We start from the raw sequence: 72089 nt of genomic DNA, 5'->3' as shown, positions 1-72089 counted from the left end.
TTCCTCCAAAGGGCTAAGCCTCTAGGTCCTGTCTGTTCTACACCTTTTTTCTACTTGATAGCAAATCTGGGTTGCAATCTCCTTCTGTCCTCTAGTTCTCCCAGATGGAATAAAACATCCCAGATGAAAAATCGTCTGTAAATAGCATGTGTGGATATCCTTTGGGGAAGAATATAAAGGGACCTCTCTAGAATTCTGCAAAAGGCTCTGGTACTAACAGGGCAGGGGAGCAGAGCAGTGCAGACTCACCTCCTGGTAGTTTGCTTTGTTGTGCTGTGAAAGGGGCCAGTGTGTGAAAACATTGAGGGTGACATCATTGCCCTGGGCTTCTAAGAGATCTGCATAGCTCCAGGGGCTGTGTGTGCTCTATGCATCAGCTATGCTGTGCCACAAATGTCTCAGGGTTCATATTGCTCCCAAGACCTCACTTCCTACCCATACAGTTGCTCTGTGGACACAGGTGCATTTAAATTCTTTCTGCCTTCTGGACAGGTACCAGAGATGTCTCTTTGGGGAACACACCAACAATCTTTGTCCACTGTCTACCACTTAACATTTTCAAAAGGCCTTGAAGATGACCAGACCAATCTCTATTGAGTCTGCAGGACAAGCTGTGCTGCAAATTAGACCATGTTTAACCATTCCTTAGGGCTATTACTTTCGAGATAAAAAAGGGCTTAAGTTTCACATGAGTTGCTCATCAACCCTAGCTGCTAATGAGAATAACCTGTGTAGATGTAGTATCCACTTTTCTGTTTGGAAGTCCTCACAAAATACCACTTGGAAAGCTGTGTAAGGATACTCAGGGTGGCTGTTGTGTAAGACAAGGAAAGTGAGGAAGAGGACCATAGTTTAGCCTTAATTTTTTTGGAAGACAGTCATATCTGACTGCAAGGAATTGACTAGAAAGTGTTGTAGCCTGAGTGAGCTCCAAAACCAAACATATTCCACATGCACAGAGGAGGAGAGAAAAACATTGCTGTATAAAGGATTATTTGCATTCAGATTCAATTACTCTTCCAACCAGTATGTGGCATCCCACCTCATAATGGCAGCCCTGAAGATTTAAAGTAAATTCACCATCAAATAATACACCAAAACTCTCATACAAACCTGTATTTGATTCGAATTACTCCTGCTGTGGCAGCTTAAACATGCATCCTTCTTTATATGGACTTGATCAAAACTGGCAGGCAAAATTCAAAGAGCAGTGTGGTGAAAGAGGAATGTATGAAACAGAAACAAGAAGTAGCAGTATGTTAGGGATTCTTGCCATCTACTGTTTAGCAGTTGTTGGTAGTTCAGATGGACACTTCATCCATGATGTGATCCTCTAATCAGATTTGCACAGGAAATGCATCATTTTCAGGCATCATGTGTGCTCTCCCTCAGGACAAAGCACTCTGGGAAAGCATCATTTAAATAATCACAGATATCACTTGCTGAAGACAGACTTCGCTGTTTGCAGTCTTCTCCATTCCTAGGAAAGGAAAATCACTGAAGATGTCACAGACAGATACCTCAGTGAGGCAAATGCTGTGATTTTAGTGCAATCTACAGGAATGTTTACTCACCATGCCCTTAGTTTAGTTTGGCTAAAAGCTGTAATTCAGGGTTTTTTTCTTACAGTTACCTGATGAGATGGAAGGAAGTTTTCATCTGGACATCTGTACACATACAGGTGTCTTCAAACCATCTTTGAGAGTATAGGTAGGAAGCTGTTGATCCATTTGGTTTGGAACCAAGTGCCTAGTACTTGTAATAGAGGTAAATCACTGTTCTTCAATAGATACCAGGAACTCTGGCTCTCTAGAGACACTCACTCAGGCATTTTATTCAATAAAAGATAGCAGCCATGCATTTTCCTGAAGAGGGAGTCAGTGCTGCAGACTTTTATGCATGGACAATGTCCGTGCACAGATACACATTTGTGAGAAGATTTATATTTGTGTGTGTGTGTGTGTGTGTGTGTATGCACATACAACTGACTGATTTAATAAACTGCTTTCATTCTGAGATCATAATCACTCTTGCATGCATATGTGCACACACACAAAGAGATGGAGACAACTAGATCTCTAAATAGAAATGTACACGTTCTGGCTGTTTTTGGCTTTGCTTTTTTCTCCAAGCCTTCCAGGCAAATGGCAGCAAGTCTCTAACTCTTTCCAAGCGATCCTCCTGAGGCTTGTTTGCCTCAGTTCAGGCCTCTCACAGGGAGCACACTGAGCTGAGCTACCTAAAAATCTGCCCTGCATCCTTTCTGGCATCTGTCCTGGGTTTGTGAACAAGATTATGTTCCCTTCTTGAGGTAGGCCGAAGAGTTCTGTCATGTGTTTAGGGGATATCAATAGTGCATGTGAGGTGTGCACACTCCTGCAAACAAAAGGATTGCATTGTGACATGAAAAGTGATAGGAGACACCAGCCTCAGGTTTCCTCAGCCCCAGTGAGCACTTTAACAAGGCTTCATGATGCATGTCACCTCTCCTGCCATGCCCCTAGGATATGCTGCGTGTCTTTATTCCTCGTGCATACTGTATCGCCTCATCTGTAATTATAAATATATGTTTAGTGTCACTTCAAAGTCTTCCCTTGACAGGGGTGTTCCCTTCTCAGGGATTTTGAATCTCTGAAATTCCTTCTTCAGAAACTCTGGAGCAGGGTGTGATAGCCTCCTGCTGACAGTTAACTGCGTTCAAAGGGACTGCCAGAGAAAGCCCATTGCAAGGCAGAGAAAACTGACTTTTGTGTCACCCACTGAAGATGCATTGGCTTCTTTAACAAGTGGTCATTTTTTTTGTGCTTTGCTTTTTTTAACCTGCAAGGTATTTAAGGATGGGTACAGACAGTGAATTTGTAAAATATGAAAGCGTTAGCAATAGTTTAGACTTTCCATCAGGTACGTCTGATGAACAAAAATCTTTCTCTTTGCTATGCTTGTTCATTTCATATATTTTATACAGTCTGGCTACAGAAGCTAGAACTTGGCTAACCCATTTATTCCTTTTTTGGCATTTTCCCTGCAAAATGCCCCCCCCCCCCTTTTTTTTTAGGAGAATCCATCTGTCAGTTTACTATATTATTATATTACAGTACCATCTAGAGGTCCCAAATGGGATCAGGGCTGTGCAGAGTTGGTGTAGCATGCAGTTGTCCTCTGGGAGAAAAAGTATACAACCTAAGGGGATCAGAGAAAAAGAAATAATTACTGTTCCTATCTCATATCTGACCCTCTTGTACGAATTATGTATACAGTAAGATGCACGCAGTAATTCAAGGAATACAGACCTGCCAGGTCTGTCATTTTGGTTAGGACTTTATTGTTTTTAGAGACAATCCACTGCCCTACCTAGATTCCAGCAGGAATCTACTGGATTTCTGGCTGTCTGGCAGCCGTCATGAACTCCCAGACAAAAAGTCTCTTGTGAGATCAGCACCTCTCAAACACGTCCAGTTACTTCCTTTGGACTGGCCAAGAGGTATGGAAACAACAGACAGAGCTGGGATGTGAACAGGGTCTGTTGAGTGTTTAATCACAAGGCTCTCCTGCTACCTTACTGTTTGTTGGTCATAGCCACCCGAAAATGAGAAAAACATTGGCTGGCAAACTTTCATCTCCTTTGTAAGGGGTTCATATTTCTGAAAGACTTTTCATCACGTAGAATTTATGAACATATTTCTGAGAGGGTGAGTTTCCAGGCCTTTAGCCCCTCACCTAAAGTAAGTTTTCACAGACTTCCTATGAAAATTCCACCATGCAATGTCATTGAAGACAGCAGTACAACAAGCCTGAAATCAGGGTAAATTTAGACCATGATTTAGAATTCATATATGGAGCTAGAAACAATAAGCAATTTGAAACATCTTTGCTCAGACATGTTAAGCATTATTCTCTCAGAAGACAGCAAGGCAGTAGTTAATCCTAATGAAGGTAAATTAATACAGTAATTTTTTTCATATGAACAGGTCCAAATCATCTAATTCAGGTGCAGTGACACTTAAAGTTACAGCAACACTTGTAGCTACAAGCCCCTTTAGCTTCAGGAAGAAGACCCAGTGCATCTAAATGAGTCAGACAGACCAAATGCACAGTTAATAGATGGAGTCTCTGGAAGCCAATCCAAAAAGCTGGTGTGTTGCGTGGGAAAATGTGAAGAGACAAAACATGCTAGATGCATGGCAGCAGAATATCTGAAAATTCTTTCTGCTTCACAACATGAGATGCTTTCAATCACCTGAGAATTAGAATACTGGAATATTAAAATATTAGAATATAGGATATCACTGCATTGAAGCATTGTGACTCCATACCCAGAAGCTTCCTCCAGTCTATCAGGCACTTGTGTCAGTGTCACATTCCTCCCTTTTGCTGAGGTTGGCTTGTTGCACAGCTGGGAATTCAAACTCACAAGGCCAGGAAGGAGGGCTAGAGCAAGGACAATCCTCCACTAAGGGCAGAACGCTCAGCTGTGAGGGCAGAGCCCCAACCTGCCTTTAGCTCCTTCCTGTCCCTTTGTTTCTTGCCCTTTTTCTGCTCTGCTAGCATAGACAGAGCCTGACAGGGCGCTTTCCAGGGTACACAGCATGGAGGTGCCTCAACGGTGTGGTGGTGCTAAAAACTGGGCAAATTTGGCTTTCTTCTGGGACTTAAATGCATCCCTGAGCTAGGTCATCAGGGTCTAGTGCAGACAATCTAGACTTATAATTTTTTTAGTATAATTTTTTTTTAGTAGTCAAAGTAACAGAAGTATTTATACAGCAGTAGGGTTTATCTGTCCTGTGCCTTGGGCTTTCTGAGCTGCCTTGCTGTAGTATTGCTTGCTGCTGTGGGTATGTGACTGACTACCCACAGTGTTGTCATCTGGTTCCTTCTTCTTGGATTGCCATTGAGTTACAAAGCTCTACCTATTTCCTAGTCAAATACTTCACTAATCAGTGCATGATGGAATACAGGGCATCAGCTCTGAAGAGACATCCTCATAGCTATAAGGATGATACAAAACTATTGACCGCATGATAGAAGAAAAAAGGTTGGGTACTGAAAGAGAGAGAGAAAATATTTACTTCGCTCTCTATCCCTGCTCAGGCTTTGACAGTATGCAGGACAAAACATGTCTTAGAGATATTAATTCCACGTGAAAGTATGGTCTGTCTTTTGCTTTTGTGGCAATGGAAGTTCAAGATTTTGCAGTCTAGCATCATGCCTCAACAGCAGTTCAGACTGCAACAGTTTTGAATTTTCACATCGTGACAATTTGTCTTACATGGCTTTACCTGAATCTAGGAAGAACTGTGAATGTTCAGCTCTTCTACTACTAGATACCTGGACTAAGTCTTGACAAATGGACTGTACTGTCTGGGGTTTTTGTAAATGTAGAGCGGATTTGGTGACCTGAGAACTGCTAAATTTAATCTCATTTCTGTGTATCTACTAGTAAGGTGTCCAAGATTGCTTGTATACTTTTTGGTCAGCCCTCATTTTTCTTTTTAGGATGCTAAGTCAGACTTTGAGCATGAAAAGGAAGTCTGTTCCTTCTGTCATTGGACATGAGGGTGTTTGGGGCAGTATGCTAAGAGTGACTATATTGGCCTATGTTTAAGTAATGTTGCATGGCTACATAACCACTCTTTCCTCTGGACTGGGGTGAGTTCAGAGCAGAGTGAGGACAGGGAATGGGAGCATGAGAGGTGAGAAAGGACTACAGATCCTCCATGCAAGACTAAACTCTGATCTCATAAGAGCTATGCAAAACTTCTGTGATCTTTCCTGTTAAAAGGTTGGGTTTTTTTAAAAGAGAAAGCAATCCCTGAAAGTTCCTATGGCCCAACAACATTCTATTTTGACATATCTATCTTTAATTGAACAAGGGTGGTGCTAGACACTCATGACCTTTGTGGCTGGACCTAAGGTCCTCAGACCTCTGGGCTAGAGGGCACTCAACTCTGTTTAAATTGCCTGTAAGGGCAAATTCCTGTGGCTGGCTTCATGCCATTGTACCTGTCCCAGTGGAGGCTAAATACTGTGTTGGATGACTGACCTACATATCATTACAGAAGAGAAATGTTCCCTGCTGCAGTTCCTGCCAAGTGCTGTAGAGCTCTGATTGGACAGATGAATGATGGCAAATGCGCTCCTAATAAAGCCAATGCCATTAAGTTAGAAAATGAGGCTGCTGTCATGTATGAGTGGTGGCAGAAGCATTTCTAGCTTAACAAGGTCTGACAAGACCTCCTCAACATGCTCAAATGAAATCAATGTCAACACCTAATCAGTTAAGCAGGTAATGGATTATTTAAAAAAATTTAAACTGCGGCTGCATTAACTCATTTAGAAAGAAGGAACACGTGACTCCTACAGATAATGTGACATATTTTAACAGTTGTCACATTTGCCAGGTTCAAGGAAAAGCTGCTTTAAGCAGAAGGGCTGGGATGTGTGCAGCAGCATGGCAGCAGAATGTAGGGCATGTCATGAATTTATGGACAAAGGAATTTGCGAGCTTTATCAGTCACTGCCTGGGTTTGCATAACAGGTCTGCTCAATGAAATATACATGAACAGCATCTGTTTCTGCTTTTAAGAACACAGTGTGCAATGTGAACCATCACCTACTGGATAGAAACTGGGTGATAGGATGTGAATCCAGCACTTTAATCAGCAACAGAGGAAGTATTTGCTGTTGTGTCTGGGAAGTTAGGGAAAGACACTGGAAGGAGTGTGGACAAATGACCTGAGCTTGAGTGTCCTTAGATCCTCATGAGTTACCTAGAGAAATTAGAATCATAGCTAACAATCTCAGATAGGAACTGGATAACACTCATACACATGCAGGTACTGAAATGGATTAGAACAAATCCCTTGCCTTGGGGTCTAATCCCTGCTTAGGGGACAGAAATGAGGCAGGTATTTCCAAGGCACTGACACAAGAGGGTTCCCATGCCTCTCTCTGCAGCACGTGCAATGAGTCAGTGTCGGGCCAGGCCAGCGGATTGGATGGTTAAGCCTGATACAGTGTGCCTCTTCCTGTGCTCCTAAGAAAAAAGAGCTTTAGAAAACAGCCCTGGGAATCACCACCCAACTGGACTGGAGCTGCTGACCCCTCCCACCTGAATAAACAGCCAATGTTCTGCACTGACATACAACTGGTTCCTGATCCCTCCTTCACTCCCCATCCAAAGGCTGCCTCGGTCTTCCCTGTCCAGTCTCCAGTCCCCATAGCAGCAGTGTCAGGAACAGGGCTTTTTCCTAAGGAGTCCCCACTCCCTCTGTTGCAACCATCTCATGTCTCACCTCTGGACCAGAAAACCTGTGGCTTCGCTCTCACCCTGGTTTAAACGATGAACAACTCTGCTGGAATTGATTCAGTTAAGAAACTCAGAATTGGAGAAGGCGAAATGAGAATTGGAGGAGGTAAAATGAGAACTGGAGCCCTCTCATCCTTTTTTGTTGTTGTTTTGCTTCTCGCTGGTGCTACTGAGACACACTGAAGACGTGACTGGCATGTGCAATGTGTGAGCCTGAGGCCATCACGGGCGAGCTCTCCTGCAGTTATTAATCTGAGGTGTCTAAATCGTACAGGAAAAAAAGTCTGGAATGCAACACCTTCACTACACTTTGATGGATCCTCAAGTGTCATAAAGTATAATTGTATCATAAAATTTGGGATTTATGATGAGAACGGGAATCTCGAAGCTTTTCTTCTTTAGAACTCCTCTAATAATCAGTTCCCAGCCGTCTGCCTCTAAGAGTGGAAAACTCTCATTTGCTGGTTAGCCCCCCCAACAGCGCTTGCAAAGGGAGCAGAGACACCTCTTTTTGCGCGGCGGTCTCTGCAGGAGCAAACACCCCTCCCTGCGCCCGGGGCCGCGCCGTGCCCGCCCGCCGCCAGCAGGTGGCGCTGCGGCCCCAGCCTGGCCCCGCGCCGCCCGCAGGGAGCGCCCGCGGCGGGAGCGCCGGCATGGCCGCGGGGTGGGGGAGCGCCGCGACCCCTCCGGGTCACTGCGAACCCTCCCGGTCACCACGACCCCTCCCCAATCACAGCGACCCCTCCCCAATCACAGCGACCCCTCCCGGGTCACCGCGACCCCTCCCGGGTCACCGCGACCCCTCCCCGGTCAGTGTGACCCCTCCCGGTGACCGTGACCCCTCCCATGTCACCGTGACGTCTGGGAGCAGCCTGGTGGAGACGCGGGCTGACTCCGCGGGGACGGATGAGTGATGGACAAATGCGTGACGGACAAGCGTCTGTGCGAATGATCTTCACGGCCGCGTGTGTTGTTCCGTGCCCGGGACCGTGCCAGCAGTTGTTCAAGGAACCGAGGAGGAAGCGGAACACCGTGGCGTGGAGGGATCTTCTGGAGGGGGCAGTGCTACAGCTGCAGTCAGCACCAGAGTCCTGGGACGGGTTCTCTCTTCCCAAAGCTACAGCTGGAATCAGTGGAGTGGCTCCCGACACGAGGGACCACAGCCTGAGCTTGAGGCACCTGGGGCAGACAAGAGGCCTGCTGTAAGAAGATGGTCTGGGGAACAGCTCCATAGCTGCAGGTTCCAAGGCTAAAATCGACCTGGAGACTGATGGCCCTTGTTGGCGTGCTTGGGGAAGCGGAGACGGGGTCCAAAATCTAGCACTGGGTGGCACAGGTCTGCTGACGGTGTGTGTGTAAGTCAGACCAGCTGCACAAGAGGCAAACAGGAGAGGCACGATAGAGGGCCTACTCACCAGTCCAACCTGTATCTATGGCAAGAGGACTGCTATATTTTATGGCAGTTGAAGAAATTAAATAGGTTTTTTTGGTAAGTGATAGAAAGTGAAGATGCTAGAGGAGAAGAGATTAGTTTTTGGTACTATTAAAGACTTTTTGTTTGTTTGTTTGTTTGTTGGTTTGTTGGTTTGGTTTGGTTTTGTGACATACAAGCCAACAAAATTAAAGATTTGATTTACTTTGCTTTTGATGCCTAGATTTCATAGTCCCAGAGGTCCATTCAAATATTCTGCCTGCATCCTGCTTATCATCAACATTTCTCCCTTCTTTCTAACCTGTGATTTCTGGTTACTCCAGGAGGTTTCTCCCAGCCTACTAGAAACGGGACTTTTAGAGTCATGTCATTTTGAAATCAGTACATTAAGAGATAAGCCTCTGATGTTGAGAGGAACAGGATGAGGAAAAAAAAAAAACCAAAAAAACCAAACCAAACCAAAAAAACCCCACCCAAACAAACAAACAAAAAACCAGGTATCATCAAGACATCAAGAATTCGTTCCCTTTCTTCCCCCAGGAAGTTGGCCTTTCTTGATTATTTTTATTGTGAATTCCTCTTAGTTCTGACCACAGTTGGGGTTTTCCACTCTGAAGTTGCCTTGCTGACTGTATGCAACCTGCCATGAATGTGCATCCAACCCAAACCTTGTCCTGGAAGCTCCAAGGGTCTTCTCCTCAGTATTGACATTAGTCATGTGAGGGGAAAATGCTGAAATCCTCTAGGAAAAACAATGACATGGAGTGGCCCATGGCATGACAATTCATTCAGCCAACAGGCTGCTCTTTCCTTGAGCTCAAACTGTTCCAGGAGGAAGGGCAAAAAAAAAATCAATTCTTTGGGAGTGCACTAAATTAATTATTCCACATGACAACTTTCCCTCACTGCTGTTATCCTTCCTGAATCCTTCTCACACCTGGGGCTTAAAGTTAGTCTTTGTATTATACCACATGTGCAATAAATTCATGACTTCAGGGAAGCATTGGACCCATTTTACATGTGCAAACAGGGTTGTCAAGAAAGAATCCTGACATGGAAAACTAATCATTCATTTTCCTATCTGATCCCAAAACTGGATGTTGAAAGAGATACAATAATTATATGTGCATTTTATTAGATAGTTTCATAGTAAAATCTTACCTGGAAATTAATTCTAAATTCCTGAGAGAATGCATGAAGTTGGAAAGGTGCCTGAATGGCTAAAAAAAAAAAAAAAAAAAAAAAAAAAAAAAACCACCAGGGTTAATGGTAGTGTATCAAATAAAGAAAGGAGTATTTAGTATTTAGTATTTAGTATTTGACATCATCTTTGACATCTGCATTAACAATCAGAGGGAATACAATGCATATTACTGACAGTTTGAAGTGACATTGGGTTAGGAAATGTTGCTGAATTGAGAATGAAGCAAAAAAATCCCAAAAGAAAAAAATATGGGTAGAAGTTAACTATATGAAATTTGTCTGAGGGAAAAAAAAAGCATAAGGATGTCTATGAAAAGTAATTAGTAGATAGTAAAAATAGGGCAAGCTGGTGAATGTCAGAGTGGATATGCCCCTTCATTTCATTGCTGTACCAGTCCAAGCTGTGGTAACTGCTTTGGATCTTTGTTTATGTCAAAAAATTTTGAGAGTTTCAGTCTTTCTCATGTGATCCCACTCCACTGCCATATTATGTTAAATTCAGGACAATATTATTCAAGCTGTAGGGACAAACTGGAAAAACCTAGAGGAAAATCAGCAGAGGCAGTCTGAGATGTAGCAGAAAAGGAATGGGTATGAATTTGTAAAAAACTACATAAAATGTAAGACATATTTAGGGGGATTTATTCTTTAGCAGGGTCAAATCAGCATGTGTGTCTTTTCCCTAGTAAAGACAGAGAAGTGTAAAATACCCCACATGCATAGAGCATAGACAGTTTTCAAGGCTGTCCCAAGAAGACTCACAATCCAAGCACTGGGCAGTATTTCTTCTAGAGCTCATTATACCTTACATTTTTGGGTGCCTCTTGTTTAATTTTGGAGGTGGACAGTTCCGTCACTGATGACACTGAAAGGTGAAGTATAAGCTTCCAACAGGGGACTTCAATCTCTGAATTCCATTCAATAAAATGACAGTGAAAAACAATTTCTCCTCAAGCCAATATTTATTTCCAGAAGGAATAATTCTATCAATAGTTAAAGGGAAATATGCACCTGTTAGAGACCACGTACATCAACTGCAAGATTTTTTTCAGAAACAATGACTTATTGACAGCATTTTGCCAATGAAACTCTGCCCAAATCACCATTTCTTTGGTGACATGATTGGGAATTCTAGGAGAACATGCTCTGATGAAATGCTAACTGTACACTGTGTTATGTTCCTAACAGATCACAAAACTTGCACTATTACTGTATTGTGATGGAGAATGCTGATGGTAGTGAAAGATAACATACTGGGTTTTGGCTTTGTACTGTGAGAGAACAAAGCTGTGTAATTAATAGCAGCATTCTTCAGAGGTCAGAGCAATGCCAGCCCCCATGGACAAAGCTAAACTGGATGGGCAGAAGGGGAAAGACTTGATGCACATAGGAAAATGTGTCAATGACATTTCCACCTGTCTTTCTCAGATGTTCAGGGAATTTAAGGCTCTTTTGGTCGAGAGCTTTTGTCTACAAATGAGTCTTAAAAGGTGTTTGAGATAACGCTGGGCTATCAGGAGTTTGGAATTCCAGGCTTGCTAGCCAGTTCCCTGTCCCAGATTGCTTGCCTGTAAAATGCTGCTTTTGCTTGCAGGTGCTTGTAGCCGTACCAGTATCCTGAAGCACACAGGTCACACTGGGTATTCCTCTTGCTGACCTTCACTCTGTAATGGACAGTCAGATTAGCACTCTTGTCTGTTTTGAAGAGCTGAGTGTGAGTTCTCATAAATATTTTGTCCTCTCTTTTTTTTTTTAAGCATTGTCAATTAGTTCTCCACATCTTGTTAAAAAAAACCAACCCCTGCATTTGCAAATCCTCCATTTCAACACAACCTTAGATGAAATGCAGTGCTGCCTTCCACCACCTATTTCAACTGAATAAAACTTATTTGTTTGTAAATGACAGAAGATTTATGAAATATCGGTGTCACAAATCTGCTCATAAGGTGATTTTGCTTCTAGTTGAATGTAACCAGATACTAGATACAGTTGCTACGAAGTTAAAAGGTGAGATTAATTGCTTTTATGCCATAAATAAATGCCCAGTTCTATAAGCTCTCTCTGGCTTCTGTGCTCACTGATTCTCCTCTGGTCTTCCCCAGCCAGTACTGCTGCACCAGCTGGAGACACCAGTGATTCACACCTGAGCAGGAAGCACCGGGACCAGCAAACACAGGTTTCCAAGTCAGTATTTGGGAAATACACACCAATGGAAATACATCCAGCTTTATTCACTCCTTGGACAGCAGGGATTTGCAAGGAATGAGGAAACACTACTTATGACAATGTCTCATCTGGACATACATAAACACAAGCAGATTTTGCAGATGAAATGTCAGTGAGTGCTGGTGGAAGTGGGTCCATAAGCTGGCATTGGTGAATAAAACACAACCACCCATTTGCTCCTCACTGTTGCCCCTCTCCTCACCTCCCTGGGCTCTACTCTGGTTGCTGGGTCACTGATGGTGCTGCAGTGCTGACTCGCTGACACCATTTCATTTCTGCAGGACACAACAAAACAGGCCTGGGAGACTCCTTTGCAATGCCACAGATAGACATAAGCAGATGCTCCAAGCAGTTGTAATCAAACACAGATGTGATCTGAAGAGTCCCAGGCGGGCTCTGGGGTCCAGCCAAACTATATGGAGCACTGACAGCAAGCTAAAAATGCAACAGAGGGCTCACCTTTCCCCCCTGCTGAAGCTGGCTGAGCAGAGAGAGATAGGTATGGCAGATACGAACATCCACCAGCTGCTGGGGGACACCTGGGGGTGGCCAGGCTGCGGGAGGGGCCCCTCATTCTCCAGTAGTGCCTGCCCCTGCCCGGTGCTGGATGCATTGCTGTCCTTGGAGAATCTGGTAGTAGATGACTTCATCAAAGTCAGCTGTTTTCATTACCAGAATCTACCCAAACAGCCTGATCTTCCAAAGGGACTGCATCTAAAAAGACCCTGACTCTTTCCTTTTAGTTGGTGGTGAGTGGCAAGGGGTGGATGAGTTTTCTGTAATTTGCAGAGGGCATTAAAGCCGTTCCTACTCACATAAAACCATTTATCCTGGGGCACATCCATTTAAGGGAGGTTAGGGAGATTGCAGAGTGAAGAAAGTAGGGGAGATAATGCCAGAAATTAAGAATGGGAAGCGTGGGTCTTTCTTTTCATGTCATCGTGTCTGGGGCTCCAGTGACTCCCTGCATCTTCTTATACATTTGCTGGAGGATTAAGGGGAAGACAGGTCAGAGGGCAAACGGTGACAAAAATAATGGGTTTGTGTAAGAGTGGTGCCACCTAGAGCAAGTCCCAAACGGGAGGAGGGGTGGTGGGCAGAGAGGTCTGGACCCATTTCAAGGAAATTTTTACCAAAGAATTTTTTCATTCAGGACCCTAGAATATGGGAGTGGAAAAATCCTCGAGATAGAGTTATCTAAGAAAAGGCAATGTGCATTTCTAGGAGAGAGAATTAATCACTTTCTTAAATTGATTCATGCTATGGGCTTGATCCAAAGTCCACGGAAAAACTCTGACTGACTTCACAGCTCCTTGGGGTGTAGGTGGGAACTTTGCCACTGTCTTCAAAAAGAACAGGGCCAGGCCTTAGCCCTTGGCTGAAAAACAAATAAAGGGAAAGACACAAATCCTTTTCAAATATTTTAGAAATAATTTATTATTTGAATTTCTGTAGCTACACTGTCACTAGTAACATTAAATACCTGCGAATCTCTGTTTTAAAGCATATTGTACCTAAATAAAAACTGTGCACATATCTGCTTACATATTTGTTGGACATGAGTCACTAATTAGAAAAAGTAGTCATAAAGATTGTATAGATTGAAAGCAACATGTTAAACAGCACCTTTGAGTCCTTCAGATTTAGTATCAACTGTTTTCTGGTTAGTGCAAATGACCACTTTTCAGGTTAGCTGTTTTACTTAACTTTTCTTACAGAAATGAGCTGGGTGACAGTAGCTATGATTTCAGCAGAACAGGCAGGTGGATATTTTTTCAAAAACTTACACTAATAAATTGAAGACAATACGAAAAGTATTAATAGGAAATATAAAATACCCACTTGTCAAAGTCCATATCACCTGCAGAAAAAGAAATTAGAATTTTAGCAAGCTTTCTATGTAAAACCCTTGTAAGACATTGTAATGGTTGAAAAGTATTGGAGAAGTCTTTTGAAATGAAGTAGTGGTTTTAAATTTAGATTCAGATTAATATACAGTGCATACACACAGTAAGATTTTTAGAAAGAGACTGAGATTGTGTTCACAATTATGCGAACAAAGAAAAAAATGGATTGAGATTCGCAGCACTTTCTGAGATTTTTTTTCTATGTCTCCTTTCTTTAATTTCTTTTAGATTTTCCATACCTAAAAATAGGCGACACCAAATTAAGCCTGGTTTTGACCCGAGCTGCCCTTGTCACCAAAACTGTCCTCGGAAAGTACTGACTTTCACCGGCTCCACATTCATCTCAGGATGATTTGAGCATGTGGTTTGCGTTCAAGAATGCCCTGTAAATATAAACAACTATTACTACTGGAGTACATTTAATGACAAAAATGTGCTAATGCTGCTCTGACGACACTCGCCCTTGAATTACATTCCTTATAAGGGCGATGCTGCTCGGCCCGGCCGGGCGGGCTGCGGGCCGGCCCCTGCCGCACTTCCACCCTCTCATCTCTGTCCGCAGTAAAACAACCTAAAGCAAAGGTGCTTTAAAGCAAAGCTGCCCCCTCCCAGCCCCCTGCAGGGATGCTCACCGACGGAGCCTCACAGCCGGTAACGCCAAACACCGGGGAACGTGAGAGGAAACCCACCTCTCACCCTAAAACTCCTGCTCCTCCGAGCTGGGAAGAAATAACAAAATGTTTTTGGAAAAATAACCATAACAGTACCAATAACAATAACACTACTACTACTACTACTAATAATAATAAAGAAAAAGGATTCCCCCGGTCCCTCGCCGCCGCAGGACCGAGAAGAGCATAATTGTGTTCGGGCAGCGGCCACGGGTGTGCGGGCAGCGGCCACGCGTGTGCTGACGCCTCGGTCCTGTCCTTCCCTCACCCAGCTCGCAGGGCAGAGCGAGGTCCGGGATCATTTCCCGGGGGCTTTTGGGGTCAGAAGCCGTGGTCCCGCTTGGCGGCCTCCCACCCCAAGCAGCGACACGGACGGGCTGGTGAGGATCCTCCCGTCCAGCTCCCGGGACCGCTGCAAGGGAAGCACCCGCCTACCGAAGAACTGCTTTTAATTAGGCGCGGTAATGACCTTCTCCTCGGCTAGGGGAGGTGAGTCAAGTGCTTTTGCAGTCCTGGCCGCTATCCTGCCTTCAATGACAGTTTTGCCCGAACTGTTCTTAAAGTTGCGGCAGCAGAATGGTTAAAAAGCCCCCGGAGCCGCGGTGGCCGGAGCGGGCCCCGCAGCGTCACCGACCCCCGATGGTCCCACCGGCAGCGGGCTGCGCCAGAGCGGGGCGACGGGCGGGCCCCTGTGCCCCACGTCTTTCCCTGTCACCCCGATACCGCTTCAGGGCGCAGATAGATCCCTCTCCTTCTGTCTCTCACACCACTCAAAATGACAGAGAGGGGCAACGGGTTTGTTCTCCTGTTTTCACATTTGGAGGAAAAATTCCACTTTTCCCGGCGTTAACAGTTCCTTTCCCCGCTTCTACGTCTTGTCGGATGGAAAAGGAACAATCCCGGCAAGGCCCCGGGGCGGGCCCAAGGCAGACGGGTGGGTCAGGGCCAGGCCTCCGGGGCTCGGGGCTGACGGTGCCCTCGGGGGGAGCCCCGCGCTGCCCCCGCCTCAGGCCCGGGCTCGTCGGCGTTCGCCCGGCCACCGAGCGCCGGAGCTGGAGCTTGTCCCCGCTGCTTGCGCAGCCCACAGGCTGTTTCGGAAGGTGCTCAGGGCTTGAGGAGCGAGTGGGGAACCCGCACCCAGGCGGGTTAAGCGGGGGCACGGCGGCTGCCGGGACCTGCCCCCGCCGACATCAAACCGGCACGCGGGGCTTTGTCGGCTCGACTGGCCCCTCTGAGGGGGCATCTTCGAGAACTGCAAAGAAAATACTGTCTTACAGTCACTGTAATCCACGGTTTTCATTTACTATTATTCAATCAGGATTTATCTCTGTTTTTTTAGGAGGTTACTTTTCCAGGGCTGTTACTCGATACTGATCCATTAAATCATTCCAGCTGAGAGATTAAATGTATGATTTGCAACCAGCTGGATTTCTTAAATTGTGTCTTCGCCTCCCATCAGAGCATGAGCAGACCCGACGAGAAAACACTTTGCTTTGGCATGGAAACTCGCACGTTTGCCCGAAAATTACCACACGGAGTTCATTCAATGCCAACAGTATTCTCTTCCTTTCTCTTCACTGGATTAGATTTCCCCCAGCCATAAAATGACTCCAAAAGCGAGATACCATCGAAATGGCAACGCATGCCAAGCGAGCGGGTAGGCAGCAGGCTTAAGCCTTCCCTCGTTCTATCCAGCACCGCAGCCTCTCTCTGCGGCTCTCAGGGCTGCCCCGGCCCCAGCGAGCCCGCTCAAGCAGCGCCGGCCCTGCGGAGGGGGAGTCGGGGCGCCGCTGGGCACTCACGGGGGGCTGGGATCCCCCCGCCGCTCAGCCCTCGGGGCCGATCTCGGGGGCGTTCTGTGTCCTCGCAGGGTGGCGGGGGTCAAGGACAGGCTGGCCAGACTACGGCCCCCGGACAGAGTTCCTCGTTGTGGCCCATGGCAAGAGTCACCCCTTCCCACCGACACTAGTCCAGGTAGTAAATACATTCGATTTAAGGTAATTACGGGAGAGCGACTGGCCGCTCTCCACCTACGGAGATCCCCCACGGGGACGGCGTCTCGGAGACCGGCCATCACATCTCAAATACCCGATAACGTGGGAAACACTGTCGTTTTGGCCATGCCAGTCTCACCCGAAAAAGAAAAAAAAGAAAAAGACCCCTCAAAGCTGAAAGGGATATGAGGTTTTTTTCCGACCGAAAGCACACCGTAGAGACACCACACCTGGGGGAATTTGCAGCACCTATGGGGGACAAAGCATTTCCTGGGCACGCTCGGGGAGACAGAGCCGGATCCGCACACGCCCGCAGCAGTAGCTGAGTCCCGTGTTAGTCAGCGACTCTTCTACCCTCTGACCGCCTCGGTTTCTGCTAAAAGCGCCAGTGCGGTGGGATCATCCACTAATTCGCGGAAGCAGCTAGGTGACCTGCTCGGGGACAAACCCTAATCCCACGCCACTCTCTCCACGGCTGCCCGTGGAGCCCACGCCGCCCGGTTCCGCGCCACACTCAGCGCTGCCAACGCGTCTCTGCCCCTCGTCTGGTTTCGTTTGGTTCAGGGAGTTTTCCTAAGCGTCCTGACTTTCCAATTGTTGATATTTTTGTTGAGTGCGCCCTCGACACGCTCTTAAGAACCATGCCCCAAACTGTTCATAGTTTTTCAGTGTCCCCTCATCTCCCCAGCTCCAGCCGTGGCCTCGCTGGGTGCGTGGTGCATCGCGCTGCAGACGCTCGCCCCGAGCATTGGGCTCGTGGGTAAGCGAATATCTCACGGTACAGAGAGAAACCCAGCTGTCCTTGCCCCGCAGCAGCCGGGGAGCCCCGTTCACCGGCTCTAGGAGCCCCTGTGCCCGGGGAGGCCGTGCCCTTGCCCCGCTCCCCCAGCTTTGGCGGTGGGCGGCGAAGGGGAGCGGGCCAGGAGGACACGGCTGCAGGGCGCAGATCCCGCTCCTGCCCGTGCGTGTCCCGACTGTGGGAACAGCCGGGGCGCTCGGCGGCGCGGACAGCCCCCGACGGCCGCTTGGTTCCACGGCATCGGGGGAAATGGACGACGGGTCCCAGAGCAGCGCCGCTCGGTTGTCGAGTCGGGCCTTTCTCGAGGATGTCACGACCTCGGTCTCTGGTAATGCCCCGTCACGCAGTTCTCCGGTGACAGAAGGGCGACCATATTTAGCCACTTTTGATTAAACGCATGGCACTGAACCAGAGGTGTTCGGTCACCTGCACCCCTCGCGGCAGCATTCCAGGTGTGCAGAGAGAGGTGTCTCACCCACGGGCGACTGACTGGCCGCGCACCTTCGCCACGTCCTCGTGAAGGACAGCGTGTCCCCTGGCGGCGGGGGTCCACCCGCTGCCGAGGGGGCCACTTCCCCCCGGGGCACCTGCCGCCTGCGTTTCCAAAGCACCGGGCAAAAGCCGGGCCCCGCAGCGGGGACAACAGATGCTCACCTTCCGGAGGAGGTGGGAAAGAAAAGGAAGAAAAATGGGGAGCGGGATCAGATGTCCCGTCGGAGCCTGCCCGCGCTTTGTTCGGCTCCGCAAACAGGGTGGTCGGGGTTCGGGGCCCGGAACGATGAACCTTTACTGCTAAAATGCTCTCTGATCTAGTTCCCTGCTCTCTCCTTCGACCTTCAGCGCGTCTACATCGCTTTGGAGCGGCGCGGTTGGGAGCATCTCTGTCCAGACCCAAACTCCTGCACGACTAGAAATCGCTCTTCCAATATGATTTATTGGAATTTGTCCAACTTCGCAAAAAATGTAGATTTGATAAAGTCCCTCTTTATAACTCTTCACACACCCCTGGTTTTTTTCTTCCTCCCTGTTGCCAGCCTGTCTTGCCTGGGTTGATACCCAGAGGAGCTCCTGACAGTCACTTTTCAGACTCAGATGTTCGTCTCACACGCGTTAGCTCCAAATACTGCCTCGGTTTTCACGCTGCAGCCTATTTTTGGAGAGCAGGGCAGCGCAAATGAATATTCCTGATGAAGGTAGCTTTCAACGGATTCTTTACAAAATCTATTCCCCCTTCCTCCCTCCCACCCGCTGGGTACACACGCACCATACCGGGGTTTGCATTTTTCATGGCGGGACAAGTAAGTCTATAAAAGCCATGTTTGTTTTTCCTGGCTGTTTCAAATATGTATTTCCTGGAGGACTTTGCATCTGATGGGGTCATCAGAAGCACATGTGCGATTTTCATCTTTCCAAGTGATTTCTCCTCTCCTACCGTCCTTCCCTTACCAGTACTGTATGCTGATTTGACATTTTACCTGTCCGTCCACCTTATTTTCCACTAAACCAGCCTCTCTGTCCCCGACTTTTGGTGGGTGAGGTCCCAATTTGTTTCGGTGTGTCTGACTGGGTCTTCTTGGGTTTGTTTGTTTGGGTTTTGTTTTTGTTGTTGTTTGATTGTTTGCCTTTTTTGGGGGGGAGTGGGGGGGGGTGGAGGTGGTGAGGGGATGGAGGGAATGGTGTTCGAAAGTAATTTTTTTTCCCTACACGGCTTCGGCTGGAGGTGGTCTGCCGGCCAGCTGCACACCGGGACTCCTGATAAAGGCGGATCTGATATTTAGAGATAGAGAGTTCTTACCCAAACACGGGGGGAAAAATGCTAATAAACAACCCCTGCCTCCCGTTTATTTTAATGGTAAGGAGATGCACCTTCTTCCCGAGCGAGGAGGCGCCTCCGTATGGAGGGGAAGCTTTGAGCACTGCTCTCCGCAGCAAAATAGGAATAATGTTATCCCGCAGCCCGGCTCCGAGGTTTATGTATTTTTTCCAAATCCCAGAGCTACTCTCCTTCAGACAAAACCCTCACCTTTTCCTTGTGTACTGGAGCACTGAAAGTTCCCTTCAGTATATTTTTCTTGGCTGCCTGAGCCTCAACGTTTTGATTCACTAAGCAGAAGAAGCTAAAAAACTCAGCAGTAAGGGCCAGTGCCCAGTGTTTTCATCGCCACCCCCCTACATTATTTGTCATGCTCAAGTGAGGGTTTGTTCAAGGCAAAAGCCTGCTCATACTGGGCTGCATTTGTTTTTCCTAAAGAAGGCAAGAGATTTTCTTTCCGGGTCTGGTAACAGGAGCCCCAGTGCCTTACACAAACATCGCTGGGCAGGCAGGGGCACTCCCAAGGCTTTTCGTTCCGGGTCTGCAGCAGCCCCCCTCAAACACATTGAGGCGTTGGTTAGGCCCAGACTGCTGCACCAGGTCTGGGGAGAAGAGGCAAAGTAGCATTCTCTGGGTTAGCTCACAAAAATATGCCAAGAGGGTGACTTTTCCCTTGTGGATCGTGTCGAGTGTCTCCAAAATGGCTTATAGTATCCTAAGGAAAATGCAGCCACCCAGCCTTGTAGATGAGTGCCCTGATTAGCCCCAAAGGCTCGCAGGTTGAAGGTGTTCAACCAGCAAGCTCTGGCATACGGTCTCCTACTCACAGGAAAGGCTCTTCCTCCTATAAGCTGGCTACCTGTCCCCAAAAAATGTTGGAATTGTGCCACATTTCCACAGTAGCCTGTCGGGATGCTCTCTCATCGCATCCATCAGTATTTCCCCGTCAGAGTGACGAGCTGCGCCTTATCAAGAAGGACAGAATTGCTTTCTGTCTCAAATGAGCTATTTCTCTCATGGGTCTCTTCGGCATAGCACCATGTCCCTGAACTCTCATACAATAAAATACAGCTGAAGAAGACCCTTTGCCGTAGTACAGGTGAATATTCAGCACCCTGCTATCTGAAGGAATTACTGTATTTACGTTGGGGGCCGCAAATGCTGAATACATTGTATAATTTAGTAAGAGTTTATTTTGAAGTCACACACTGCATGTATTACGTATTCACATACATACGTATATATGGGTGTGTATGTATATGAGACAGACAGAGAGTACGGTTCTTCCTAAATTGTCCGAGCTACAGGGGATCTGCCGTGCAATTTGCCCGTCGCATCCTGCCCTCAGTCCGAGGGTAGCCAGGGATAAAACCTACAGGAACTGAAAGGTCTTTTTATTTATGCTCCGAAACCCATGCAGGTACCCCAGGAACAATCAACCCTGAGATGAGATATGTCCCATGTAACCTAATGCTAGTGAATCATAACTAATCTGTTTAAAACCAAGGATTAGTCACGTCAGTTTCGGCATATTCCTCTATCGGGGACATTTTTTGTGCGTGGAAAATTGGAGGGATTTGGGCTAATTTACCAAACATCAGTACTAAGGCAAGTACGGTCTGATAAAATGAGTCTTAACATGTTCGGGGTTTCAGGTTGCATTACACACGTCCCATCATTGGGGCTTTGAGCTGTGTGCGTCCTTAATGCCAGATTGACCTGCAGAATTCTTTTCTTGCTGCATGATTTCTGTTTCTAGCCATCTGTAAGTGGCTTCAGCGACTCGCCCTCTCTTAATTCATCCATATATAAGTGATCCTCACTGAAATGTACATGAGTTTTTACAGATTCCACTCTCTCAAAGGGCCTTTTTCACCGTGTCAGCTCTTCATTTACTTTCCCCGATCGAATTCTGCCTCCTCTGTGCAATATGACCTTTTATTAATCATGCAAACCCCATCCTGTTTTCATACTGCCTCTTTAAATATTCCGCATCTTGGCTTTACTCTCCTTTTTTTCTTTCTCCAGCGGGCAAAGCCTTAAAACTTTATTTCAGTTTGGAGGCCGTGTTTTATTAACCCAGACATTCTGTTTTCCTTCCCAAACTAATTTCTATCTACAAAAATACAAAATAATTAACTAGCCAATTAATTAATTCTTCGCCATATAGCACCACTGCACATGTTATTTTACAGGCAGCAGAGATCTTCTGCAGCTCTAGGAAGCAATGATTCCTCTACTTGCAAAATGTTTATTTTCAAAGAATTAAAATACATAGCTAAAATTATTAGATGCCTCTCAACGGAAATAGCAGGATCTTCTGTTTAGACCCTAATGCACGTAAGGCCACGCTGGTATGCTCCCACAGCACAGGCATCGGCCACATCATCTCTGCTGCTGAAAAAATCACCCCAAATCGCAGAAGCAGAGGAAACATAAACCCGAATGTACCACATTTTCTGCGATAAAATATTGCTGCCCCCTGCACCCCAGCATAAGGAGAAAACTGGATTTATAACCGCGACTAAGGGAGAGCTTTTTTCCAGAGACCAAACTTCCCCATTACCGACATCCTTCTACAGACTTTTAACGGGACCACAGAGAAATGTGCTTTTAGCGGACACCCGCAACTCACAGAGGCGCTAATCCGGACCCAGATTACATCAAATTAGGACACTGCCCGCGTAGTACTCCCACTGATTGAAATTTCAGCCAGCATCTGAAACCTGGACACGATCTTAGCTGATCTACACGTATTTCTATCCCGCTTGAAGTCATATCGTTTTCTCGGTTTGTTTTTCACAAGAAAATCATTCTAAAGAAGATTTTAAAAGACCGAAAATGAAGGTATAATGCTGTTTGCAAGTTCTGAGAACATTTTAAGCTCATAACACATTCTGACAAAGACGGACAGCGAGGAAGCAAGCTGCAAGAGTCCCGAGCTCTTTCAGTGGGGCAAACTGGCAAGCGACCTGCCTGTCCCTTTAGCCGCCCCGTGCTTACAGGAAAGGAAATTAAAAAAGAAAGAAAGAAAAGGGAGAGGAATAGAGAAATCTCCTTCCCAGCATCCCGCAGGCGCCGGAGCAGGGTCTGGCCCGGTTTGCCCACCCGCCCTCGGGGCGAGGTGTGGGGGGAGAGGGGGCGGCCTTTTGCTGGGGCAGGCTGACAGCGGGGCAGAAAAGCCCGCAGCCTGCACGGCCGTGCCCTCGGGGAGCAGGTGGGTGACATCTCCGCTTCCCTCAGGGCCCGCACCTCCCGTCCTTCCCCGTGCCCTTGGCTCTCCCCTCCCGCAGGGCGACTTCAGCTGCCGCCGGCGCTCAGCCCTTCCCCGGCCCGGGACAAACGGGGCAGGGTGGCGGGGTCGGACCGCCCCACACCGCCTGCCCCGGCGTCCCCACCAGGACGCCCACCCTGCTCCGCTCAGGATTGAGCCCGAAAACACTCCGCGGGCGAGTGAAGCGACCGCACGCAGAGTTAGATTTCTAAATTTTATTATAAAATAAAAGCAGAAATATTTTCCAAAGAATGTATTCACATAATATAAACAATAAAGAAAACTAAGGTGAGTGACTTGCGGTTGATACTGTCGTTTAGGTCTAAACTTGAGCAGCGATTCCTGTTTTCATTTTAAAGCCCGCTCCGGCCCTTGTTGCACACCGAGGGGAAAACCTACCTCTGCTTTCCTTCGGGCCGGAGCTGGGCCATTACTTCCTTTCCCACCCAGCAAATGGCGAAAGCACCACATGGACAAGGCCAAAGAAGCTGTCTCTCTGCATAGCATCAGCTACAAGAAGGTTACAGAGTCTGCCTAGAGCGCGTGTTGCTGCTATATCTTGACTACAACTTTTGTATTCTTGAAATTGTACATCGTACACCTGCCACGGATACATAACTACAATAGAATAACGGGAGCGATGTGTAACTTTCAAACAGGCATGGCAAGAGCAGCCTTGCGTTCCCTTTTCTTCCCCACCCCCCCCCAAAAAATAAAAATATTACGGTGTGCCTCTTCTCACACAGACCGGCCCGATAGAGTGACACTACTGAGAGACTTGTGAAGTAAGGCTGGAATGAGCTGCTACACCGATCAGCCTTACAGCCTGCCGTGAAAATCACGGCTCCTGTCCAACAGTCTTTACACGCCTGAAAACACCTATAAGCTCTTCACAATATCAGGTACCCACAGCGGGGTCCACTACCTTGCAAACCTGCAGCCAGCCTGCTGCCAAAGGGCACAACATATCCACTAAGGTGTTTGTCACTGCTTTCAAAGTCCCTGGTAAGATTAAAAGGAAAAAAAAAAAAAATGATTAAAGGAGGGCTGGGGCAAAGGAGTGTACACGGTTTTAAGAGCCCAGATCGACCAAGTTAGATGACATGGGGTTGAGAATGGAGTCCTGCAAGCTGTGGTGGTGCATGGGGTCGGCACTGGGCACGGGGATGGCGCTGGGGCCTTGGGGGTGGCCCAGGCCGTGCAGGGGCTGCAGCCCGGGGTTGGAGCTGAGCAGCAGCGCGGGGCTGGAGGAGGTGTGATCCGGGGTCCCTGATGGTGTCTTCTCGTCCTCTGAGCTCCCCAAAACTGTCTTATTCCCGTTCATTGACGCCGAGAGCGGGTTGTGGCTGTTGGAGTTGGAATTCTCGTTGTTTTCCCTATAGGAAACACAAAAGAGGGAGGGGAATCACCATGCGGCCGTGGCTCCGGGGTGCCCACCGCGGGAGCGGGGGCGGCGGGGACCTGGCTCCGGGGAGCGGCGAGCGGAGGGGAGTGCAAAAACAGTAGTTTAAAAACTCTGCCAACCTCCAAGGTCTCTTCATCTGGCACTCAGGTCTAAGGTCCGCTAAGCTTGTAAATAGTCTCCCACTAACCCAGCGGAAAGTGTCACTTTGCCAAAACGCAATTTTCTGCATCCAAAGGGTTTGCACAGCGTGAGGAGGGGGGCGGAAGGGAGGAAAACAATATAATAAAAGAAAAAAAAACCCAACAAAAAGAAACAAAAAAACCCCTCGACCTTTTAACTTTAAGACTGGTCTAGGAGCCGAAGAGGTGCTCAGCCATGATTTCTCCTGAGAAAGGCCAAAGCCCGGCGAGCTGCAGGCAGGACGGCTCCGTGCAACAGAACAGCCTCCCGGGCTCACATCAGAAGGGAAAGTCTTTTGCTTAAGTAACTGGACAGGTTTTTTTTTTTCCCCCTCGCCCTGAGCTTCAAGCTCAAAACATGGCCCAATATGGACGAAAAGGAAAGACAACAGAGTTAACCCGCTACTTTCCCCGACCCTCCGGGAAGTGCTCCCCACGCCCGCCGCTGCTCCTCCGTCCCGTCCTGGGGCGGCGGGGCGCGGCAGGATGGCCCTCGCACGGCTCCGCGGCCGGGCAGCCGGCACCGCCGGTGCGCCTGCCGACAAAGGCTCGGAAAGGCAAGACATAGTTTCGAAATTCATCACCGGGTAAATACCTGGAGGTGGGCCAAGCCCTTGCAGATATATCTATACATTTATATATCTATATATGGGTTTTTTTCGGAAACGTGAGTGGCAAGAAAGGGTCGGGGTTGCCGTCCAGGCTTACTCGGCCTCCACAGCCCTCGTAGAAATACTTTAGACACCGTTCTGCCTGAAATACTGAAGGCAGTGCAGGCCTATTTAAAAGCTTCTGCGGAAGTTTTGTAACACACTGTCTGGCAGAGGGGCCCTATCCTGCAGGATTTGGTCGAGAGAAGTAAAGCTATTGCACTGGCGGGTTTTCCTTACTAAGAGCTGCAGGATGTGGCTGGAGACACTTAGCGCCAAAAAAATAAAAATAGACAAGAAAGCTCTGTTTGAACAGGTTTCCCTGAGTGGATGGCAATCCCATGAACGGTCTGTTTTCCAACGCCTGGAGTGTAATATTAGGTTGAGTGTATTTTTCAATGTCAAAAATATTATTTGTCTCTGGAGACCTTTAAAATTTGATTCCCCGGAAAAAAAAAAAAAAAAAAAAAAAAGGAATGGAATAAGCGTAACCTTCATTTCCTTTGGATATTTGAAGGTGAGTCCCTGCTATCAGCAATAAAAAGGATCTCTAACATCTCGTAAAACCAACACTTGTGAGGATTTGAAGGAAAATTAAGGCTCTAGCACGGTTTCAGGAAATGAATAGAGCAAATCTGTGCCCGAATTTGCCGGGCTGCACAGCAGCCCGGCCGCGGCGCTGCCTGTTTCCGAAACACGGTTGGGAGAAACCAAAGATAGAAAGAATTCTCCTCCGAGGCACGGGTTTACAGGATTCTGATCCGCTAATTAACCGCACGGATCATACGATCATACGATTGCCTGTACGGATCGGGCAATTCAGTGAGCTAGAGGACCCTTTTGCTTCGTCTGCCTAAGGCACAGGGACTGGCGACGGAAAAGTCACCCCGAATAGCCAGGGATGTAGGCATTAACCTCTTCCCGGCGATTAATGGTCCCTTCATTCCACTTAGCTTGAAGCACAGAGGTGCAGAATCATGTTGGGCCTAAGAACATACACCTATTGACGTGCGTTCATAAGCACCTTGCTGGGTAGCGCGTAAGAACTGCAAGAGCGAGGCAAGAAATTGCTCCATTCAGTCCTTGTCCAGGTCTCCTGCAGCACTCCAGGAGCCGAGGACAGAGGACATACCTGCTTCCAACCTCCAGACCCCCGCATTGCCGCTGCCCCCGCGGCTGCCGCTTTCTGCGCCGGGGCAGCCCTCAAGGACACGCTCGGAGCTGCGCGGGGCGCGGAGCCCTTGTCCTCGGGCCCCGCCGCCGCCGGCCTCTCCCAGCGGGCCGCGGACCCCACGGGCACCTCCGGCCACGGCTCCTGGCTGGGCTCCACGCCGGGTTGCTGCGGGGAGGAGGCGGCAACGCTGCTTAACCTGGAGTCGCCGCAGGCCGTGCGGAGCGTCCCTGGCAGCAGGGGCTGCGCCGGGGCCGCCGCGCCGGCTGCGAGGGGAGTGGGGTATCGGCGGGGAAAGCGTCCCTGCTGCCTCTCCCGGGGCAACTTTTGGTGGACGGACGCCTTCACCGAGCGCCCAGCTCGCTCGCCTCTGGTTCTCTGGGCGCCCCGAAGGCAGAGAGCCCGGCCAGTCCCGGCGGGCCTTCCGCAGCCGGGGCCGGGGGAGACAGAGAGATTCGGGGTGAGCACCGGGGTCGGGGGACCGCGGGCGCCGGGAAGCAGCGGGGAACCGTGGGGAGCCGTGGGAAGCCGTACCTTTCCTTGGCCTCGGCGGCGCGGTCCCGCTGCCGGCGGTTCTTGAACCAGTTGCTGACCTGGGTGGTGGTGAGGCCGGTGGCCTCGGCCAGCTCCCGCTTCTCGCGGGGGGACGGGTAGGGGTTGTGGGCGTACCACTCTCGGAGGACGCTGCGGCTCTTCTCCTTGAAGCAGTAGCTGGTCTCCTCGCCGTCCCAGATGGAGCGGGGCAGCGGGAACTTGCGGCGCACCCGGTACTTGCCCACCGCCCCTAGGGGTCGCCCCCGCAGCTTCTCCGCCTCGATGTAGTGCGCCTTCAGCCAGAGCTGCTGCAGCTTGGGGTGGTTGTGCGCCGAGAACTGGTGGCTCTCCAGGATCTTGTAGAGCTCGCGGAAGTTGCCCCGGTGGAAGGCCACCACCGCCTTGGCCTTCAGGACGCTCTCGTTCTTGTGGAGGTGCTCGCAGGCAGGGAGGGACCAGAGGAACCGCCCCAGCCGCTCGATGTTGCCGCCTTGCTGGAGCACCTCGCAGACGCAGGCCACTTGCTCTTGGGTGAAGCCAAAAGTCGGGAGCATCGACATGGTGAGCCGTGCCGCGCCGCGCGCCCTACGGCCGCATAGAGGGGAGCGGCGCGGGGCGGCGGGCAGCGCCCGGCATGCGGGGCCGGCCCCGGGGCGGCGGCGCCCGGCGGGGCCCGCTTGGGCGTCACGGCCGGGCGCGGGAGGCCACGGCCATCGGCGGCGCCCGGCCCCGGGGCGGTCGCGGGATGCGGGGAAAAAATGCTAAGAGCGACGAAAAAAGTCTCGAGAGCCCGAGCGCGGGCGGCTTTTCCCCCCGGCCGCCGCCTCGTTTTTGTAAGTCCAAGTTGCGAGAGTAACTTCGTGCCTCTTTTGTCTCCTATCTGCAGCGCTCGCAGCGGCCGCGGCTCTCACACCCCCACCCCCCTCGGCCGCCGGTTTGGGATCTCCCTGCTTCCCCCCCACCCCCCACCGCCAGATCCCACATAATATAGTGGTAAAGCCCTGCTCACTCGCTCCTCTCCCTCTCGGAGTTTTCCCCCCTTTCTTTCTCTCTCTCTCTCTCTCTCTTTTTTTTTTTTTTTTTTTTTTTTTTTTTTTTTTTTTTTTTTTAATAATATTATTCTAAGCTGGCATGAAAAGTGATTATCCGCGCTGTGATTGGTCCGGTTATCTGACCCGGGGACTGCCAGGAGAAGACAATAGTTTTAGTCAAATTATTTGCCATGGTGACGCTGTCAATCAGGGGTAACCCGATCTGTTTTGAGGTGGCTCCCCGGCTGGGTTGACAGATTGCTCAGATCCACTCAGAGGCGGCCCTGCGAGCTGAGATATTAGCTAGCGAGGGAGAAATTTCCGTCGTGATTGACGCTGCAGGCGCCCGTCGGGGAAGAGGGGGAGCGCGGAGCCCGGGCCCCTGCTCCTCGCCGCAGGGCACTGCGGCGCGGCGGGACGGAGCCGCCGTCCCGGCCGGGCCCCGCCGCTCTGTCTGGATCCCGCAGCCCCATCCCGGCCCCGCCACTCCGGGCAGGGGCTCTACCGTCCCTGGCACCCGCGGCTGCGGTGAGAGGAAAAGCCCATCTCCGACCCTTGCAGAAAAAATTTCTTTCCAAAAGCGTTCCCTTAAAGCCCCTCTCCCCAGCGCCCAGTAACCACCGTTGAAGAGCTTTATAAGGAAGGGGCCTCTCGTGTACAATGGGGACCCTGTTCGTGACCTGGGATCCCATTACACGCTTCTCGTACCTGCCCGGGAGCGAGAAGAAGGCACGATGGTACGGGGCCGGAGAGAGATTGCCTCTCCGTGAGTCTCCGGCCGTGCCCCACCACGCTCCGGCGCGGAGGACGCTGGGCATTTGTGGTCACTGGTCGTCGGACATTTATTTATACTCGATTTCCAGACCGTGTCGGGGTGTTTCATCCAGGAGAGGAGCACGCGTAAAAGTGTAAAAGTCAGAAACACTTCGCTTGATTAAACGGACCCTTATCACCCACGCGTGCCGTTTGCACACCGCGATTTAAGTTTACGGAGTCAGCGGGGCAGGGACCCACATGATTTCCCGTCCCTTGTCGGTCTACACAAAGTGAAAGGCGAGGGAGGGAGGTTGTGTAAGCTGCAAGGTCGAGGATGCGATGAGCGGGTGAAGGGAGCCGCGGTGCCGCCTCGGGAGCGGCGCACGGTGTGGCGGCCAAACGGGACCGCCGGGGCGGAGGCTGGCGCCGGGGATCGCCCAGGTGAGGGCACTCGGGAGGAGCCTCCCGGCCACAAACTTGGGGTAGTTTCCACGGCCTGTTATGTTCCCCTTTCGCTGAGAAAAAATAATTAATCCCACAAGCTCTTTGTATGGTATTTGCAGTCCTGACAGGAGAGCTCTCTGCAATTGCGGGTTCGTGCCACGGTACCTTTTTAGCCGCCCCGGCGCGTCAGGGATTTAGCGAAGCCACAAGAGACCGGACTGCGGCTCCCCGCCTCGCAGCCTGAGCCTCCGCGGCCGACGGACCGAGCCTCCGTGCGCGCCCGGGCGGGCGCAGCCGCCGTCCCCGGGGGAAGGCGAGGCTGGGGCGGCTCCCGGCGGCGGCGGCTCCCGGTGAGGAGCCGCGCCAGGGCTGCGGCGGGGGAAATGCGGCGGGGGAGGGAGGCAGGAGGAAGAGGAGGAGGAAGAGGGCGGAGTAGGGGGGCAGCGGATCAACCGTGTCCAGCTCCCAGCATGTCCGAACGCCTGTGCATACCCGCGGCGTATGCCCGTATTTTCTCGAGTGCACTCGGCTGTGGAAGCTGCGTTGTCCTCCTACCTGTCCGTCCGGCCTTTTCGCGAGTGGTGCCGTAAGGAAATAGTGGCAAGCGGGAGGTTCCCGCCCTGGATCCTCCGGGGACGGAAAACAGAGGATTCTTTTTCAGGTCGAGAAAAGAACAGCTCAAATTCGTTTTAAAAAATCGGGCATGTTGGTGACGGGTCCGTAGTCCTCCCTCGCGTGATGCTCCCTCCGTTCCTTTACGAAATGGATTCTCGACCGCTTAGTGCCTCGATTCCGGCCGATCTCCGCAGGATTCAAACTGTGCTTGTTTGTAAACGAAAGCATCCCCAGGCCAGCACTTCCTAGCCAACCTAAGCGGCTGGATAATTCACGGCCGCGGTTGTAGCGAACAGTGACGGGACGGGACAAGCGCGCCACTTCAAAGGTTGCTCTGAGCAGAAGCGGCAACAAAAACACAAATCCCCTCTCCTGTCCCCGACCTTTGCGCGCACCCACCGCGTGCCTTCCGCTCCCTCCCGCAATGAGGACCGTGGAAATAAGGAAAAGTGCCAGAGAGATCTGAGCTGTGTCTCTCACCTCCCCTCTACCATGCTCGGTCGCTCCACATTAATTAGGGATGTACCTGACTCCTCTTCCTCTCTTTTTATCTCACAACCACAGCGGTTGAATCTGAACGGGAGCCCCTAGCTGGAAAGGAGATGTCAAAACCTGTTGCATAGATTTAGACCTGAAAAAGAGTCTTCTTAGCACCTTAAAATGTGAGTACAGAGTTTACACTCCAGCTTTCACTTTACACTAGGCGCTTTCACTTTAGGCTGCCTTAGCAGGGCTGCAGCTTCAATGTAACATAAGTTCACTTCCCAGAGAGCTGGGCAGAGGCAAGGCTACTGCCTTCCCGGGCACCCTGTATCAGCTTGCGTCCTAGAGCAATCGTAAATTAGTGACATCTGGATCCAAATTCTGCATAACTGCTTTTATCTTTAGGGAAAGAGAAAAAATTTCCTACGTGCTAGAAGTCAAAGCAGATACTGGCTGCACAGCCGCAGCACGGGGCGAATCGCAGTGTAGTGCCTTGCGAGCGAAACAGGCGATTGGGAGAGGAACATTTTTTTGGCATTTGCGAAGGCTCTCGTTCCTTGCCATTATATTTCAGAGCAGCAGGAGCAAATCGCCTGTTCACATTTGCCCCTGGACGGACGAGATCGTTTCTCCTGGCTGCTGCCAGCTCTCTCCCGTTTTGCTGTCGTGGAAAGTTTTAGCTGAGCCGACCCAAATATTTGCTCGGCTCCGCTGCCGCCGGGCGGAGAAGGCCGGGGTTTCACCCCGCTCCGGGCCCGGCTGTCACTTTGCCGAGGGCCCACTCGGCAGGCGCCTCACCCCTCCGCGCAGCAGCGTGCGAGACCGTCAGAGTCAACACAATCTTTGGGAAACACGGGCGAAAGAAAAAAGTGATTTTTATTGCGCCGCTCCTCTCATTAGCTGTCACAGAGACTGGCTGAGTGTGAAGGGAGTGTGGGCGGGAGTTTTTCTTCCGAGGAGCTTTTCCTTGCACAGAACTTCTCCGTGCCCACGAGCGAGTGCCAAAGTAGAGCTGCAGTTATCTGGAAATCGCCCTTTCGGCTCTGCCTTCGCCGTCCCTCCGTGGACAACAGCCTGTATGGGAGGCTGCAGGCCCACATCGTTCCTGTTAAACGCAGGAGCTGATTCACTCAAGCTGCCTGGCACCTTTCCACCAGCCTCCTCGACCACTGCTTTTGCAGAGCCCCTCATCTTTTTCACCGAGTTGGGCTCCGGACAAACCTGTCACCCACTCTCACGGGGCTCTGGACACATCCGCGCCTGCCAGCCAGCCGTGGGCTCGGCAGGGAGATAGGGCCACCTCCAAGGGCGCTTTTATCGGCAGGGGTAGCTAACAGATGATAAACCCCACAACTTTCATATGCTAGAAAGCAATACATCTTCCCCGCAGATGTCCACTACCGTGGCAATGACCGTAGTGAGAGCAACCAAAATGACAGACATCTCCAAGATTTCGTTTCTTTCTTTTTTTTTTTTTTTTTTTTTTTTTTTTTTTTTTTTTTATAATTACAAATTATTTTTAATTTTTTTTCCTTTCCTTTTAGCGGGACTGCAATATGTTTTCCCCTTAAAATCGGTGGAGTTTACTGAGACCGAAAACCTGCCGCAATTTAAGCTGCTACTCTGGTTAGGTTCTTTTTTATTTAGATTCATATATATTCATATATATTTCATATATAGCGACCTTTGCCGCGGTACTGGGCCTACCTGCCCCACACCCTCCAACCCGGGGGCTCAGCTTAGTTTCCCCGGGCTCACAAGTTTTTCCGTGGCGGGACTAGGGTTTCTTTAGGCGGCCAAAGCTCACCCGGGATTCCCGGAGGCCGTTTAGCAACCCTGATCCGCGGGTTGTTCCCCCCGCCCTCACGTCGTTTATTCACGCTTTTATTTATTTTTGAGTTTTGTTTAAAATCCGAATCTATACTATCAGAGATGGCGCTAAGTTCCTGTCTCGAGTGAAAAAAAGAAAGCACGGCAAACGATCACTGTACATAAGTAAATTAAGACAAACAACAATTGCTTGTTGTTCCGTGATCTGGGGAGAAAGGAATAATTCAAAGCTTTTGCTGCGCGCAATGCACTTTTCCTCAAGGGGACGGGTCAAGGATTTCAGATATGTAGCGGGTAACTCGATTATGCTAACAAACTCTGCTTGAAAGGGAAGGCTGGTGGGTGCGGGGCGCGGAGCGGGGTGCTGGGGACCGGGGGCACTCTGCTGGGAGCCGACGGGAGCGGAGCCTCTGCCCCACGGAGCCGCCCCGCTCCCTGCCCGCAGCTCCGCCGCTCCTCTCCGGCACGGAGCCGCTCCCTCGCTGGCTGGACCTGAGATGCTCGAGTACCATCTTCGAAAGAGATGGATTAATCAGGGGATGGGGGCCTGGTGGGACGTGCCCGAGTCGCCCTGGGTGAACCTTCCCGCCCCCCGTGAAATGGGACTCCGGAGAGGGGCGGTTGGCACTGTGTCCCCAGCTCAAGGCGCTGTAACCTCCCGAGCTCCCCACGGAACACGGTAGCCCCACCAGCCGATTAATGTGGCCCGTCCTGATTACTTTTACATTACCCTTTCTCAATCTCGGGCGAGGGGCTGAGAGTTTTCACCGAGTTCTGCCATCAGCACCCTCCCGGCCGTTCCCCCCAGCATGGATGTTTGTTTCGGGTGTTCCCACAGATCCCGTGGAGTCCACAGACGGCTGGGGGGAGGACCACGGGGGACAGAAGCGGGGCCCAGGCCGGTGCCCACCCAGCCCCCGCCCCGCTCCCGGCTGCGGGGATCGCCTCGGATGCTCCGCGGCACAAGGGGACTCTCTCGGCACACAGTGTACAGCTAACAGACAAGACAACAACAACAAAAGGCACATATGGTTAAAATAAAGAGAGAGAGAGCGCTTTCTGCCTTAGGGGATTGGCAATAACTAGCCAGAAATGCAGGGTATTGAATCTAAACTTCTGGTGGGCTTCTGCGGGATTGACAACTTAAATCACACTACAAGCATCAATTTGACAATATTTGTAAACTTCTTGTTTCCAGGGATCTTCTTGATCAGAGATAGACCAGGTTGGCATGAGCTCCAGCCACGAAGGTCTCTTTTTTTCCCTCCTCCTTTCCCCTCTTCCGAGTTGATGAATAGCGATCATGTTTCTTTTAATGGCTGCCCCCTATTCTCACAGCCTCCCACAACTAACCCAAGAGCCTGTTTCCTCGACCTCAGTTAATTCCGCTGATTATTCCAAGATGATGAGGAAAGCACGAAGATTGTTCACTGTTCCTACCGATTCAAGGCATTTTTGTTACCATCTCCATCCCTGGCTCACGGGGATTTGACCGGGGAGTATTTTTAGGAAGAGGCTGCCCTCTCTTCCCCCCTGCCTTCCCTCCCCAGGCAGCAGACAGCTCCGTGGCTCTGCCACAGCCCCGCGGGTGCTCGATCCCGGCCGCGGGGCCGAGCACAGGCACCTCCAGCAGCGGCCGGGGGGTCCCGGCCCGGGGACACCGCTCAGGTGGCGGCGGCGCAGGTGAACCCGCCATCCCGAGGGCCTTTTCCCAAAGGGGGCAAAGCGCCGGCCGTGTCCTGCAGCAGCAGAGGGAATTTCGGTTCTCCCCGAGGGAAGAAAGTGGCTCCTTCGTCCCCGCGGGCTGGAGGCGAGGATCCACTCCTAGAAACCTCACTAGAGGGCTCTAATACTCAGCTCCGATGGCTGCTGAGGGGAAACAAGGCTCGTCCTTAACATCCTTTAGTCTTCCAGATAAAACCTGGTAAAGTTTTCCGCAGTCTGTCAAAGGTGACTCACAGATGCCATCGCCATGACAAGAAATCCTTTACCTTAGCAGCAGCCACCAACTATCCTGCCTGTCTGAAAGGGAGTGGAATTCATGTCCCCTTCCTGGTGCGTAATGATACAAGAGGATTTGGGGGATCCTTTCTTCTTCTGCATCCATAGCAAGGGAAGGAAGTGCAGCCTCTAAAACCCCAGACAGAGGTATCCTTGCTAAGATTTAGGGACAAAGCTCTATACACAGATATGTAGACTTTTTTTCCCCTTCACTGTAGAAAGAGCTTGTGTAAGATCTTCCACGTCTGTGCAATTTAATATGCTCATAAACGTATCTATATTTTAAATTCTGCAAGTTTGAGGCAAGCTGAAATGTAATGTAGTGTTAGCAAGTAACACACAGATATTAATGTCAAATACTGATGGATTTAGCTGCAGTTTGTTCAGCTTTGGGATTTTTTTTTCCTTTTAAATAATTGCTAAGATTTGCCATTGGAAAAGAATGAAAACAAACCAGGCAGTACGAATTAAAACTAAAACAATTATTTGTTTTAAGGGAAAGTTCATAGCATTTCAAAATGCATTCAGCTGGTTACAACTCCAAAATGGCTTTTGTAATGAATAAGTAAATTGCCTTATTTGCAGAAATAAGAAAATGCAATTTAGTTGCTTCTCATGTCTTGCAATTTTTTCTGAGAAGTTTTGTGTACAGATCAAAACTATAGGAACAGCTTTGTGGAAAGCTAGATAGTTTATATAAAATCAGTTTCAAACTGATCAACTTTCCTCTGGTAAATTTGCTACTTCTGAACGTGTGACAATGTTCTGTATTTTCCTCTATGGATTGTTTCAGCCTCCGTTTTGCTGAGTTAATTCTGACTCTGTCCTTTGATGTCTTCTCCGCTTTATTTCATAGGTTCTTGAATCAGCTCAAATACACTGGGGACCTTTTACTTTTCAGAGAAAAACCTCGTATCCCTTTTCATTCCTTTTTCTTTTTTTTTTTTTTTTTTTTTCATCAGTTTTATTCTCCATATAAACAAGGACTTTATTACTAGACTAAGATTGACTTTGTTGCTTATTTAAGATATAGAAAAGGCCAACCCAGTGAACACTGGATTGGTTTCAGTCAGTTAAGTCACTTCAGCAGGCAGGACTGAGATTGTATACTGCACTGGTTAAGAAATAATCTACCATACCCACATCATATTTCCTCCAACAGCCAAGTTATGTGTGCACAAGGTGCATAAGGGCACAAAATCTCCCCTGGAAGCACATGCTGATGGCAGCAAACACTGATGTTACACAATGCAAGGAAGGGGCATGAACTAAGCACACCCTTTGGCTTCTACCATGCACCCAGGCACAACTTTGGTTGTACCAGGTGGCATCAAGTTTGACTCCCTCTGTCCTGCACTATTCTAGTCCTCCAACACTCTTCCATAAGTTTCTGCTGTCCCTTCCATGCTCTCAGGCCGCTCCCTCCTTTGCCTTCCTATTATGAAAATGTCACTTGAAGAATTTACAATGCATTCCCTTATATTATCTCTGATACTAAGAATTAGAACCTCACAAGAAATGGGTGGGGTATTTTTTGAGCCACAGAGGCACCAAAAGACCCAAAGACGTGGTGACAAATGCCACTTAGCCTCAGGAGTAGAGAGAGGTTCTCAGCCTTATTTTATTTAGCAAAAGAGACATAGTTCAAACAAGTAGTTTTAGTCCCTTTGCAAGATGGGACTAAACTTCACAGCGTCTTGAGACTCAGAAATTCTTCATTCTTCTAACAGAGTTTAGTCCCTGCTGCAGTAATTTTTAGTTGTTTTATTCTCACCATAGCTTGCTGAAGAGGGTGATACTAGGCATAGGACTGAAGATTTCATTGAGTGATACTGAGCTGCAAAGCATGGGATTCTTGTGCAGCTACAATTTTTCTATGTGTGCTACCTGCTATGGGCAGAAAACAATAAAGAAATTACTCTTTAAAGTGTGTAAATACACACACACACACACACACACACACACAAATTTATGTGTATTTATGTAATCTTGCTGTTTTAATTAACATTTGTTTAATTTTAATAAATGGAAAAACAGATTTTGATTTATTTAAATCCAAAACTTAAACAGTAAGATAACCACATCAGAATGATATAGCCTGGAAAACATTACCTTAATTTTGAACTCTTTTTCACCTCAGTCTTATAAGACAAGTAGTGGAAGAAATGAATGGAACCTGACACAAGCTGAACAAAGTCTAGGAAGAATTTTAGAGAACAACATGATTTCTCTCTCTCTCTTTTTTTTTTTTTTTTAAAGTTAGCATCCTGAAACAAATACAGTTGTGGGTGAGGGTCCTATGTTGCTGTTTATTTTTAAGTGGAAGAAGGTTAGCAGCAGCAATTGGCATGTACTGAAGAAGTCTGAGAACTGGGCCTTAGAGTCATCACAAAGTGATCTTCAGCTTTCAAGAAGAGAAGAAGTAAAGTGTAATTGGGTGAGTTGTGTGACTTATAACGTGAAAGCTGTAATGTAACGAGCATGTTTAGTGCACGTAAGGGAAGGAAATGTTCTCAGGGCCAAACTGGATGCCAGAATTTGTGTCTGGCAGGGGTGAATGAGTGGTATGAATACATCAGGGAGAGGGATGTGCCTGAAGATGCCTGATGCCTTAATCCATCAAAATGTTCTTTGAGACATTTGAATATAGAGGACAAAGGTGGGGCCATTAATTTGAAGGATCAGAGCAGAAAGAATGAGCAAGGAATGCAAACTGGAAGGTCCAAGCACGGTCCCAGCAGCATCCCAGAGGAGAGTATCACAAATGATCCAGGGACTGCATGCTAGCCCAGGGTGACTGCAGTGATCTCTGGCCTTAAATTAGATAAAGTCTTCAGGTGGGTGAGAGACTATTGGAGGGTTGGAAGCGACGGAAAGAGTGGGAGGAAAGAGGATTTGCCATGAGATAAGAAGTAGAAGGAGGTTTATGAAAGTAAGAATTTGAAATTTTGTTGATGAACCTCTCTCAGGCATCTTACTTTCAACTAGGCATCTGGCACACAGAGTGGCAGACAGTCTAGGATGGCACAGATCTTCTCAGTATTATGGGATGAGCATTGTCAGAAGATTGTCACAAGGTTTCTGAAAAATGCATAAACCTTTTTTCTTCAGTATCAGGCAAACATTTTAGGAAGAGAAGTCACATTATTATGAATTATTATAAAATTATGGCTCTTAAATGGATTTGGTTCCTTGGAGACAAAAAGATGAACTTTTATGTCTCTGGTTACATCTCTCAGGGAACACTAAAAGCAGCTAAGAAGTGCAAGATCTTGTTCCTGGTGTGTATTTCCTTTGTGATAGTCTTTCAAGACTCTGAAGGTGTTGAGATATTGTTGATATTATGTAACCTTCATTAATAAAGCAAATGTAAGTGTTTATTTTTCTTCTGAGAAATCTTATTTGATCTCTGGAGACCCATAATGTGATTCTTGTTCAATTATTTTGAGCATAAAGGTCACTTTTCTAAGTGCTGTAGAAGAGGCAAAGTTGAAATTATCATGATATGTAGAATTTGATGAAGCAGACATGTTTCCTGCCATATGTTAAATGAGCAACTGGTTACTGTGTACTGTGTGGTGATACATGTTGATAGTCTGATGCTGAATAATATGATGTCATGAGAAGACTTAAACTATTTCCTTATATAATCCCCAAGAAATAATATTTTCTTTGCCCACATCTGAAAATTCACAGGCAAATATGCAACCAATCAAATCTTGTACAAATGTTAACACCCAGATGTGCGTGTTTCTGCATGGAATTAATGTACAATGAGCAGAACTGCTGGATAGAGAAATCCTGTAAAAATACAGATTAGGCACACATAAGTTAAATGTGTCAAACTAGTCTGCCAAGAATGTATAGTTTTATGAAATCTGTTTTAGGTACAGAACTCTCAATATTTCCTTCTGAAAACTTTCCATTAACATACAAAAAGGAGAGTGCAGATTTCTGTAATAATCAGCAGAACCTTCCCATTTCATGTAAACAAATCAAAAGAACCATATGACCTTACTTCCAAAGGTCAAACCTTGCCCTTCAATCTCCCATCAGAAGTTAGAACTTGAGTAATCCTATCTTTTAATGATAAACTTTACAATTAGCCCATTTTATTTAGTAATAATCAGTAACAATAAGTTTGTATGTTGGGTAGGGGTTTTTGGGAAAGACTGTCCAGTATTTGCTGTGTTAAAATCCAGCAGTACTTGATTTGACCTTTAGAGTGTCAATTTAGACTCATAACAAAAATGAGAATGAGTGCAAATAGAGAGAAAATATCCATCTCTGGGAAGACCTGTGTCTTGTTAAGCTTGATACACCTTATATCCATAGTAAATTAGAAGGGGCTATTTTAAATTTGGGGAGCCACAGGGGACTAAAATCAGATAAACCTCAGAACTGAAAGCCAGGGTAAATTCTTGTAGAAGTTCAAGCCTTCACACCTTACAAACTTCTCTTTTATTGAAAAACTAGTTAACCAGGAAAATAAAGGAAATATTTCTCTGAGTGTGCCTGAATGTGTTGTATGTGTACATAGATAATGTATGCACACATGCACACACACCTGTGTATCCAGACTTAATATTTTTATAAATATGGTGTGAACCTTCCCTGCATCCTCTCATTAAATCAGTGGGAAGTTTGCTGAAAAAAAAAGTGTTCTGAATATATATTTCTTTCTATTTCTATCTATTTCTAATCAGATGTATTTCTTTCACAAATGATGAAGCATGCAATAGTGGTTGTGGTGGAGCTATTGACAAGCACATGCTATTGTGGTGGACTACTGACCATTTGAAGCCAGCAAACAGAATATGCTCTTTATTGATGTATGAGTTAAATTCTTTCATTGCCAGCTTGTTCATTGAAAAATTTAGTGAAAAAGTGAGTCACTACTAAATAGATTTTTCTGTAATACTTTCATTGACAAACCAACTTGAGTGAGAAGGCCAGTGAAGAAGAAGAAAAATCAGAAGGAAACAATATATACATTGCAATATACATTTGAAGTGTGGATACATAGCATAGAAGTTTTTTGCACTTCTCTTAATGCTCTCTACTGCCATGCATTACATTAATCTAGTGTCAGTTTAGGAAACATAACGAGTGAGTAGATTCTCATTAGTTAAAATTTATGGCATATGCAGGGCTATTTATCTCTTCCTAAGTAGAAAGTACTAGGCATTCGTGTTCACCTACATCAGAAAGGCAGATGCCATTTCCATCTGTAGAAAAAATATACCCCCAAAAATGGGAGAACCACCAGAAAATCCCATGACAACCAGTGGGAACTTGTAGAAATGGACTCAGATATTAATTTTGTATTGACAAGATTCACCCTTTTGGACATGTAAAAATATAGTTTAATCTGAATAGATGCATTAGTGTCAAAACCAAGCTGCTGGATTTTAAATCCAGTCTAAACTCTGGAGTTCAAGGCAGGTTTATTTCATTCTGATGATGTGATTATTTGGCATGCTGTTAGTGCTGTTTTATCTGTCTCTGATTCAGAGACCCAACTTAATTACCTGAAGTGGTGTATTTTTTGAGAAAGGCTGAACAGCCTTGCCCATGACATTTCCCATTTCTGGCCTCACTCCGACACTGTGTACTTTTCATGGACAGATGGTTATTGACTGATCACAGTACTTTTTGGGTATCTTCTGATGGTTGTTCAACCCCAGAAACAAAAAGGGAAAGTTGCCAAGTCCATTATCTGTATGTGACTCCCCACTTCATTCACTCAAGAAAAGCCTCTTTAACTTGGGCAGTCGAAGACTGGGTTTTCTCTTAATTTGTATCCTCTAAAACTGAGCTGTGGGTTTGAGAGGAAACAAGCTCAATATGCCATGTGCTTCCTATTTGTTGGAGGCATCAATGCTGAAGCTCTGTTGGCATGTTAAAATGTGAACCATTTTACAATGTAGCAGGTTATGGAAGCTGCTCTTGATAAATTCCAGTAACGGCATTTTACACTCCATGTGTTCCTTTCTGTGAATGACAGATTACACTATTATGTCTCTAAAGAAGCTCTTGACAAGGGTGATTCAGGCACAAAGAAAGTGGAACACATGTCTAATTCAGTGGTTTTACATTCCCTAGCACATTTACACAGGACTGTGATCTTGTTCCCTCTGATATACTAGAGAAAGAAAAAACACTGCTCAGTCTAAGTTAGACACTCCCTAATAGCATCAGAGCCTCTGATGATGTAAATCTAAAAAGAAATCTATGAATATGTTTACCTCTTCTTCACTCTTGACTGAATCTGGAGCTGTATGTAGAAGTTCACCAGAGCTTTTTCCTCTTAGCTGGACACTAGAAGGAACTGTGGCAGACAGACTGGAGGTAGAGGAAGTGACTTGTTGGATAGTAGAAATTAGAGATCAACCAGTCTGCCTGAGTAACTACTAGAAGTCTTTGTGTTGAAAATAAAGTAACCAAGTAAAAATAATCAAAACACATTCTGTATTCTGAAAGTGCTTCTTGCAAGAAGATAGTTCATAACCTTACCCAGTGAGAATGTTGCAGGCATAGAAATTACTACAGGTTTTATCCATTTGGTGGAACTAATGGGAACAAATTTCAAAGACATATTATTGTTTATGATTGACTAAATACTTAAAATACATATAATTAACCACTAGGTGCTCCGTAAAAGCAGCACACAGATCCAGTTGTAAATACTAGAAACACTGTGCCTGATTTGGAAATATTCAGAATAACCCCAGCATTCCTCAAATGCACAGTTTTAACTTTGCTCATGTCTGTTTTGTGGTTTATTCTTCAGCCTTCTAGGTGGATGCACGAGTTTCCATTTCAAGTTTTAGTTTAATGACTTCACTTAAGGAACAGGAGAAAAAGAAAGCTGTATGAATAAAACATTACATAGGATTTGGCAAAGCACTTACAGGAATTCCATAAGGAAGAGTAAAAAAGCCCCAATCCCTACATAGTTGCACGAAGTTAGCAGTAACAACGAATAGTGCTGTTACCCTCTAAAAGTACACACTTTTCAGTCATCCTTGGCTGGTGAAATGCAGAAGCTTCATATGGATTACACTTTTTAAAATCTTTCAACATCAAAAATAGAAGAACTGTAGTGTGGTTTTTCTTCAGAGTACTTTGCATGCAATCTCAAGATAAATTGGAGATACTGATTGTGTTTGTACCTGTGCCAGACGTTGTCGTTAGATATTTCTGTTTTGTTTCATCAGCCAGATGAACTTACCCAGGGACATTGATCAAATACCTACATTTAAAAGAACACACTGTCAAATTAGTGGATAGAAAGAGCACCATTATGAGAGAGAAATTATCTGGTGAAAGATTTAAAGACTGACTCACTTGTGTTTTGTTTCATTAAATGTGGGGTAGTCCCCTTTCATTTTCCATTTAGCATGAATGTACTTGTACTCCATTTCAGTATCAGCCTTGTAAGAAACTAACTGGCTTGGGATACACAATGAGCCTCCTTGGAAAAAATATGACTCCCCTTATTACGAATTATAGATTACCTTAACATATATTACAAAATAAATATAACATAAAATACAATATCAGCCTGGGCTAGCTGGTCCCACAGGCCTTCCTGGAGACATTCCCATGCACTCCAGTAGGTCTCAGGGTTGCAAAGTGTTGTGGTGCACTGCAGGAGCCTTCCCAGGTGGTCAGGGTGGTGGCTGCTTCTCCAAAGGGAAAGGCTTGGGACAGCAAGGGGTGCATGCACCCCTCTCAGGGACACAGAATACATTCTCAAGAAGAAAATACAAAAATCCCTAGGAAAACTGTTCCCCTCCTCCCTCTTAGATGCTCTTGGAAGAAAATCTTGATCCTTTTAGCAAGTGTCAAGGGAGAAGCTCGTTGTGATAATGCAGGGGTGAAAATGGGGCTGGAGAGCGAGTACATGTGAGTTAGGGGAGATCCAGATGAACAGAAAAAAGAAAAAAATAGATTTTAAAAGGCATCAGAAGTTACAGCTGAGTGTATTTTATCTTTGTTTTGGTAACACTGAGTAATGTCATTCAGCTTGGCTAAAAGCTCTTGCTCTTCAAAAGAGTTGTCAAAGACTTATTTTACAAAAATATAAACAAAAGACACACTAAACACTTTGTGTTTCATGTTTTTAGATCTTTGTCTCAGTGGTTATTTCTTGCTGTCTTATTTATTGTACACTGAGTATTTCTAGATAGAAAAGACTTCTGTCTTGTGGTTGATACCTATATGATACCCAACTATTTCTCTCTGTAAATGTTATCTACATAAATGTACAGAACCCAGTGGACCCTGATGCCCCCTCCCATCCTGCACTGCAAGAACAGGCCATTGCTGGCCCAGGTAAGAACTTAGGCACCCCTAAGAATTTTCATCTCAGAGGCAGATGCTGAAAGGCAGACGCCTGATGTGGCAAAGAAGCCCCAAGGTGGGGTGCCTTGGGAGAACCATGTGGCTGTAACTGAGGCCATTCCCCATGTGTGCTTCCTTGCTTTCTGCCCTCCAAATGTCATAACATTCCTGCTTTGGTGCAACATTGTGGTGCAGGAGAGCAACATGTCATTTAGTGCTTCGGTTCCTTGCTGAGGCCATGCTCACCTTCAAGGCCCACACCTCAGATATCTTGAAGCTAAGCAAGCAGGCATGGAAAGGGTTCACAGCAGGCTTTCACATCATAGAAACCCAGTGTCACTAGTCTTAAACTTAGCCTATCAGGCCTCACAGTGAGTTGCACTAGCCTGTTCTCCTTGCTGTGAGGGATCCTGGCAAATGGGCTGCTCACCTTGTCGAGGAAGAGCTTCCTAATCTGGGTAGTACCCAGGGAGCTGCCATTCCGAAGCCAGACTTCATGGCTCAAACTCACAGTTCATAGAGAAGGTGCCCTGTATAAACTGTCAGCTTTGAAGCCAAACCCTTCCCCTCTTAGCTTGCATGGTAAATCAAGCTTTGGCGCTACTTTCCATCCAGTAGTGCTACTTTCCATGACACAAGTAGTCTGATTTAGTTTTATGGCAGAAACGTGTTTCAGCTAAAATGGTATTTTTCACAGAGTGGGGGATAAACATGAGTATTTTATTTGTAAAATGTAGGGCTATGAGACGGTAACAGGCAGGCACAGGGAGTGCAGGTGCAGTTTCAAATCCCTGCCTGGCTGTCTCAGTACCTGGGCTTGGTGCCTGAATTCTCATGCTCAGATCTACAGCAGCACCACAACAAATCAGAACCTTCCATGGTTTCTCTCCTCATATTCAAAAAGACATTTCCATTAATGCCTGTGAAATTTTGCCCTGCATCTTTTGGAAGTGAAAAAAGCCAGCCCCCAGAACTACTGTACCATCCTTGTTCTCCAGAAATGTTAATTCATCATTAAAATTATTAAACAGTAAATGGCTGAGATGTGTTATTACAAGCTTGAAGTATTTCCTTTGATTGTTTAAAAATCTCTGTTTTAATTTGAGTCATCTATTTTTTTTTCCTTTTACAGTTTTGAGTGCTCTATCTTACCATATGTGAAACATTTCTTAAAGGTGTCAAAGTGACTTGTCATGGGTTTGGAATGAGAACTAAATTAAATGTCCATACTGTAACATACTTATATAAATAATGAGATATTCCAGTATAAACCATTCATTTGGCAGTCATTTCTACATCAGCAAGTACTAAGTGCTATAGAATTCCTGCCTAACTTTGACACATGCAGAGAAAATCAGGAAGGAAAATGTGTGTGTCTGTGTGTATGTGTGTGTTTAGAATTTTATAGAAAAGGACAGACCCTTGTAGTCCGTTGCCATGAAAGTATTTCTGACATTTTTGGAAGTAGTGCAAGGAGTTTAACAAAATACTCTGGATTTTCAGCAGAATGCTGGGCCATTCATCTCTCCCAGTGAACTCCAACTCTTGTTTCCATAATTCAGAAACAGAAATGGAGAAAAAAGACATTAATGAGTGCAAGAATGATTTATTATGAGTGACATAGCATCACTGCTTTTAAGAAAAAATATATTAAATAAGAATTCTGCATAAAATAAAAAAATGCTTCCTATTGAACATTGCTCAGAATTTGCTTATTAGTGTATTATAACACCACGTTGCCAGGTCTGGCATTTCTCATCCAAATAACATTTCAAAGTACTAGCAAGGCTTGTGGACTGCAGAGCAAACCATGTTAGGAATAGTGCATGTACAGAAACACAACAGCAGCAAAGTTAGTTTTGCTGGGATTCTGGAAAAAGTTAGCACTGAGAGGCCCTTTTTCTTGCATCAGATTCAAAAACTTTCATGGCACCAAGCGTACAATATTCAAAAATGTATGACAGATCTTTAGTTCTAAGCTGTCTTTCAAGCTGCCCAGTTGCTTTAAGCCAGTGTTTTGGCTAAAGGTCTTTCTCACTCAAAGGTCCACGTACATATACTTTGACAGCATGCATGGCAAATAAAATTTGTACTCCAGTTGAATTTTATCTTCAGACAAATGGCATCACTTCTCTGTTCTGATGGTGTCCAGGTCTGATGGCATCAGATCCTGCACCTGCTGGAGAGCTTGTCCCAGCCCCCCAGTCTGACAGAGATGGGCAGTCTGGCCCAAAGCAACCCCAGAACTTTCTCACATTTAAAGACACACTTTAGGTTTAAGTCTGAAATGTGCTGGTTGGGGAACAGAGGGATTTTCAGCTGCCATGAGGCATGGCATAGCTGTCTTTATATTTGCCCATGATTCATCTCCAAAAACCGTAAGTAATATCTTGGATGATCTCTGAAATCTCTCTGGATTAAGAAACAAATAAGTTACCCATTCTACTAATCGTCTATGCCTCAGTGACTTAAAAATTGAAATAGTTTGTCACTTGGAATCAAAGTTCATACCTGTAGCTATCACCTTGTAGCTTTCAGAGATTGCTTCATGTAAAAGCAGAAGTGTTTCTAAGTAGTTTACAGATGCATTTCAATTATCTTCAAAACATGGTTAATTACATCAATTCACAAGTTTCCATCTTTCTCTAAAATAATTTGATCTAGCGCTAATCTTTGTTGAATCATGTAAAACAAGATCATTTTTTGTCTTTATTGCAACTGACAACTGAAGTTTATGGCCAGGAAGCACAAGTCTTCCACTGCACTCTTCACAGTTGTGTCCCCAGCCTGTCATGAAGAGAAAAAAAATCTATTTGTGGTGGAATTTGGGGAGCGCCAGAGTCCTAGAAGGGTAGTGGTGTGCCTAAGACAGCTCCCCTTGGTCTGGATTGCAGCATATAGGAGCTCACAATGGCACCAGGCACCCCAGATGACTCCAGAGGAGATAAACAGTTTTTAAGTTAGATTATGAGGCATATTGGGGTAGAAAATATTAGCTTCTTTCATGCTCTTGGTGCCCTCAACACACTCTTGCAATAACATTGCAGAACATTTTTTTCTATCCATCTACTAAGGTTAATTTAATGACAGTTCATTGCTCACTTGTCCATGGGTTGAACAGGTTTCATTAATTAAACAGCTATTTTTGTAAAGATTTTAGACCTATATAAAGCAACAAAGTTTCTATGAACTTTTTACTTAAAATCCTCTGTGACAAGAATCTCACTAAATATTTGCTGATCTCAACTATGTTCCTATGGCTTAAAAACCTGTATTAATAACTCAAGGGTAAAAATGTGTCAAGTGGTTGCAATTATCTTCTAAACAAACATTGGAAAAGAAAAAAGGCACAGGCTAAGCCATAGAAAAACATGGTTAATGCACTCCAATTTACCTTGTCCAATAGTGACTCCATTGCATAATGATGTATTTATGATGAGTGCATAGCAGAGCATGAAACTTTATTTTTTTAAACGACTAAGTTTTAGGTGTGTTTTTCTTTGTTTTGTTTTGGTTTTTTTTTTTTTTTTTTTTTTCCCTCCTTAATGGTGGCATGAGTCAGGGTGGAATTAAAAGACAACTAGACCCACATTGCACAATAAGGTTTTAAGCACATTTGCCACAATGTGACACATCCCACATGGAAAAAACCCTTTCAGCTCCTGCTGCCCACTCTGCACTAAACTGCATGAACATACCAAGTGGGACAGCTTTGGAAAGTGATTTTTGTGGGTACCAAAGCACTTAGGGCCTCTGCTCCATCATCACATCCTCTGAACATTGGCCAGAAGGTTTCCTGTTTCAGAGACTGTTGGGTAAAGAGATGAATGGGGAAGCTGATTATGTATTGGCTACTGATTCAAACTCTGCAGAGAGGTAAAAGTCAAATAAAATTCATTATTTTGTAACATTGTCATAGTCTTTTAAATATATTACACTCTGAAGACTTCTGAAAATCTTAGAGCAGTATTTTGATATGTTAATTTGAAAAAAAATGTGTTTTAAGAGAGTTCATGGAGACCTAATATTTTCTTGTGTTTGCATTTCTATTTTTACATTGCTCTGCTTTCCCCCAACATTTTATTTCTCCATTAATTTTAATTAGGTTCTCACTGGATTTCAAGTACAGTAAAAGTACAGAAATGGGAAAGGTTTCTTGCCAAGACTGACCAAGATGTCATAGAGATATAGTCCCACATCCTCCCACTCTTTATGTCTAAGGGTTTATATTTTCCATCCAACACATGTCCCTCTCCTGCTCCTCTGCCCCACATTCAAACACTGGTGGAATCTGTAATATGCTGAAAAATTCTTATATTAATAAGATAGCTATTCATCGAACAGCGACACAGGCACTCAAATTTCCCCTTGTCTCTTAATCTGCTGCATTGTGTCATTTAAGAAATATTGATGGTGTCAGATTCTCAGTGCTGGGAGAAAGACACAGAAGGACATTAAATCAGTGTCACTGGCACCTAGAAACAGCTGGTGGAGGGATCAGTGCCCTCCAAACCAATGAGTATGGCCTCATGAGCCAAAGTGTGTTTCTGGGACCATGGGCAAACCTGTGGGCCTGGGAATCTCTGGGGTGGCTCTTGCAGCATTATATCCAGATTTGCTGGTCACAGTCCTTGGGAAGAGTGAAGGTGATAGTGCAGTGTTTGTGCTCCATGGACTTGGCTTTGGACTGAGCAGACTCATCAACACAGATGAGCCTTTCATGCATTCGGTGTTCTTTCCATAGCCAGACAAACCATTGGTCATGTCCCATGGCAAATACATGGGACAGTCCTGAAGGATACAGTTTCTGTGAGTGATGTGGGGTAAGAGTGGATCCTTAAAATTATACATTTGTTCTAATTACTAACACTGTGTTCTTCTGCACAAAATGTAAGGAGATACTCTTTCCTGTAGCTTGAATCATGGCCACATTGCACTGTCATTTTGAAGGGACAAGGCAACCCTTTTCTGCCTGAAGTGGTGAACTGGAACAATGCCACCTTCTCAAGACTGAACTGAACAGTCTCTGGGTTGTCCAGAGTAGCAGTGTAAATTTTTTTTCAGAACAACCATTTTATAAATTTCTTTTCAGAGGGATATGTATGTGGAGAGTGTTATAGTGAGGTGGCTCCTCCTGGCTGTGTGCCTGTCCCTTACCTGACTCTTGTGGAGTAGCCCCCTCCCCATCCCCTCAGCTAGTCAACAGTGCACTTTCTGCTATGGAAATCCCACTCAGAGCACTTCCCTTCTCTTTTCTGACCAGGGCTGAGCTCTAGGGCATTCCCCCTCACTTCCCTTTCAGTAACACCTGGCCAAGAGAGGAAGAGATAGAGAGGAGATGAAAAGAGAGAGAGGAGATGAAAAGACCTAGAGCCTTGTCTGTTACCTCATATTTTCCCACCACCTGGATCAGGGAGAAGGGAAAGCAATTGGAGCTCTGCTCCTCAGCAGCATCTCTTCCCCAACCAAGTCTGGGGCAGAGGCTCAGAGGTACAAAAGTGTGGTCGGAACTGCATACCTGACATGGGCAGTGGGACAAAACTTTTTCCTGGTACAGATTGCTATATGGGAATGACATCTCCTTTGGGTGAAGCTGTTTTTAATGCTACAGAAGTACTGTATGCCCTTGTCTCAGATGCTGAGAACTTTGCTATCTCTTAGGCAGACCTTAGAGAAGAAGTTTACCACATAGAAATGCCAACTTACACAATTTCCCGCTTCTCAAAAGTCCTTGAGCAAGATCCAGATGATGTGGGCTCGTGAGAAAGAGAGACTGAGCCATGGTTACAAGTTAGGGTCTACATCAAAATCACTTCTACTCAGACAAATATTTACTTCCCACAGACATAGAGCTATACATTCTGTAAGAGATTGCATTCCCTTCCAGTATTTGGAATCACCTGATCTGTGTTTTGTTGATCTGATAGCTGCCTGAAGTGTAGGTCACAATGAGTTATCACACTTTTTTGGCAGCACTGAGTGGAAGGAAAAAGCTGTAAGAGAAATGATCTATTGTCCTCAATTGCATGAACTTGGGATGGCAGATAAGAAGCAGATCCATTATTTCCATCTGCAGAAGGTGGCCATCTTATATCTCCATGATCTTTACAGTAGATAAAGGTGAAGTAAACCTCTTGCCTTACAGAAAGCCCTCTCTCCTTTTGGTTTAGAGCATAAGCTCCCCTGGCATGTAGCAGGCATGACAGTGAAAAAGCAGACTTTTATTAATACCTCCCAAAGAGAATATGCATTTAATCATATGTTTCTTTTAAGCTTGTGTTTGAACTTCTATGAATTTTTAATTTTGGATGTCAATAAAAATGTTTTGTGAGAGCGAGTGAGTAATTCTTAAGTGTATTTATAGCTATTATTTCCCAATTCACTCAATTCCCAACCAATTCTTGTTGGCAAAGAGAGGTGTGGGGCTTTCTGTCCATGTTAGGTTTCCACAACAACGAAGGTCTCCTTTCAGTCTCTTTCCAACAAGATTGGATTGATTAACTATGCTACTGTTTATTTTGCTGTACCTGCCAAGTATATGGCAATGCAGAAATAGGAAAAATTAGCCTAATGTGAATATGTGGACAACAGAGAATGCCAGAAAAAATATCATCCCTGAACATGCAACAATTCCCATTTGGTTTCATTTCAGGACATCCATGTTTCAGATGCACCTCCCAGAAAAAGAAAACATCAGCTTCTAATTCAAGTTGGTAATTTTGTAATAAAATGAGTTGAGAACATTTAACAGAAAATAGTTTTATTGAAAAGTAAATTACATCTCTTTTCTTTTCTTTTCTTTTCTTTTCTTTTCTTTTCTTTTCTTTTCTTTTCTTTTCTTTTCTTTTCTCTCCTTCTCTCCTCTCCTCTCCTCTCCTCTCCTCTCCTCTCCTCTCCTCTCCTCTCCTCTCCTCTCCTCTCCTCCTCCTCTCCTCTCCTCCCCCTCTCCTCTCCTCTCCTCTCCTCTCCTCTCCTCTCCTCTCCTCTCCTCTCCTCTCCTCTCCTCTCCTCTCCTCTCCTCTCCTCTCCTCTCCTCTCCTCTCCTCTCCTCTCCTCTCCTCTCCTCTCCTCTCCTCTCCTCTCCTCTCCTCTCCTCTCCACGGCCAGATTTGCCCAACAAGAACCCTGATGGGAAACAGAGAAGTGTATGTTCAGATAAGGTAAGGAAAGCTGGAGACACAGTATGCTTTCAGAGCCTTAGGGTCTTCTTTTATGACTAGGATCCCAAAACAGTGTTCATCTTACGTGAAGTAAGTAACAGAGTTAGAGAAGGCAGGAAACTGCAAGACAAAGAAAGGTTTCTGCTCCTCCTTTTCAGCTTAACTTGATGTTGCACATGGAGAAACACTGTAGAGAGCCAGTGATGGAAGGGAGGAAGATGGCCTTCCAAGCTGAAAAGCCAACCCTCTTCTCATGCTTCCTTTTCTTCTGTCCCTCACTGTAATAACCCATTAACAATACTCTGGATATGTAGCTGGACACTTCAGCATGAATTTGTCATCATGTATGGATGCCCTTCAATTTCAGTGAAGCTTTTCTATGAATGCACTCAAAGAATTGAGACAAGAAAGAGGAGGAAACAGAAATTTCTGCAGCCATTTCCTTTTAGATGGAACAGTGATTATTTAGATAAAATTAACAATTGTTTTTTTTCTTCTGATTGTAATATCAGTACCATTCTCAGAATGCTGGACTGAGGTCAGAGCTGAGATTCGGGATGTGTACTGCATAGGGAACATAATTACCTATTGCTGTATATCCCAACCTCACACACGAAAAATCTGAACACATTTATTGCTGATAAAATTTTACTAAGGGTTCATATCAAATTCTAAGAGCAACCCCTGGACTTTGAATGGTTTGGATCAGAGCTGGGAGCAGTATTTCATTCTCTTTTCTTACAGCGACAGGATCAAATCAAAAGCCTGTTTCACGTTTTCTTTGAATTATGAGAGTTCAAATTCCAGACCACAGCTCTGCTGTTCAGTGGATATATATTCATTGACATTAGTGTTTCTGAATGGATTAACTCAGCCATTGTGGAATACAGATCCGACAGTTTGCTTCAAGATAAGCATGAGCAGTGTTAGAGCAAACATTTTGGATATCTTCCAAGAGAAAAGGCTCATTCATGGAAACTAAATGTTCTGTAGAAAAGTTGTGAGTTTGATGAGTCTGTTGAAAGCAGTCCAGGACATGTCTGACCAAAACCTGAGTATTTTTCAGTCAGTTCATCCATGTTCCTTTTCCCTCTCAGGCTCCACCAAACTCCATGGGCTCACACAGCCCAGCAGAACAACTGGGAAAAATCAAAGGCAGCTTTGGGTTTCTGGGGAGCATATTTTGGACTACACCTCCAGAAACTTTCACAGTGACAATACTTGACTATCCCTCAGGAAGAGTACTCAAGGATTTTTGGTTACACTTTCAGCAAGAAACTCTAAAAATGTCACTGTTCTCCCATGAGAGGCAAACAATTCTTGACATGGGATTTTGTGTCATTGTGCCAATCCACCAGAGTTCTGCCTCAGTAATCACTGGGGGATGTAGAAGTTGTGTCCGGGTTGCTGATGTCTGTGATGTCTTTGCCACCAGGATCAGACTCACTGGAGAAGGCAAGGCCAGTGTGTGCTCCAGCATCCCACAACACACTGTTGAGAGTGGAGCTGTTCAGGTTCTTGGGCTGGGACTAGCTCCTCTCCTGATTTATCTTAAACCCCAAGAAGGCTTCAAGTGCAGCATCATGGGCTTTTTTGTGTGCCAGAGAAAAGGGCTCAGCAGAGGATACCATCTATGTCCAAAGAGCCCTTAGATGGAAATAAACATTGGTAGTTATGGAGACATACTAGGTATGACCTCATTACCCAGAAATGGAAGGCTTTCTATATAAACCATTTACTCAAGTAAAATTATGCCACAAGAAGGAATATGCTTACTTTCACCATCTCTATTTATTAAAAACATTTTAACATGTTCCTTGATAACTTGATTTATGAAGTTTATGACAAATTGCTTTCTTAATTGAAATATGTCAGTTTCTAAATACTGAAGTTAATTATCCCTCCTTTTCTAGTTGAAGGCTGACCTTTAATTATACAATATTAATCCACATATTGTATGAATTATGTGAAATATCCATTTTGTATGTAGAGGGAGACATGTATGTGTTATTGTAGTGGAGTACAGTTACATAATTATTTTTAATTTAGGATATCAGCTTAATTAAATACTTGCAGAAACCAAGCTTTTTCAGGAAATTTGCAATTACAATCAATTTGAATGTACAGCTACATTAATATGGTGACAAGCCCAATAATAAAAACGAACTAAGTAATTATGGGCAGGTGCTGAACAGATGTGTAAATAGAAGGTCTCTGCATGGAACATTGTTATATATCATTTTGAAAAGCAAAAGAAACCTGTTATCCATAGCCATTCGTATATGCAGTTATAATCAGTCACAAAAAAGTTAGTTCTTTCAATTTAGATAAATCACTTAAAAATGCGTATGGCACTTAGGCTTTCATTTTCTGTTTCTGGAAAGAAAGTCTAGTTGATTGAAGACTGCTGCTCTACTGTACTCAAAGAGTCTGCCGCACTATTGAAATATATTCTTCTTTCAACACGTTTATGATGAGTGGGTTTTCAGTTTGGAATGGTTTAACAGTCAAAACAATTCACATTCCATATTACAAGTTGAGCTTTATTTAAAGAAGGAGGGAGGCTAAGACTAGTTTAGAGTTGTTTGCTCAAGTTATCAGGTTGCCAAAGCCCCAGTTTAACCTGCAAATAGTTGGAAAACAATTACATAGCATTATTACTGTGAATTGCTTCTAGATAGATTTGCAGTGTATTTTTTCCTGTGTGTTTTAGTTCTTTTTCCCAAGCCAGTATATTAAAATACACTTTTTCAGGTCTTTGATTTTCGTGTGGTGTGTGAGAAGTAATCATATCTGTGATATAAGCAACTAAGCTAAACTGAAATGGTTTCTATAGCTATCATACAAAAATCCAAGGAAACACTGGCATCTAAGGAAAGGTGAATGTGAGCCATTCACTTGTATGAAATGGGATGCCCTAAGCTCTCTCTGGAAGATCACAATGTTTAAAGTAGCCATGTCTAAGCAAGGGGGCATGTCTGAACTAGACTCTTTCAAGAAATTAGATGCTTTATTCCAAACTGCAGAGATCTGCCTTGCTGTCCCTGAGGTTTATGGCTCTGAAATGGATCTCAGTGACCAAGCCAGACCCTTCCCAAACAATTCTGGATAGCAGTAATGAACTTATTCTCAGAAGTAGTCACTACAGCTGTTGGCACTATGGGAAGATGTGAGGAGCAGCTGGAGTTATGCACCATTCTCTTTCTTATCCCACCATGTGCAGAGCCATCATCTTATCTGGAAAGGGAACAATTGACATGTCTGGAGAGAGATTAATAATGAAGCCGTGCTGCTGCAATAAAAACTGTCTGGACAGGTTCCACCCATCTTTTTCATTTGTAAAATGGCAAACTTCAAAAGCATAAATTTGTATTCCAAATGTGCTATGAAATATTTCAGGTGTGGAGGGTGAAGTGGGGACCTCACAATGTTGCCTCCTAGAGTCCTCTGCAGCTGAATAGTCCCTATGGATGACACAAACAGCAGTGACTTTTACACTGTGTGCTGGTGTAGTGCTCTTCCATGCTATCACAAGGCCATACTCAGCCTGTAGACTGTATCATAGCAGAAAGATGACACTATTTGATGTGACAACCTTTCTCTCAATTCCAGACTCCAAGATATGCCAAACATTTTGTGTAAAAAGTGAAAAACGAAGCAGTAATTATTTCCTAGGAAGAGAAAAAAAAATCCAGAGCAGAGGGGAGGACAAAACAATCTCAGTTTTGAAGGGGAAATCCCTAGGATGCTTACTGACACCACGTGCCCTCCTTGCTACAGGAGCACAGCTGAAATGATGGGCAGGCTCTTCACCATGCCTCAGCTACTGGACAGAGGAGGTCTATTTTAATGAAAGACTTTGTGTTTCCAGTCAGAAAAGTTGGAAGACAGAATTCGTCTTTGTCCAAGGAACATCTAATAGCTAGTCAGTTGTGAGAAAGAGAAGTGCAGTATTTGGCACCATATGATATCTGGACTTTCGTTCTTTATTCATGGAGTCCAGTAAGGTGGGATATAAAGCAAACTTCATACAATCTGGCACGGAATGATTTTGCTTGTCATTTCAGAACCAAAGCAGTTTGAATTTCCTGCATTGCCACAGTTAGCCACACATGCCTCCTCCCAGCTCTGCTTGCATTCCCTTTCCTTTATGCTGCTCTCATAATCCCCCAATTCATCCATGTCTGAGGAGGCAAAAAGGGAGATTCTGGAAGAATTTGTGGAAGATCCATGCTACAGGTGCAGAGAAACACAAGCCAGCTCACACTCCAGGGCAGTGCAGAGATAGTCCTTGTGACCCACATGAGTTAGCACCAGCACCAGAAGCAAGACTCCTGCTTCAGCACCATGCTGAGCCAACCTGGCCATATCCTTCTCCAATTGCACCAGCAACTGTGCAGGACTCCACAGCACACTCTGTTAGCGTTAGGGCAGGAATCTGCAGAGTACTTGAGGCACCTGTGGCCTCAGTCCCCTTGTCAGAGAACTCAGTGCCCTCAGCTGCATTTTAGTTGTGTGGGAATTGTTTGAGCTCACTCCTGTTGCCACAGCTGCTTTAGGAAAACATTTAGTTAAAGATGAGGGTAAGCACACATTATAGATGTGAGCATATGGCTGTCACACTGCTGCCCAACAGCTTCTATAGATATGTGGGACGTTGTGTTATCCAAAGCACTTGGAATTTTTCAGATAACAAAAGCTAACGAAGGCAGCTATTACAGCTTTATGTGGCACTTGTTTCCTGATAGAATTGCCAATCCAGTGCTTTGAATTCTGTGCCAACAGCTTTGACACAAGTGAAAGAGCAAGCTGTGCTTTTACCAGATGTGAATGCTTTGGTTGCAGTGTTCACTGCTTTTTCAAAATTGTTATCATGTACAGGGGATTGCAGATGCATACTTTTTCCAAAGTACAAATTTGGAAAAAGTTCATACTCAGACAATCTAGGTAACTTTTGTTGGAATAATTGGAATAACTTGGACTGGCAAGCCTTTAAGAAGCAAAACCAAGTGGCATAATCAACAACTATTTTACTGTCCTGGAAGTGCTTGTGTTGAACAGATGCACAACATGTGGCTGGCACAGTTGGCAATGTCCTGCATTGCAGCTGAAGTGTTACACCAGAAGCAAGCCATGCTGCTGAAATTCAGGGAATCTGCAGTTCTTTCATGACTGCAGAATAAAGACAAATACAACAACATTTTACATTAAATTACTGGTTAAATAATCTCAATTTGAGGACAGTTCATTGTCTAGTTTTAGCCTTTCTTACTCTATTTTTCCATGTCTTACCCTAGGAAATGGCTACAGAAATAAAGTGATATTCCTTGCTCTGCTTGAACAAGGTTGTCACAATACCCTAAGAACTGGATGCTATCTATTTGGTTCTTTTAATGGCAATTTCAGCAGGGAAATGTCAATTTTTTTATGTCTGTGAAGGTGATTAATACAACCTAGAGATACTAGAATGCAGAAAGCTGTCTTCCATGAGAAAACCTCTCTAGCCAGGAGTGCCTGAGGTTTCTTCAAAAGGCTGGGGCTGACAGACAGTTCTTTTGCAGAAGGTGTGCTCTGGCTGAGGAGCTGGGCCCCAGGTGGAGGAGCTACAGGAAGAAGTGAATAGGCTATGTAGTATTTGAGTGAATGAGCAAGAGATAGACAAATTGTTTTCAGAAACACTACAGTCTCAAAGCTCTCTGGGGACTCAAACCTCCGTTGTAGTGAAGAAGCTGATGGGCTTTATGGAACATTGCAGGGTAATTAGTCAAGGGACTGTCAGTCAAGGATCTGTTAAAGATGAAGGCTGGATATTAGGAAAAGGTTCTTCACCCAGACGGTGGTTGGGCACTGGAGCAGCCTCCCCAGGGAACACCAAGCCCAACAGAGCTCAAGAAGTGTTTGTTTGAACAATGCTCTCAGGCACGTGGTGTCACTCTTGGGGTGTCCTGTGCAGGGCCAGGAGTTCAACTTGATGATCCTTATGGACTTGATGGTCCCTTCCAAGTCAGCATATTCTGTGACTCTATGATTCTGTGAAGTACGTTGTCAATTTTAAACCTTTTCTTCACATGGACAGGATGTGGCAAATCTTGGCACTATACACTATTTTTCAAAGAAAAATATAGTAGAGTCTTCATAAAGCCTTGACCCTTGAAGTGTTTGTGTTGGGCTTTGGATGGCACATGGTGTGCAGTCCAATGCAGGTGAAGGTTGGGCTGAGGAACCAGTGACGTTCTGCTTTGAGTCATCTGCTGAACAGAAGCAGGTCCTAGCACAGTTCCTTACTCAACAGATTCATCACTACAGCAGAGCATGATCTGAATGAGAAAAACTATGCCAAAATTTTTCCAGGATTTTGGCTGGCTGGGAAAAATTTTTTTTCTGTCATTTTTTTAAAGCTTTGTTATAAATGAGAAGAACCCATATTTTGCAAAATGAAGCCTTCTTTTAAGGTAAAGCCCCCCAAGTTTTCTTGACTTTTTCTTTTTCCTACAAGCTTTGCCATCTTTTAGGCACTAAAAACAATGTAATGAGGTTGGCACAGACTCTCCAGACCATACTGTATAGGAGTAAAAGGAAAAGGGATTCAGGAAGATTTTACTCAACTGACATGAAAAGCTGTGCCATAAAAAGACTGAATCTTCAGGTAGAGACATCCAGTCTGTGCCCTTTGCAGAGTAAATAACCAAGAAATTGTGCTCTCATCAGCTCCTCTCCTAATCTTTCCCTTTCTTTCTTCTTCCCTTCTTCCTCTTTCATTAATGGACTTCTTCACATTCAAGCTGTCATTTCTGAATGTGCATCTTGCAGATTAATGCATAAATCAATAAAAATGTTACTCATGATCAAATTCTCTCTGATCAGAATGCTTCCTTAGTGACTTTTCTGGCCCAAGTCGCAAGCAAAGTACAGAAATAGTTCCCTCTCTATGCTTTTTTAGAAAAAAAAAAAAAAAAGAATGTTGGCTTGCATATACAAGGTACAAAGTAACTCCAATAGAACTGGAGGGTTTCTCCCAAGAATAAAAGACATCTTTTCTGAGCATAGAGTCCCTTTGAGTCTTATGCTTTTATGCTGTCCATTTAATCGAACTAGAACCTTCACAAGGTTCTCTTATTCAATCAAATCACCTGGTAATTTAACGACTTTTCTGTCATTTTCTTACTTCTGTCATTTCTTTTATTGCAAAGACCAGTGACTAATCTGCTCTCATAATCTACAGAGGTATCAAATGGGCAGCTGCTGTAATGCACTGGCTCTGTGGACCAGAGTGTCAGTGCTCCCTAGCTGCACCTTATGTCCCTCCTATACCAGGCAGGACATCTCTGAGGAGATGGCAGCATGTTGGATGCACGTAGCAGAGAGGAGGTTGGCTCAGAAGCCACTGAGCTCATCTTGTCTCAGCAGAGGATATGTGTAAGTTCACACTGGCCAGGACAGGTGCACATTTTAAGCCACACAGAACCTAAAGTGACCTTGTAATCAGGGCACTCATATTTAACTTAAAAGTGTCCTATCCCATTTCAGGTGATGAAAAAGAAAATTACTATCACACAGTTCCTCTTTTCAGTGGACATGGTATTTTCTCTGAAGAATTCAAGGAGAGGCAGGAAAACTCTGATTACACACTTACAGAGGGTTTCCACATAGACATCCACCTGCCCCGATTGTACAGATGCTTCTCACTTGTTTATGTCCATGAATGACACTGCCTACTCAAACAGGCCACTTTAGGCTTTAACATAAGGTAAGATTCGGAGTGCCTAAAACACCTGGATACCTAGGCTACTCAGAATTTTCTTCCTAAGATATCCCCTGAATATCCTTCCTAAGATATCCCCTGTCACAGCTCTCACTTCCAGGGCTCCAGAAGATCTTGCTCCCAAACTTTCTCCTAGAGTATTTAGCTATAAGCCAAGACAACCCACTAAACCTATGTGTAGCCCTCTAAAATGTTCAATATGTATTGCAACATGGAGATATCTGGCATTAGGCAAGGCTTTCAAGCTCCAGAGGATACACAAAGTCCATTATTAGATTGGTTCTTCATTAGCCCAACATCTGACTCTCAGCTTCTCTCATGGTAGTGCTGTGGTTGGGATGCTACCTCAACTTCATTTTCATAAGCTACATTGTTCAGTGATTTATATCAGTCTGCTTTTAATCACATCATGCCAAAATTAACCAACTGTAATTGTCACCCAGGGTAGGCCGCCTTCTGGAAAGGCCATAAATGAGATTAACTATGGGGGCAGGATGCAGCTGCATGGCTATGAAGTGGAAGAACAATCTGTTCACTAGCTTGGCCTGTACCCCATTATGCGAAAGAGTGTAACCCTAATGGCAAGAAAGGAAGACTGAAATATCTGTGACTTCATGCTTTCCCTGCCTTCTCCCCCCAGTTTTCATTATGTGCATTTTTCAGCTGCAGAGAAATGAAAACATCTTTATTTTTGTTTCATTTCTCAGCCACTCTGTTTACAAGATCAATTAAAATATTTAACTCTGAATCTCAAAGTACTTTCCCTCTCTTCCTCCCATAATTTTAGTTTGTCAGCAAAAATACACCCATAAACTCATCATGTTCACATATGTGTGTACAGCATCCAAACCACACTGTGCTCTGCAGAGAGCTTTTGCATAGCTGGAAGAAGCAGAGGAATGGGATCTGGAAGGTGGGAAACTTTCAGAGCATAGCTTTTCCCTTTTTTGTGCTTCAGATCCAGCACTGACTGAAGTCAGAAAGTGATCTTCTAGCAGCTTCAGTAGGCTTTGGAACAGGCTCTAACAATGGAGTAAGCAGAAGATACATGGTTATGACATCAGCTTCATACTAGTTGCCAATATTTTTTTAACTAGGAAATATTAGCAAATGTGATAACACAGTGAAATGTGGTGACAATAGGAATACTGTTCATATCTTGTTCATTCAAGTTATGACCCAAAGTAAAAAATACAATTAAAACCATGTGGTGATCTTTAAAGTATCTGGCTCTGTTTAAAACTGCCTTTTTTTTTACAAGAACAAATGTAAAACTAAGTCTTTACAAATAATTTTGTTAATCGGACAATGGTGGCACAAAGATCACTGTAAACACAAAGGGGAACGGAGCCTGGCTTTTGTCCTGCTGCTGCAGAAGTAGAGGAAAAAGGGATTGGAACACAGAAAATAGGAGAAGAAGAGCCTTCCTCTTCCTCTTCAGTGATCTCTCTTCATAAAGCAGACATAGGAGTGGAGTCTTGGAGATCTTTCCTGGAGGCAAAGAAGGAGGTTATCGTAAGTTAGCTGGCGTTAGTGCTAAAAACAAAACTGCCACATGAGCCCAGTAGAAATACAACCAGTGTAGCCAGTAATTAGTAACAGCTTTCCCCTTCAGTGGAAGATACAAGAAACCCACAGCACGTTTTCAGCGACAGTTTTGATGCATGCCTTGCTATAAAGCTGTTCAAAGAGAAACTTAGAGCCCAAAACTGTTACAGCTATACACTACCCTACAGAGCTCGATCCTATAATCCCATTGATGTATCTTCTTTTTCTCCTATGGTCAAAGGTCTGCCAGATAAAGACTGATTTATTGTTTATACTTCTATAATTACCTCATGGAATATAAGCCCTTAGATCTAGCAAACACCTCTTCTTGTAACATCACACCTATTCTTTCCTCTTTCTCTTTTCCTGTCTTCTCACGTCTTTGCATCTTGCATCTCGGTCCTTTGATGTTCAAACCACTGTCATAATTAACATGTGCCAACTGGTCCCCATCCCGCTCCCCTGTGAGCAGGAAGGCAGGGAAGCATCACCCACTCACTGTTCTTACACCACTTGTTTCTTTTCTCCTTGATGTGCAGAAAAGGAGTGAGTGGAAACCAGCTGGTGTTTGTGCTTGTACATGTTCATGGATAAATGGCAATAGTCAGTAAATGTCAGGTGGAGTAAAGAGTCCCAGACAAACCCAAATCATCCTGACAGAGCATCTACTAACAATAGACAAATGCCACCAGCAGAAAAGTCATGTCTACAATTTCCCTGAGCCATTGGTGGCTCTTCAATGTAGAATGTGGTGGTGTATTTTGCTCATGTTTCTGCATGATTTGTTCGATAAGATTTTCCATAACGGTTTGTTCTGTAACCCCCTGTGTTTCCCCCTGTGTGGTTTACCCCATGTTCGGTTTTATGTCAATAATTGGTTATATAACCTTCTGGTCCTGTCTGTCACTCTGGGGCCTCTCGCTGCGTCCAGAAAGTTCCAGGGAAGGCGTCGAGTGATTGGGCAGGATCCAGACTTTCCCCTCCTATTGTGTTTTGTATGGTTGTTGCACATGTCTATTATGTTAAGAGCCACACCCTCACTGTACCCCACTGGTCCCTGACTGAACCCTCCCCTGTGTCACACCCCCTGTTAAATGTCACAGCACAGAGGGGTTCTTGGTCTCTCTGAGGCTGGTGTCCCGAGACGAGGACTCCACGTTCGGAGCCTCCAATAAACTCGATTGGATACAGCACTGGAGAGTCCCTCCTTTAATTTCCTTTGCCACAGGCACGCTGCACTCCCGACAAGCCAAGGACCACTGTGTTGCTGTGGTGGCAGGGCTGGCCGGACAGGCGACACAGGCACCGCCGCAGTAGAACAACAGCAAAAGAGATTTCTGAAGCCACTGTTATTAATATGCCTGCTATCTCAGATGTATTCATTATAGTCACTATCTAAGGCAGCTCTGGATTTTATTTTATGAAGACCAGCAAATGAAACTTTGAAGGAGCTTCCATTTTAGATGGAAGACTGGACTCAATGCAGTGACACTTGGCAGATAAATAAACTGAAAGCAAACAGAAGCTCTGCCAAAGCAGAATTGAAAACTAATCTCCAGAACAGAGTAAATTTCATTTAGACCTAATTCAGCTATGAGGAAATTGCAGATAGTATGACTTTAACTAGACAAAAATGCGATTTCTAATTTTGTATGTATGACATTGGATGCAGTTTAGAAGATCATTCTGTGAGGATTTCATATCTGTACACGGAAAAAGTCCCCATCACTGAAGCTCTGAGCAGTCATGCACTATTGCTAAAGGGCATAGCAGGTGGACTTTCAAGGATCCTCAGCACCAGATTAGCCTTGGTTCCTTGGGGCAATTCTTGCTGACTTCTGCTGGAGTAGAAATAGGACAATGCAAACCAATTGTTGGAAGACTTCACGCACATTCATGCTGTTGTTCTGCCTTTACCCAGTGAGAACTGCCAAAGGGACAGGTACAGCAAAGGGGGAGCCAAGCACAGCAATTCCAGGCAAGAATGGGCTATCATATATAAATTAAAAGGTGGAGCTTTAAGCCTGAAGCAATTGAGGTGTCCTTATTACTAGATAGCTTATGTAGTGTTTGGCTCAGGAAATACCCAGCCCCAGGCCTAAGACATGTGGCTGGACTTTTTCAGACTAACAAGTTGCTGAAACATAATATATATCTCTATTTGAAGCCCCAGTAAAACTTTGGCTTAATTTATTCAGCAAAAACGGCACACACTGACACAGTCACTGAAACTTTCCTGAAGAATTTTGTCTTAATGTAGTCCATAGTGAAAGCTGGTGTACACACAAATTCTGAAGCTTTTCTGGCCCAGAAAGCAGTGTATATTTGGCACACATCTGACAAGCGTCTTGTATGATCCCATCAAATTACCTTTTGAAATTGATCTTAATTCCAAGAGCACAGCCTTATGCCACATAAGAAGCACACTTTACCACATGGCATTCCGGATTTCCTCAGCCAGTATTGCATTTTGACAAAATTTCATGCATATATCACAGAATCACAGGAAAGTTAAGGATGGGAGGGAACAGGAATTCATCTAGTCAAAGCTCCCTGCTCAAGCAAGGTCCCGCAGAGCATTTTACTCAAAACTATGTCCAGAAGGCTTTTGAATATCTCCAGTGATAGAGACTCCATACCCTCTCTGGATGACCTGTTCCAGTGCTTGGTCAGTGCACTGTAAAGAAGTTCTTCCTCATGTTCAGCTGGAACTTCCTGTGCATCACATTCTGCCCATTGCTTTCTGTCCTGTAGCTTGGCACTACCAAGAACAGCTTGACTCTTCTTGACGCCTTCCCTTCAGATACTTACAGACACGGATGAGGACCCCTCTCAGTCATCTCTTCTCCAGGTTAAGCAGGTCCAGCTTCCTCAACCTTTCCTCATAAGGAAGAGGAAATATATGCCTGGGCAAGCATGTCACAATTTAGTCCATTTCTTCTAATTAGGACTATCTTTCACAGGTAACCAATTTATATTGGGAAGTCCTTGTTTCCTGACATTTTGCTAATATTTTCAGTTACAATGTTTAAAATATTTATAGAAGGTCCCTGTCTTTATTATTATAGACTTGGCTGTCAATTGAGAAGCCTCCTTTTGCATGGGAAAGCTCTACTAATTATGGCACACTGGATATCTACCACAACATTTATTGGAGAGGCTCAAGAATTGATACAAGTTGGTACAGAGCACCTGGAAGCAAATCAACCACAGGTCCTCCAGGTTCTGGCACAACTCTTGAGTCAGATTAATTTCCTCAGCTGAGAATTGCTCCCAGGTCAAAAATCTAGGCTTTGGAGCAAGCACAGCAAAAATATTACTAGCAAAGAGATAATATCTAAATCAATGATGAGTTCCAGCATACATGATCACCTTATAGTTCAAATATGAAGGAAGGGCTTTTATTAGTTTAACAGTTGTGAGTAATATTTTCAAGTAATGTCAAATGTGTTACAGATGTTGATAGGAACAACTGCTGACTTGAGCGTGGTCCAACACAGAGCTGAGCTACTCTGGAGTAATCCAGATCAGGACTTCGCACCCAGCCTCCCTGTAAATCACAAACAGCAAAACACTGTAAATAATACCAAGCCACTCCAAGATCCTACATACAATTCAAGGTTTTGGGGAATTCGCTAACTTTGCTGCCAGCTGCTTGTGAAGGGCTGAAGCAATGCTCTCCATCTTAAAACAACACGACTTGATGAAAGTCCCGTCTTGGAGTTGCAAGAACAACAAGAATTGCAAGAACAGGGAATGTTGTTAAAGTGCTGGCAGGGTAATCAACGTGACGTAATAGATGTTATGTACTGCATTAAACTATTTTTCACATCAAGCATTGACTCTGTGGAAAAGAAGACACATCATATTCCAGTGCATGGTGAAGATGATGCCTTAAATGCAAGGAAGCAAAGAGTGGACACCAGTATAAAATTCACCGTGTCTTCTTGAGCTAACCTGAGAGCAACTGGTACTACTTCAAGAAAGAGCACTTTGCCAGCTGGGCACAGTAAATGTGACCATTATGATGGGAGACTGTGACCATTATGACTGTCCTTCAGTCTCTGTAAAGAAGACATAAATGGGATATATTTTCAAGTGTTTTGAGCAGTTTTACTCTGACCATCTTGTCCAGGATATATAACTTGGGACAAGGCTCCAGAGACCAATAGACCTTATTCCAAAGAAAATTGTTTTAAAAACCAAGTTCAAATTTTCCATCTTCAAAATTGACCTCTTAAAGTTCATTGTAACATTATGTCACGTGCGTAAATTTTTAAGCAATCTGTTGAGATAATACATTTCTGATTATTGAAGTAACTCTTGAACTGTATAAAAGTAACATGACAAAACTAAAAGCTAACCTGTCTTCCTATGTGTCACACTTACAATACTGCTTAGATGTCTGCTTTTACACCTCTGTAGTTCCAATCTGATTTTCAGCTTATATAGAAGCCTGGAAATATTTTGCTTCAGAGTGGAAGAATTGTAAATGCACAGTGGAAATTCTTGCTTAAAATGGCACATGCACACCTCTGATCCAGATTTTGGGATGTGGAAGGTTTCCTCATAGCCACTTATTTTAAACTCTCAGCAATATATCCTAAAGTCTGATTTCTAGGCATCTCAGCTTTGCCACTAGTAACATTTATTACAGTTTTCATGTGAGCCAGCACTAATATCAGACATATTCATGTTTTCCATTACACAAGGGAAGTATGATAATTGGAAAAGCCTAGATAAATGTCTTGCTAGTAAGTCAAACTGTGACAATTACCAATTTTCCAGGCGAGTTCAGGAATGATCAAGAGCATAGCAGGACTCAAAAAGGATTAGAAATGTATAAGGATAATAACACAATTATGCCAGATCAGAATAAAAATAGATGGAAGAGCAGTCATGCATAAACCCACAAACAGTTTTGTCCTGCATCCCTCCTTAGGCTCAGTGTCTTATTCATGCTCCAGGCATCATGCACGACACACTACAGAGTTAAGAGTTTGGTCTGGGAAGAAACTCCTGTCTGGAGTGTTTTTTCTATAAAGTTCTATTATGTATGTTTCTTGGGCTTAACCACATCTTGTCAAGCCTAAAAACAAGGTAATAGAGTTAACACCATACCAGGTTAAGAACAAAAATTAGCCATGCTGAAGGTGTCAGCCTGTAGCAAGAAGCAGAAAATCACCTGTTTGGCCTTTACTGTGGAAAAGGAGGTTAGCTGATAGCTTGTCCAGCTAACTCCACACTTCTGGGGAAAGGAGAAGGTTTCAAGGGCAAGAGAAGTTAGACAGGGCTGGGAGAGCTAGCCCTTCAGGCTCACACTCAGCAAAGTGATCTTAAGTTATAAAGCCCACTGTGTTTTAAAGATAATTTCTCTGTAGGGCAGGCTAAACTCTGCTTTACCAACAGGGGAGCGAAACTGTAAACTGGCTCTGCTGGGATAAGATAAAATCATAGGTATGACCCTAAATCTGTGTGTTCCATGTATCTAAGCAAACTTAAGATGGCATCTGCACTTGTTACCTTGGGGGATGTCTTTCTTCTTTCAGATAAACTCCAGGATTAGTTTATGTGATGTATAAATACATTTACAATAAAAAGGAATATTACAATCATCTTCAACGAGGAGGGAGTCCCTTTTCCCCAGTTGTCTTGCAGTTCCAGGATGAAAAATCCAAGACTCCTTGCAAGAACAACAACTGTTTTGTTGTTGTTGCTGCTGCTTTTTATGGGAACTTTGAGTTACTCAGTGAAATTCTGCTGCTAAATAAAAGCTGTTTAAAAGTCTGAAATGTGAAGTCCCAAACTGCAACAGTTCATAATTTATTTTTTATATTAAATTTTCTCTAAACTCCTATTTATGACAATGGAAGCCAGCTCTATAAAAGTATATTTTATTCTATACTCACATAATTAGAATTTATGTACATTAAGCAGAGTAGGGAAAGCTAATGACACAAGAGAGAATACAGAGTTATGTAACAATTTAGAACTCTCTAATACTCTATCTTACTATGCTCTTTAGAATATGCGGACTTTGTTGATCCTTTTGAAGATGACCGGCTTTTTTTATCTCATGAAAACACAGTACATCTTGGTAGATTCTACTATGTCATCTTGTCCACTTTGTGCTACTTGTTAACATGGCCTCGTTCTGCTTAGGGAGACACAGAAGACAGAAAGAGGCATTTAAGATTCTGTGCCCTTATTCTCATTTGTGAAGGTTTCTAGCTGTGATAGAAGCACCTGTCTTCTAAAAACAGGGATGAGAATAGCTCCTGATGTGCATACACTGGAGTGCACACCCACACATTTAATTTATCAAAAGCAAATCCTACTGCCATGTCCTCAGTTAAATATTAGAGACAAATTCAAATAATTCTGCTGAACAGCTGAACCACTGTGTTGCCAGTGATCTAATCAGTGTGTGTGCCTATATACATGTGTATGTGCCTACATGTAGGTGTCAGAGAGAAAAGAGCCCTGAGAGTAGGATTCTAGCACACAAAATGTTGCTTTGTGAACTCTCTAAATAGCAGGATACTTGGCACACATATAAACAGCTTGGATTTTTTGTGAAAAGAGAGCAAATTAAGGTAAGAATGATTTCCAGAGTATGGAAATCCACTCTTTGGTTTGGTTTCAGCCCCTCTCAGTGAACCTATCATGTCTGTCAGTTTCAAAATGACATTTTGGTGGCTGCTGATACTGAAAAGATCATGAGCTTGATACATTCTGGCATGTAGATGCATACAGAAATTTGCTTTCCTTCAGGAATTATTTATTTCTAAGGAAGATGCGAAAAGAGTTACTGGGATTATCATGCAGCCATTTCCAACAGTATTGACAAGTATTATGTACCACACCTCCACCAGCTTTCCAAACAAACAATAAGATGTGATATTGTAATTTTAATGTTACCTTTGATGTTCTATTTCATAGTTAAAATTTCATAGTCAAAATTTTAAATTGTGGGATTTCCCCCACTGTTCAATCTCTCTGTAGCTTAACACAGCTACAAATATCTCTTAAAATCTTTTAATAAGGATGCGAAAGAAACAGTCCTGAGAGCCTGGGGAAGATTCACTCACTATAAAGTCTTGAATGACTGTATTTTCACAGGCAATATCAGCAGATGGTATCAGTCCATAAGAAGTGATCCTATCATGAACTCAGAATGCATAGTCTTCTCCCTCTCTCCCTTGGGCTCCTAGGTATTATCTCCAAGGGATATCCACCTGTGCTGCTCTCCCCCTACACTTCTGTTCAGTGCTCTGTCCCTACCCACATTTATCCTTCTCTAATTTCCTTCAGGCAAGTGGCCAGATAATGGAGCATGATGGACACCACTACTGTGGTCATTGCCATAGTGCAGGAGTTACTGCTCCTAATTTCATTTGCAGCCTTGTGATTTATTTATTCATTTTTTTGCAGTAGCTTTTAGTGTCTTTGCCTCAGACCCTACATAGTAGTAACTGCAGTTTTAATTTAACAGTCCTGTGCTGGTTAGGGAATTTTACAAACTGATAACTAACTGCAGCTACTCCGTAAATACCACTGCCTCTGAAGTGAAAGGCAATAACCCTCACGAGGACCAGAAGAGAGGCTGCTGTATGCAGCAAGTCCTTGCAGCAGGCAGAGAAAGTATGGCAGAGCTTTAGGTAAGTGGGATATAATTAGCCATGTTGGAATTTGACCAGGATATCAGGGTCAACACCGCTGCTCCTGTGAGAAGTGCCTTGGGAGTTCCTCAGCAGCAGGCAGCCAGGACCTCTTGTTTTCATCACATTCCAGGCACTACATGACAGCTACCCAAATACCCTTTGCCTTAATGAAACAGAAATGCACATATAATACCTACAATTTGGAACCAAGGTATGGACTTTATCCCAGGATGGAACAATTCAGATTTGTGATTAATTCAGAGTGAAAAAGGACTTCTGTATTTGGTTCTGGACCTTATGTAATGTGGAATAGTAATGACAAAATCAGTGACTGGTGAAACTGTGGACCCCACAGGCTTCTTGAACGGCTCGATGTGGTGGTGGTTGACTGATAAATCTACAGGTGGGCATTTCTTGCAGGCTTTTATGCATTGCCTGCAAAATCTGTTTGGAAAGAGCTGTGGTCATGGGCATTACACAGTGTTCCGGGCTATGCATGGAGATTGATGGGCAGGCAGAGGTCCCAGTACTTACAGCATCCCAGAAGACTCACCCAGCTGCTTCCTCTGCATGTGCTTTTCAACTACTTATGTTTCTATCTTAAATGAGTTGCTCCAGCTCTTGTACTGTGAACTAGTTGCCTTCCTGAGGCCTTTTCTAGCCCCAGGTTTTTATTACTTTCCTGTGAGTCATGCATACCATGGATTGATGCAGCTCTGCCCTGCCCAGGAAGGCTGCAGGGACAAACAGCTGCTGCTGGTGGAAGGAATGAAGCTTCTTTAATTCCTCTGCTTGCTACCAGCAACAACCAGAGAGTTATGGAAAAGTGGTCAAGAATTTTGCAGTGATTAGTGTATGGACAGAGAAATTTGCTGTATGCCAATGTTTGCCATAATCTAAAATTATTAAATTGGGTAAACTGTATTCACCTAGGTTCAAATTAGTACATTTGTCACTAGAAATTTCCAAACAATTCCATTATTACTCCACAGAGAGGAGATTTTTTAACACTGGTAAAGTTTAGACCTTCCTATTTTATACATGTTTCCATATGTTGGGCATGGAATAGAAACATATAATTTTTCTCCCAAATGTATTCCCTCCTGTGTAATGTGAATGTATTACGTGTAATCATATTCCAAGGCAATAAGATTAGACAAATTAGAGTACTCTAAAAAGTGACATTAAAAATTGCCTCTCCATCTTTATTAGCTTACTTTTTCACAGTCAAATATGTTTGGCTTACAAGAAAAACGATGTTTTTTATTCTGACCTCAGGCTTCCCAAATTCAAACAGAGCTATGGGTCAATAGCTGAATGAGAAAAGGTTTGTCAGAATGATTCAGATCCTTTTTGACACCTCAGCATCTTCAAATTACTGCTTATGTCAGGCACTGGTTATGCTTGACAGTGAAAGGCTGGGAACAAGCACATGGTTCAGATGATGATCTGTGTACAGGAATTCAGATAATCTTGTGGTAGCTCTGTTCCACTCCATGGGAAATGAAAAAGGAACATAACTTTTTTTGTCACTGATGTTAAAGCAGAAGAGTAAGACAAGAGTCAGTGAATGTAATGAATTTAGAAATGTTTTCTATTAGCTTTACATAGCAGAGTGAATGTGAATATTTTCTTCATGTTTTGTGCCAAAAAGTGTTTTGGAGATTATCTGTAGGCAATACATACCAGGGAAAGTGATTTTGCTACATGGTTATTAAAAAACAATGCTGCCATAATTGCTTGGCTAGAGAGGGCTATGCAGAAGCTGTCTTCTTTCTGATGGCTTTGGGGAGCAGCAGAAGTCAGGGATTCCACATGGGCTTCTGTGTCATTGCAAACCTGACAGGTCACCCTCCAACGGGCAGGAGCTCGGGAGCAGCTTCCCAGGTTGTCTAGGCCCCGAGGAAAGATGGATGTTTGGAAGAAATATGGAATTATCTCCTTTTCAGCTTCATGGTAATTTTAACAAAGTGTTAATAGAGCTGAGCAAGTAGGCTTTGGCCTTGAAATTACCACTGGTGACAAAATGAAGAGCAAAACTAAGATATCTGTTTTGGCACATCCAGGACAATTCACAACAACCCACAGCTCCAACCTGGCTGGAAATGGCTGGGTGGCAACCCTTGAAGAAGACATAGAAATGCTGCTACATAGAGGCCACGTGTTCTGTTCTGTTTCATCGCAACCAGCACATGACTGGAACTCAACAAGCTTTGGCTAACATGAGCTTTTTTGTGTCTTCCATCAGGACTCTTTCTCTATGCTTCAGTTCTTGCATTTTTCATCCTCTGGGCATTGAGAGAAGGCTGTAAACAGGAGGACCTGGGCTGAGCACCAGGCAGGAAAACAAGAGCTCTCCAATGGTGGCCCAAGTTCTCTGTGGTGACCCAAGGCAAGTCCCTCAGCATGACATCATATCAACTTCCACTTGTGAAAGTGGGAGTAACACTCACTTCCCCCTTCCCAAAATCAGCCTGTTTGCACAGAGCTGGGAAATTCTAAAGTTGCCTCTTGAGCCTAATGACATTCCTTTCCTGGAAATCCCCAGGATGACAGAACATCAGCAAAAGAGAACATCAGCAAAAAAGAAATTACATGGTCTGTGTGCCCCCAGATGTGCTGTGACAGGAGCCTTCACTGTCGATGATACTGTCACAGTCCAGGTAAATGGCACAGCAAGGGCAAATGAACAAAATACACAGGGTGGGGATTTTTTTGGTTATTGAGTAAATCGGAGAAACTCTGTGCACAAAACTGCTTTTCTTTCCAGGAGGACTATTGTGATGTGGAATTTTGTTCCCTGATTGTTTTATGTAAAACATTTGTTGAAAATTAAAACAACTTAACTTGAAATAGGTCACAGGCAGTCCGGGCAAGTAAGTGAACTGTGTTTTAACAAAGTGTAATTACATCAACTCACAGATGGCATTTTGAATTTTAAAAAGCTCGTTCTGCTTTAAGGTTTAGCACTTGGGATTAAAGACAGTACACTATAACTTAAAAGATTTAAGAATTATACTCTAGGAAATCATGCTGTAATAAGCTTTAGATCAACAGTTCATATAGCATCACGGGATTCTTAGACCCCCAAGAGAAAGAGTCTAATATACTGTAACCTACAACTTTCCCCTTGAAATGTCTTAGTTCTGCAAAGCAATAAACCAGTCTGGACTAAGTTACTGAAGGTCTTTGAAGTACTGGAAGACCCATAAATAAGGTGAGTACTTTGGAAGGGGGGGCTCATTTTGTGGTGTACATATACAACTATTTCATAGTCAAGTTGATTTGTAGCTGCCTGTATGTCAGTTTCCTGGGAGCAATAAATCTTCATTCAAGCAAAACTAAAATGTCACCAGTATTTATTTCATGCATTTTTTACCCCATCAGGAGAAGAAAAAGTCAGCATTCATGTAAACTTCTATGCCCAACTTGCAGCTCTGTGCTAAAACTATGCTTCCTAGTATGAAATTTTTATAAATTTAAAATGTAAACATTGGGTAACAGATGTACCATTGCATGGCCAAAAAAGAGTGGTAACTGTCACTGGAGAAATAAAACTGAGTTATTGTTTCCAGTTTCAAAAGAACAGCAACAAGTCTAAAAAACTATATGTGATCTTTGTCCTTTTTTCCCCCTCAGACACCTGCACTCATCTAATGTTTCACTGAGCCCTGAAAAATAAATGCATAGCTTCAGTCTCCTAATCCATGTGGCTCCAGAGACCACTGTTACATGAGAACTTAAACTGATGATGCTGAGCGTCCTAGGGGCAGCTTAATCTTTTTTAATTCAAATCAACTGAGTCCCATGTGGCGCTAGGATGATACTCTATATGCTGCAATCAGACTGACCTAGACTCCTTGTGCTCTAAATGATTAATGAAACTGCCTCCTAGTTTGTTTCTATGGTGATCCGAAACTTGACACGATGTAGGAATCTGCCATTCACGCTGAATGAAACGAGGAGGAGATAGCCCAGGAACAAAACTCCATCAGTTGTACAGAGAGGGCTCAATTTTAAGTCATTAGTCTCCTTGTACTTGGGTTGTTGACTCTTGAAAATAAGAATGAGATAAAATATCCAAGTTAATATAGCTTTAATTGGGTAGTTTACTAGTAAATTGTTTCAGTATTAGAAAAATGGGTTACTCTGAAAAGAGCTTTCTAAGTTTTCTTTTGATGGGACAATGCTAGAGCAATAGCTGCAGAGTTTGCAGTTTCCTATAAAGAAGCTGATTCAGCTGTGAAAGCCCTGCAATGCCTTTAAATAATGTAAATAACGCTCTAAGAAAAAATAAAAAACAAAACTTAGGAAAACAAAAATCTATGTTCATGTTTTATTGAGTCCATGAAGAAGCCTTCTTGTATCCTGCATTTTGGTACTGACATTTCAAATAAGGAGACTTATATCACTAGAGTGCTTTGAGGCTTTCAAAGCAAATAAATGACTTTCAATTTCATGTCCAGAGGGAGCACATTACCAAACTTATAAATATTTTAGGTAGTCCTGGAACCACTGATGAGTATCTTTAGTCACACTTAGATCTATCTATAATGCTAGGGTAAAAAACACTTGAAAAATCATCAGTAAACTAGCATAGCTGCTGTATCAGCCACCATGAAGCTCAGATCAAATAATCTGCCTGAATTTTTACTCAGACAGCCAGGGGAGCAGCCCATGCTGGATTCCTACAGGCTATTGCTAAATTGTAGGCAGTGCTGGCATTAGTTAGTTACTGAAGTTGACTTGGTTGTGCTACTGCTGTAGCTTGAGTGCATTTAGAGCAGGCCTCAGCTTTGCTCCTTTCTATTCCCAGGCAAACATATTTGAGCTCTTGTTGAGCCAAACCTCAATGACCATCTAAAGATGTGCAAAAGCAAAGGTTTTCTGAAGGCAGTGGGAGCAGTGGAGCCCTACAAGCTCTGAGATAATTTGGGGTGCTCTTTCTGTTTCTGTCACTTAACACTGCTGTTATTGCCTCCTGTCCAAACGCCTGAGTGCTGAGCACATCACTGTTGTTTGTCCTTTCACCAGATCCTGTCTCTCCACCAACACAGTGAGAGATGCTGCTGCTCTCTTCCCTTCCATGTCCATTTAAAGGGAGCACTGTTGGCTGTGTTTTTGCCTCTGGCAAGGCTACCCCAGTACTGCTTTCACTGCATCTCTCAACAGCTTTTCGGGAGGGCACAGCACACCCAAATCATCTCATCGCTTCATCTGGAATCAATCACAGCAGGTCCACTGATGTCAAGAAAACTATGCTCATTTGCATCAGCACGTGACCTGGTCCTATCTCTTTGTGATCTTTAGATCAACAGTGCTCCCACTGGGATTCATGATCTCAGAGGAATCTAAACCGACTTTCTAATATATTTAACCAGTGTATGCCATTTTTCTTTCCTATCATAAAAAAACATTGTGGCTACTGACCCAAATTCATAACAACTCAAATTCTTTTGATATGAATCTGAGGCATTTTTCTTAATATTGCACTCTGCCTTTCCAGACTTTAAGGATCCAGACTTAGCAGAGGGTCTAACTGATACTATATTTCTTTTTAAATCAGTTACCTTTGCAGATGTAAAATACTTTGTGTCCAGAATTTTGAAAGGAATCTGAAGTACTTAGTATTTTCAAATATGACTTGATAGACATTGTCCCTGTATTTCTTCAGCTGTTTTTGAAAATTCTTGTTTATGTAATTGCTACACGAAATATTATGGTGCAGTGGTTTGCATTTTTACCAAGTTTTATTTCCTGGGATCAGACAATACTGTAAGTACTTCAATTATCATTTTCAGAAGAAAAGGCAGAGATAAGCAGAAATTTTTTAGGATTCCCCAGACAGCAAAATCTACTATGCTGCGCCCAGATTCCATTTT

At 44.7% G+C, this 72089-nt stretch overlaps 1 protein-coding gene across 1 annotated transcript; it reads right to left on the bottom strand.

Moving 5' to 3' along the window:
- Positions 1 to 23669: 23669 nt before the first annotated feature.
- On the bottom strand, positions 23670 to 27303 carry SIX2 (SIX homeobox 2). Its single transcript, XM_066316090.1, has 2 exons — positions 26565 to 27303; positions 23670 to 24001 (listed from the first exon to the last, which is right to left on the bottom strand). Exons 1-2 carry the CDS (start codon positions 27122 to 27124, stop codon positions 23698 to 23700), a joined length of 864 nt encoding a protein of 287 aa, XP_066172187.1. The 5' UTR covers positions 27125 to 27303; the 3' UTR covers positions 23670 to 23697.
- Between the last annotated feature and the right edge of the window lie 44786 nt (positions 27304 to 72089).

The sequence above is a fragment of the Sylvia atricapilla genome, chromosome 3 (assembly GCF_009819655.1).
Source record: "Sylvia atricapilla isolate bSylAtr1 chromosome 3, bSylAtr1.pri, whole genome shotgun sequence".
NCBI classification, from domain to species: domain Eukaryota; kingdom Metazoa; phylum Chordata; class Aves; order Passeriformes; family Sylviidae; genus Sylvia; species Sylvia atricapilla.
This window is presented reverse-complemented; position numbering and strand designations above follow the sequence as displayed.

What these genes read in the sequence shown, in the direction of transcription:
- SIX2 (XM_066316090.1), bottom strand. Translation starts at nt 27,124, where the DNA reads ATGTCGATGCTCCCGACTTTTGGCTTCACCCAAGAGCAAGTGGCCTGC. An exon ending in GCCGCCGAGGCCAAGGAAAG is followed by an intron (nt 24,002 to 26,564) that starts GTACGGCTTCCC and finishes TGTTTCCTATAG; the next exon opens with GGAAAACAACGAGAATTCCA.